The sequence below is a fragment of the Apteryx mantelli genome, chromosome 1, assembly GCF_036417845.1.
Source record: "Apteryx mantelli isolate bAptMan1 chromosome 1, bAptMan1.hap1, whole genome shotgun sequence".
In the NCBI taxonomy this organism is placed as follows: domain Eukaryota; kingdom Metazoa; phylum Chordata; class Aves; order Apterygiformes; family Apterygidae; genus Apteryx; species Apteryx mantelli.
The window spans coordinates 221,918,713-221,976,384 of record NC_089978.1 but is presented as its reverse complement, the minus strand read 5'-3'; the positions used below and the strand labels follow the sequence as shown (position 1 = coordinate 221,976,384).

Sequence of the window (57,672 nt, the reverse complement as noted above, 5' to 3'; positions counted from 1 at the left end):
TCTTGAGAGCTCTGATGCAAAAGATAATTATAGATGAAAGTGTAGCAACCACTGTGGTTAAGGTTGCGAAATGTTCTATTTACTCAGGTTGCTTAGGAGCCATGCAAAAACTACATGCTGGCCCTGTGCAGTACAACATCTCCAGCAAAGCCAGAGCTTTGGAGAGGATCAGATCTGCAGTGTTCTCAAGTTCTGCAGAACCTTTGTTGCCCAAATATGGTCCAGGAGCATATGGGCACTTACAAGGCTAGAAACTGTGGACCTGTGATTAGTTGTTTGGTAGAAACTGAAAGCTCAGAAGGCCCAGCCCTCTAAGGCTGAACAGTTTAAAATTTTTTCTTGGAGAAAAACACCGCTTTGCAGCTTTCTCTGTAGAATTTCTGAGGATCACGGGACCTACACACCCCCCTCCCTTGCAAGAGGGCTATAGAGCCAGATACCTATCAGTGTTTAAAATCTTCAGGTTGTTTCTGTTTCAAGACAAGCTGAGGAAATTAATTGTAAAAGCTCTATGTTTAGACAACACTAAACTGAAAATACTCTGGGGCATGTCCTCAGCTTGTGTAAATTGTTGAGAGATTGAAAGTACAGATCAAATGCCAGGCCTTGCCTCAGATATCCTGTGTGTTATGACACAGCAGTTACACATGTGGTTGTAAATTGTTTTCCAAACAGTAACATAATGCAATAGAGTAATACCATGGTCCCGTAGTCTTTTTTTTTTCTTTTTTCTGCACTTTATCTTGATGTGACATTTCTTTATGCTTAAGCTGTATAATCTCCTTGTCTGTTTTGTATTGCACCTTGCTAAATGTGGCTGTGGGCCATTATTAGGGTGCACAGGTGCTACAAAGAATGAATTTTAATGTTAAATGTTGAGTCATATTGATTATTATTTATTATAGGTTCTCAACATACTATATCTAAAGAATTTGTGTTATGATATGCTATATTACTTGTTTGGTATTAATGTTATGTCCAGTCATGTAGCTGTCACAATTCATATACATACGGAGAACAAGCTCTTTAGTCTTCATATTGTTGAAGACTTTCTTGTTCAGCTGATTTCATTACCACAATCTTATGAAAAGATGGAGAGGTCAATCTCTACAGAAGTCCAGCATATGATCTACATCTACTTACGTCCTACCTAAAATCTCAGAAAATCCTAATACATTGTTCTTCCTTGCTAAACATGTAGGCTAAGCTATCAAAGAAAATGAGTGAAAAAGTCAAGCTTATGTCATTGTGCACTTCTGTTTCTTGACAGAAAAGGGACATGATGAAAATAAATAAAAAAATAACCTGAATAAAAAATACCAGACATTTTTGGCCTGATATCCTTTGTCTCATAATAAAAATCACCTTTAATCTTATTACCAAGGGGATTCATAGAGCTGATTTCATTGCAGCAACACATACATTATTATTCGCTTGCTAGGCAGCAAACATTTTTCCATGAATAAAAAGGGTAATAAAAATAAAGGTAACATCTGAGAAATATAAAAACAATTGCTGAAAGACTTAAATTAATATTAAAAGACACACCTTTAATTCAAATAGGAATCTATAATAGGCACAAGGCCAGCACAGATCCAAGATTTCTAGTTCTCTTTTCCTAGAGGCAATTTCCAAGAGTCGTATTACAGAACAGGCAAGTGTTGGAGTCTAAAGCCAGAAGGCATTAGGATATTGGACGCAGCCTCTCAACAATATAGAGGAACGTGTGTCCTTTCCTCTGGTACTCTCTGTATCAAATAGCTCTAGTCAATAGGTCAGATTCTCCTCTGAAATCATGTAAATTGGAAATAATTCTATTGGTTTTGACAGAATTACTCCAAATTTACACCTTTGGGCTATCACGCAGTTTAACAGGGAAGCGGAAAGAAACGCGCAGATATGTTTTTCCACAAAACTAAGCAACACAAATTCATGTTTTAGTCCAACAGGGAGGCTTTAGTGCCAAGCTCACAGGGATGACGTTAGGCCCGAGCTTCCCGCTGGAGCGGGTAGGGAGGGCGGCAGCATCCCCAGGAGGCCGGGGCGGCGGGCGGGGTGCTCAGAGGGGTCCCCGGCAGGGTGGCCCACGTCGGTCAGCACCGCCGCTGATCCCGTCTCCTCCTTTCGGCTTCCCTCAGAGCGGGCACTTACCCGAGCCGGCCTGGGAGCGCTCGGACAGCTAAACCAGAACATCCACCTAGCCAAAAAAAAATAAAAATAAATAAATAAAAGCAAACGTTTTCAGCGGGCCCCTCAGGAATGTGCCACGGAAGCGCTATGTATCACCGCCACGCGAGCAGGCCCCAGGCGCCACGGGCCTCCCGCGCGCACACACACACACACACACACACACACGCGAACGCACGGCAGCGCCAGCGGCACCTGGGCGGCTCACGCTGAGCCCGTTTTAAGGCCCTCGCGCGCGCTTTGCCGTTTGCTCCCAGCCCTGCGGGTGAGGCCCCGGCCCCGCGTGACGGGACCCCGCTCCCAGTCACCGCGGGCCCGGCCTCCCGCCCGTCTCCATGGCTACGGCCCGCCATGACACCGCCTCCCTCCGCGGGGGCGGAGCGCGGCCGCTCTGCGCGGCCGGAGCCGTTCTCGGTGGCGAGGGCGGCGGGCGCGGGTCCTCCGGGCCGCCGGGGGGCGCTGCGCGGCGCGGCGGCGGGGCGGTGGGGCCGGGGCGGCGCGGGCGGAGCGGGCGCTGCCATGGACGCGCTGTGCCGGGCCGAGCCCCGGCCCCGCCGGCCCGCCGCCGCCTCGCCGCTGCCCTGGGCCCGCTTCTCCGCCTGGCTCGACTGTGTCTGCGTGGTCACCTTCGACCTGGAGCTGGGCCAGGCCATGGAGGTGCGGGGGGGGCGACGGGGGGGAAGGGGCTTGGGGGGCCTGGGCAGTCCGGGAAGGGGGGGGAGATGGGGCAGGCACGGACGGGGTTGGGGGGAGCAGGCAGGGCCGGGGGGGTGTGTGGGGAGTGGGGGGGAGCAGGAGGCGCTGGGGGAGAGGGGCAGCGTGTGGGGAGGGCGAACAGGCGGGAGGGCAGGCAAGGGGGGTGGTCGGGGGGGGCGGGCAGGGCCGGGGGGTGTGTGTGGGAAGATGGGGGGGCAGGCAGAGCTGGGGGTGCTGGTGAGTAATGGGAACAGGCAGCGATGGGGTTGAGGGGGCAAGGTGTAGGTCAGGGGCAGTGGGGAGGGCTGGGGGTGTGGGGGGGAAGATGGGGGGCAGGCCGTGGTGGGAGGGGCAGGCAGAGCCGGGGGTGTTGGGGGGCAATGGGAGCAGGCAGCAATGGGGATGAGGGGCAGGGTGTAGGTCGGGGTGGCAGGCAGGGCCGGGGAGGCCTGGGGGGGGGTGGGAAGATGGGGGGCAGGCCATGGTGGGGGGGGCAGGCAGAGCTGGGTGTGTTGGGGGGCAACGGGAGCAGGCAGCAATGGGGATGAGGGGGCAGGGTGTAGGGGAGTGATCAGGGGTGACAGGAAGGGCTGGGAAGGGTTGAGGGGTGTGGGGGGGAAGATGGGGGGCAGGCCAGGGTGGGGGGGGCAAGCAGAGCTGAGGGTGTTGGGGGGCAATGGGAGCAGGCAGCGATGGGGATGAGGGGACAATGTGTAGGTCAGGGGCAGTGGGGAGGGCTGGGGGGGTGGGGGGGGAAGATGGGGGGCAGGCCGTGGTGAGGGGAGGCAGGCAGAGCTGGGGGTGTTGGGGAGCAATGGGAGCAGGCAGCAATGGGGATGAGGGAGTAGGGTGTAGGTCGGGGGGGCAGGCAGGGCCGGGCAGGGCTGGGGGGTGTGGGATGGAAGATGGGGGGGCAGGCTGTGGTGAGGGGGGCAGGCAGATTTGGGGGTGTTGGGGGGCAATGGGAGCAGGCAGCGATGGGGATGAGGGGTCAGGGTATAGGTCAGGGGCAGTGGGGAGGGCTGGGGGTGTGGGGGGGGGAAGATGGGGGGCAGGCCGTGGTGGGAGGGGCAGGCAGATCTGGGGGTGTTGGGGGGCAATGGGAGCAGGCAGCAGTAGGGATGAGGGGGCAGGGTGTAGGTCGGGGTGGCAGGCAGGGCTGGGGAGGGCTGGGGGATGTGGGGTGGAAGATGGGGGGGCAGGCTGTGGTGAGGGGGGCAGACAGAGCTGGGGGTGTTGGGGGGCAATGGGAGCAGGCAGCAATGGGGATGAGGTGGCAGGGTGTAGGTCAGGGTGGCAGGCAGGGCCGGGCAGGGCTGGGGGGTGTGGGTTGGAAGATGGGGGGCAGGCCGTGGTGGGAGGGGCAGGCAGATTTGGGGGTGTTGGGGGGCAATGGGAGCAGGCAGCAGTAGGGATGAGGGAGCAGGGTGTAGGTCGGGGTGGCAGGCAGGGCTGGGGAGGGCTGGGGGATGTGGGGTGGAAGATGGGGGGGCAGGCCGTGGTGAGGGGGGCAGGCAGATTTGGGGGTGTTGGGGGGCAATGGGAGCAGGCAGCAATGGGGATGAGGGATCAGGGTGTAGGTCAGGGGCAGTGGGGAGGGCTGTGGGCTGTGGGGTGGAAGATGGGAGGAGGCCATGGTGAGGGGGGGCAGGCAGATCTGGGGGTGTTGGGGGGCAATGGGAGCAGGCAGCGATGGGGATGAGGGGGCAATGTGTAGGTCAGGGGCAGTGGGGAGGGCTGGGGGGGTGGGGGGGGAAGATGGGGGGCAGGCCGTGGTGTGGGGGGGGATCAGGTCTGCGGGTGTGGGAAGAGGGCAGAGCAGAGGTGAGGGAGGCAGGCTGGGGGGGAGCCTGGGGGCAGCTGGGGTGCTGCGTGGGTAGGGCCGCGTGTGCGGTGGGAGGGCTGGGGTATGCGGGAAGTGGGGCAGGGACTACGGATGCAGGGGGCGCAGGGGGGACTGAGCGGGACAGGGCGTGGGTGTGCACGGCCCGGAGGACCTAGGGGCTCGGGTGTGTGTGTCCTGGGGCCTGGGCGTGAGGGGGGAGGTTGGGGAAAGGGGGTGACGGAGTGGGGCGGGCAGAGGAGTGGGAGCAGCTGTGGAGGAAGGCAGTGCGGAAGGGTGACGGCAAACGGTCCGTGGAGGCAGGGAGGCCCCGGTTAGGGACTGGGGGGGTGAATGTAGCACGGCAACACTAGATCTGAGGTGGGGGGTCAGCGGGCACTAAGGGGGCTGAGGCGGGTGTCTCAGTGCAGCGATGGGGAAGGAGGCAGGGTTTGGAGTGGCAAGGGAAGCGGGAACAGCTGTGGGCTGAGGGGGAGAGCGACGGAGAGAGAAAGGGGGATGTGTTGGGGTCCGATGGGGGGCTGAGGTGGCTGCGGCAGCCTGAGGACCCACAGTCTAGGAGGCATCCAAGAAGGTCTGATGTGCCTGTGGGTGTCCCTGGGGCTCAGCCAGGGCAGGGGAGGAGATTGCATGAGAGAGAGAATTGCCTTGAAGGGCTGGAGAGGATGAACTGGGAGCAAAAGGGCTGGAACAGTTCTTCCCTTTCCCTGGAAGAATGTGGAGTTCATGTTTCTGAAGGAGGATTTGAATGGAGTTAGATATCTAAGGCCTGTGATGTGACTGAAGGCAAGAGCTGTTTGGTGCTCTCCTAAGAAAACAGAGCATAAGGTGACCAGATATTTGACGTGATTATGCTGAGCCCTAGACCTTATCTCCAATTCCCTGATATTTGTTGTGTAATTGTGGGAATTACTCCTCCTTTTGCCTTTGCATAAGGAGGTTGACGCTGTTTTCCAGAGGGTTGAGAGTTTCTATATTTATAAATCATGCTGAAGCTTCTATAAAGAAGGGAAAGTATTAGAGATCAAGTTACCCTGTTGCTGCTTTGTCTTTTTTAAAATATTTGAATTTGTTTCTTTCCATGAAGCCTGAAAATAAAAATTTTACTGTTGACTTTAGTTTCATGTGCTCTCCACTCTTTCCTGCAAAGCCAGGCCTAATATACTCTGGAAAGGATATGAATATTGGGATAGTAATTAGCATTTAGAATTTAATGACTCATAGATGTTTTTTAATACCTAGCCACAAAGATGTTCTCTCACCCACTTTATTACCTGTCTATCATTATCAGGAGGGGACTTTATGATTGGCGTATGCAGCAATATGGTTTGTTAATCCTTGGAAGTGTATTTTTCTTCTTTTCTTCTTTTTCTCCTTTTTCCTTTGCCTACGTAAGTATTGATAGGAAAATGTTTCTCTGGTGGCATAAATGACCAAGAAGAGTGGGAACATCTCAGCATCTGGGCCGAGTGATGATTTCGGTCACCTTTTTCATTGAGTAGGTCCCGTTTCTGAGCTGAGGGTTTGGCCAAGGAATGGGTCTACGTTGGGTAAGATCCCCAGAAAGGAAGTCATGCTGAGTAAGAAGAGCTGTGTGATAAAGATCCCATGTTCGATTCTTGATGGAGTTAGGAGAATACAGAAGCTCAGGCTGTCATTATCTTACAGGGAAATTTAAAGTAAAATTATTTCAAAATTTTGAAAAAGTGTAAATGTCATTACTGTCAGTAGTCACATGGTGTCATTAATCTTTCTACTTATTTCCCATTTCCATCTGTTGTCTCAGTTGTTTTCAGCTGGGTCCAGATCCCGTGGCTTGTCTCCGAGCAGGCTGACTTCTGCAGCTGCAGAGATGCAGTTTTATGATTACAGCTCTTGACTGCAAGTTTCTGGGTTAAAAAATGTTTCTCTGGCCCCCAGCACTGTGGGACTTCGGTCCCGACTGAGTTTGCATGGGAAGTTTGCTATAGATATTACCAGATCACAGTGCAGCTGACCGAGACTGGGCCTGGACAGAGCGCTCTGTTTGGTGGATGTATGTATGTACGTCCTTCTAAAGAGATGCTTATACGCAGAGGCTGTTCCTGCATCCAGGCACTATATGAAGTGACAGGCTACAAATACTTGGAGTAACTTGCAGTTACTTGTGTGCTCACTGCAAAGTGAGTCAGAAGGAAAGAAAACCTTCCTTTCTGGAAGTTGCACCATACTTTTGCATTATCTCTGTAAATCTGTGTGAAGATGCTGTCGTTCCAAGTGAGGCCTGTTGTCCAAACTTAGGATGTCCCCTACATTTCTGCGTTAGGAATAGGCCTATCTCCATCAGGATTTCTGTGCTGTGTCCTGTAGTTTCTATGAGCTGCACCTGTGTATTGACCAGAACTAAAAAGTGCTTCCTTCTGTGGCACTGAGGAAGGTGATGGTGACTGTTTCCTGCCAAATATTGCTAATTAGACAAGCTGGAGACTTTTTAATGCATGCCTTTGCTTTTCCTCTCCTTGATCTGTCAGAACCTAAATTGGCACGGATCTTGTTCCCGTCCCTAAAATTTTCAGTGTTTCTCACCCCTGCATAAAGTATGAGGGTTATTCTTTTCAGTACTCTGTGGGCACACTGCTACCCTGGATATGTTGAATCTTACATATTGTGTTGAGATTTATTAACTGTGTTTATTGAAGTGTAATCATATTTAATTATTCTGCAAAAAAAGCCTTTGGAAATTCATAAAATGAATTTGCTGGAAACCTAACTGGAAGAACCCAAAGCCAGACTGAAGCAAACTGTATTTTGTCATCTTTTTCTGAAGATTACTTTTCCCTGAGTATAGGATTCTTTCCGGATAAAATATCTCTTTCCTTCCCTTGCTGCCCAAATCTAAGTGGAAACCACTTTGTTGGAGCCTGCTTAGTGTGTGTTGTCTACACTTCAACAACACTGATTAGAAAGCCAAAACTGTGCATCCCTGGAATTGGGGTAGCTCTATGGATATATACCTTTGCAGCCAAGAGCTTAGTTTAGGATTTGCTCAGTTTTGCTAATATTGCCTGGCTTGTTCTGCACAGCGATCTCTCAGTGTAGATATACGATCAGCCTGAAATTTGGAGAGTTCTTTGGCACATTGGCCAACTATTTAGAAATACAGTAGAAAAGGTGTTACAAATGAAAACATAAATTAATGCAGAAATTGGGTGCAGTTGCTGTTTCTGACTCATTGACCAACTTACATTTCTTCAAATAGTAAATTATAGACAACAAAAATAGGGAGAAGAAATATTTTTGAGACAGTTCTCTCAAGGTAGCTGTGTGCATCCCGAGGAGCAGCCTTCCCAGCAGCCGTTTGCCATTTGGCTCTCCGAGGGTTCGGAGTGCTCCGGCGCTGCTGCCATAGAAACGGGCTGTGTCATGCTCAAAATTGGGCCCGGCAGTTCGAAAATACCCCGTTTCACAAAGCGCTGACTCCTCCCTCCCGAAGCCTCTCCACACACAGGCACTTTGTGAAGCTGGGGTTACTTTCGAGTGACCAGATGTCGTTTTCTGGGATATACTCTTTGTTGCCATGACAGCAGCAGAGCGCTTGGCACCCTTGCGGATATCAACAGCAAAGCTTTGGTGGAAGGGCCTGTTCTCAGCAGCACGTGCCATCTCCACGCTTGTCTGTTCAGTATGGATGGGAGAGCTACGTCACAAAGAACATGATGGAATTTAAGCCCGTTTGGGCTACTTCTGAGATTTCTGGGGTCCATCAGTGGTTCATTGCTCAGATTGAAGCATTTGGGCCTGACTTTTTTTTTTTCTCCATAATGCTGAGCATATAGCTCCAAATGAAATATATGCATAGCCCATCTTGAATTTGGGCCCATAATATTTTAATAAAGCAGTCAAGAGCCATCAGTATCCCCTTCTGAAGATTTTGATCTGATTTACTTGCAGAAAGAGCTACAGAAAAGACAGTATCAGACTTAAAGGTCTGTCTTGACTCTCGAGCTTGAGTTTAAATCATAAACAAGCATTGCAGAAAGCATGACACTAAGATTCCTGGACTTCTTGATGAATCAGTATCAGATGTGCAGGTCTCAGTTCCTGGTGTATACGTTATTATACGGGAATTAACAAAATAGATGTTTGTATGATCATTAAATTAGTCATAACCACAAGAATATATTCAGTTGACCAATGCAAAGATACAGCAAGCAGAGAAGTATATCTTCTCCTGTGGTGAAGTTATAACGCATCCCTTCGTGCTTCAGTGTCTAAAAAACACTCATTCTCTAGTCTTTCCTTAAATGTGCTGCCTCATTGCCGTAGCTTGTCTGGGATAATTTTGCTCCTGTGTTTTTGTAGCTTTCCTCTTTCAGTGAAGCTTTATCTGAAGGCTAATCAACATAATTTCTAATCGTTAATTTGACTCGCTCTCTGAAGCTGATTAGATGACCTTGCCAGAGACTCAGTGGGGAATTGCTAGAGCTAGGCAAGCTTGCGCTGTGAACTTTCAGCGCTCTGGCACAGTACCCACAGCTGCTATTTATAGACTCCTAAGAAGAATCAGGAATTGGAGAGAGCGTCTGATTTGAGTACCAGGTGGATCTTGCACTGACCTGAAGCAGGGTTACTGCCTGGAGGCTGCAGAAGTCTGATTAGCAGATCTCCATTTTTCCAGTCATTCAGTTCCGGTTTCTTTCTCATCTGCTTATTTAAAGCCACCTGCAATTTCAGATTGGTTTGGTATTCGGCATCTCCCAATCAGTAAGTGCTATAAAGGCTGTGTAGTTTATTCTAGAGATTTGTAAACTTTAGTTTCCATCCTCTGCCAAGTGACATGTGCGGCTCAGTATTGCTGTTGCTGTGTCATTTCTCGCTTCTCTTACTGGTGGGTGCGATTATTCTGGAGTGGATCTTGCTGATGGATGTCAATTGCTTGCAATCTCTGCACTCGACCCTGACCTGAGAAATCTTGAGTTAAGTTCTCTTTTACTGGGTTATAGTAAATGCAGAAACAGTGTTATCAGTATTGACATAGTTCAGCTACAAAGCTAGAATTTTGACTAGATACTTTAAAATTGTTGAAGATATCTTCTTTCATTTGAAATGCTAGATGATAAATTGGGTGTAACACCATTCATCTCTCACTGGTATGCTGACAAAGCATGAATCCTCCACTGTGTGCCAGGTGTACCTCTCGCTGTACAAAATAAAGCCTTGGGTTGGCTTTCTAACAACAGGTCTCAAATCACTGAGGCTAAAACAGAGCCCTGAATCCCCTCAAACTTGCCCTGCTGCCTCATTTTCTTTTTTTCTGGTCTCTGTAAACAGCATCTGTGGCCAACCAGTCACTCAGGTCTGTAACGTAAGCGTTCTCACCCTGGAGGGCAGGACATATATCCAAGTGTATGTCTAATACCAGACTTAGTGTTTGTTTAACATATGTAAGATATGCTTTTTCTAATTTCTTCACACAGCTAAAACCTTTGTCTAGACTGTCATTATCTCACTCTTGAGTATTGCTGCATCCTTCCCTCGGCCCTTGAGGGGAGCAATCTTGCCCTGCCTGTAGCCTTGCAGAAGCCGCCGCAGAGGGTGTTTCCCCAGCCACTGCTGTTAACGCTCTCTGTGCCGTCCTCCACTGATGCCTCTGTCTGCATTTCATCACATATATGCACATCTTGATTTTTAAAGCCATTCTCAGTCTGTCCCTACTGTCTGTCTTCTCATTTCATTATTGTGAAATCTGTTTTTACCTCGCTTTCATTCTCTCCCACACTGCCTCTCAGTCGTGGAAGGAACTCTGTAAGGATGCATGTGATTTCTCAAATCCTTCCGTGAAACAACTTTTTGCTACAATAGCTACCAAAATTTGTTGGTAGATTGTTGACGTGCTGAGACTACTGCTTAACTTGATCTTTGTATCTGTTTTCTTACGCTCTTTTGCCTACTTGAATTTTTTTTATTGTTGGAATTGCATTTATATATAAGCTTTTAGGGGAAGAGGCCTTTTTCCTGTGTTTGTATAGCATATTGCATAATGAAGTCTTGATTGATGACTGAGGTTCTTATGTGCTCGGGTAATACTGATTCCCATTGAATGTACATCACAGTTCTGCAGGTGTTCAGCATAAAGTCGAATTTACGACCTTTCCTTTTCTGTTGTGATCATGGGATTTGCTATCCTTTGTGAAGCCTTCAGAATATTTTGCATTTCTAATGAGTTGTAAGTGACTTTTTAGCAAGGTTCAAAAAATCAAAGCAAAAAATGATCCTCCCCCAAACAACAGTCAGAAATGCACAAAGCACAAAGCTTTCTGCGTAGAACATTATTTTGGGCAATTTGTGAACTTGCGTTTAGGTGCAAAACTGAGCATGAATACATTTCAGGCTTGGGGCTTGAAGAGGAAATAAATACACTTTAACATAATCTCAAGCAGCAGTGGAATAGTCCTGTCCTGCCTGCTTTAGAGAACACAGGTGTTTGCACATCAGTAATCTGTGCAGTGAAGTTACCAAATAGGTGGTGGGGTTTTTTTGTTCACTGACCTGTCAACTCCCAAGTTAAAACATAAGCTATTCTGTCTGTCTGCCTGCAAGTCTGCTATAATAAATACAACTTTTGTGTTTGGCTCAGTGCAGTGGGCTATAAACAGTCAGATTTTAAACTGTTAGGTGTACTTGCTCATAGGATGTGCTGTTTCGGGAAGAATAAGGCACTTATCGTATGGAAGCAATTTTTGTAGACCTGTGTAGAAGTGTTGGGGAAACAGCGTGATTGAAGTCTACAGCTTGTTGTCTCTTCTCTCTTTTGCAGTTGGTGTATCCTTATGACTTCAGATTAACAGAAAAAGAGGTAACATCTATTGTTTTTTTCATTTCTGTTTTTAAAGATACTGGACAATGGTGATGGAGAACTTTTTTACCATGTGTTTTTGTTTGTTGCAGAAAACTAGTATCTGCTACTTGTCCTTTCCAGACTCCTACTCAGGTAGGTAGCATCTATTGGTCTTGCCTGCTGTTTGCGGGATGGTTCTTTGCCATTATGAAAGAAATGGGTTCATGATGGAAAGAGTGAGTCATCGTCTCTAATGCAGCAGAGAGTGATGGGCTGTATCTTCTAGAATCATGACATCAAGAAACACCCAGCCCTTAGGTCTGAACAAAGAGGCTTCCTGTCGTTCTGATTGCTCTCTGGATACAGAATCTGTGATCTAGTGGGTGATGGGGTAATTTCTCAGTAGGCTTGCGTGCTCATGCCTCACCCGTGCCAATAAAATACCAGAAGTAGTCACGAAGGCTAAGTTTCCTGAGATTTGCAGCTGTCAACTCTGTCAGTATTTCTGTTCATGTGAGTGAAGAGCTTAGTAAAGAGAAATGGATGGGAGGAGGATGCTTTCACAACAGAACTATTTCCAGAGTTTGTATTTATAAATCGGAAAGGTGGCAATAAGAAGTAACATGTTAATTTATAACCAATACCTGTTTCTTAAAGACTGGATCCTGACTGTTAGTTTTCTACAGCTTTGTCCAGTTTAATTTTAAATGTTTTAAGGATGGTACTTTTGCTAGTTTCTCTGAGCTTGGTGCACATTCAGGCTAATTGTTCCCCTTTATAAAGTCAATTATTTACTATTAGTAATATTTTCATAACACACCCAACAATCTCTTCCCTTCCTTGGGGCATAGCATCTGCAGACAGTGGGAAGGGAGTACATCCGCTTACCCCTTTGTAGCACCTAAATCTGTTTAGCCCTGGTTATTGTTCAGTGAGTTGAGTGAGGTCTTTCCTCCTAACTGACTTCCTGCGTAAGTACTCAGCCCTGGTCTCTCTGTCCGTCCCATCCATTTGATGAAATCTCTTGAGGGTGCCATGCTTTTTTTCTGCTGCGCAAAGTATTCTTGGTGTGGGGGGTGAGCAACGTAATACAACCTGGGAGCTTCCCAGCTGTGGTGCTCAGCTAGGTCATTTGCTAGAACTGTTGTGCAGGGATCTGTTGTCCAGATCAGCATTTTTGTGGTCTTGGATTAAGGCTGTATGTAGGTTTTTCAATATGGTGGATAAGTGGTGGTGTCTGCAGCTACTCAGCATAGGTGATACTGGCTGATGTCTCTAAGTTTTCTAGCAATGACCTGACAAGATAAGACTCAGTGATAACAATTCTTGTGTTCAGCTATGAGTCCTTCCTGTCTTGCGCTGGGTTTTTGGGGTTCCTTTATGCTGTTACTCTCCACTTTATGTGGCATTTTTGAATTTCTTGTAAATCAGTGTCTCTGTTTTTGTCAGTGTTTCTGATTTAAACAGTTCCCAGCCTTCTCCTTACTGAAACTTCTTCCTGAGCATTTGTGATCTTCTCTGTCTCAGGTGGCCTGGGAGATACTCAGTTTAGCTTCCGCCTCCGTCAGTCTGGGGGACAGAGGACCACTCATTATGAGGATGATGGCGAGTACAATAGAGAAGCACCCCTAACCCTACAGGTCAGTAGCACTTCAGTGCACTACTCATACGTACAAAGTAAACAGTAGGGTTACTGGGTTTAAAATCCAAGTACGCTTTTGGATTTGTGCCTTTTATGCATAGATACACTAATTTTCTCTGGATCTTTTCCCAGGTTATGGGAATAGTCAAAAAAGGGGAAATGTTTCAGCACAGGGACTTATCTCCACATTAATACACATAGCAGGCTGTGTTGTTGATAATCCCAGCTACTCTGAGAGATGAAACTGGGTCAGGAGGAGACCAGATTAGAGCGATGGTCATGTCTAGTTATGGGAAAGGATAAATGTTAGAAACCTGAGGACCTGCAACAAAGTGCACGGCTATCCAGGCAAATTACCACGAGGCAAGGAAAGGTGTGAATATCCTTGTCTGTGGTAAATAAGAGATGTTTAACTTTTTCGTTAAGGTATGACAGTTCTTTTTGCTTATTGCAGGATGTATGTATGTAAAAACAGCCAGAGTACTTAGTATGCTACAAATCCATGCTTGGCTTGCTGCACACTGACTGGTTTAACCGTACCTGAACACTAATATCAGGAGTGTCCATTTGTTTCCATCAGTGAACTGTCTGTCCACTTCATGCAGAGGAGGGGTGTACTGAGCGCAGTCGCCTCTTAATAGAGCAGGTGGCCATCAGATCAACTTGTCCTCTTCCTTCTCCTTTCTGTCAGATGAGATAACGCTTCCTGTGCCTTTTAACACTTCTGAAATCCCTTTGTGATACGCTTTAAGAAATGGATTGCTGGTCTGGGGTGGGGGGGGTGGGGGGAGAGGATTTCTTTTCCTAAATACTGGTATGGAGATTTTTCAGTCTGCGTGCATCTTTGTTGCTTTGTAGCAGTCAGTAAAAGGAGGCTGCGTCGTAGATTACCTGATCTTAAAAAAGTAACACAAGCAAAACTGTCAAACTACTGGATTCTGCTGTGGGGAAAATAATGTTTGAAAAGGGAAAGGTGCCTTAATCTGTGGGTCCTGTGGTGCCTCAAGAAACGAAATTAAGGATGGTTTTGGTGTTAGGAACTGAAATCTATCCCTCCTCTTGATGTCTGTGGGAATTTGGAGGGCACAGAGTGTTTGAAATGATCATTGGGGATTTGTATTAAAATCTTTTAGTTTTCGTTAACGCTCTGAAGATCATCATTCAGCTTTGTGCTGTAGCCTTCATCCTGAGTGAAGTTTGACTGATATTGCCTTAAATGCCTGACTAAAGAGGAGTGCGATTCGTACAGCACAGGACATCTCCTCCTCTCGGAAGATGATGTATTGCTTCCTCAACAATACATTATCCTCTGTCTGGGGAAAGAAGCTGACTGTCAGACCAGATCCGTATGTGGTAGCATGGAGTGCCAGGATTAGCCCACTGGTTTGCCTCAGTTGCTTGTGTTAGTAGAAACCTCAATTAACCCTTTAGATGACTGCCTTGAAGGAGCTGCAGAAAGGGGCTAGTGAAAGATGCTACCTTGAGGCTGTCATTTTTTTGTGAATTTAGTTGGTTGTATCTCCTCTCTATCTTCCCATTTGGTAAACTCTCCCAGGTAGGTGCACGTGGATAATTTTGAAAAAGGAGGTAGTGCCGCAATCGTATCATAGCGAGGGTGAGGTATATTGTTTGGTCAGTGACTGGAGGGAGTTTGGCAACAGCAGTAATAAGTTTCTCGATAACAGTATTGTTGGCCTCTCTTGCAGCGGGAGTCAGCTCATTACTTTGGTTATGTATACTTCAGGCAAGTCAAGGACAGCTCAATGAAGAGAGGTTATTTTCAGAAGGTGAGTACTGAAACCAGATAGCTTGTTGCTCTCAACTGGTATGTAGCTGTAAAAAGGCACCTATCCATAGCCGTAAAATAGCACCACTTCCTACGTGACAACTGCAGTGTTTCTTCAGGAAACAGCAAGGGTCACGGAGAACAGGAATACGTGGAAAATAAAGTTCCAAACAACCCTGGATGTGGTTGCCATGGTGTGTTAATCACATGAGCAGTGACCTGCAGTGTCTGAGTCATGGGACCCTCAAGTACTTAAGCACTTCCTTCAGTATGTACTCTAGTGTCACAGATACCGAGATAATATACTTAACTAGCAGAAACTGCAATGATAATAACTTAACTCTACCCTTATTATTGTGTTAATCTTTCCTCTTCCTAGTAGCCATCTGGGGATAGATTTCCTGCTGGGCTGATTGCTTTTAACTAGTGGCAGCGACACTGCTGTTGCCTCACCAACCTTGTCTTTTGTTATAAATTGCTTTGATACAGACATTGGCAAAATTAATATAAACTTCATGTTTATTTCAGTATAAAAATGCAATGTGCTTAGTGTTACTTAGACAGATAGATATAATCACTGCCTGAATGAGAGTAGACTTTCAGCCTTTCTAGAGAAGGAAAACGTTTTGCTTTGATCCCAAGATCCATTTTTCTCCATGGATCCGTAGAATTATGCTTTCAGTAGTGATATTTCACATCAAAAATTAAAATGCCATCCTACCAAACAAAAGAACTTTGAATACCTGCTGTTCAAAGAACGATGCTTTATAGTAGGTCAGTCTGGTAACTTGTTGGAAAATGGGGAGGCTCTTCTGTTCCAGCAGTTAGTGGCCTGCTGTGCTTTCTCTCTTTCATCTCTAGGCAGTGACATGGAGTTTCTTTCAAAGAGACATGCTAATAAGAAATTGGTTTCATCATCTCTGGTAAAGCAGTGGACTGATCACTCAAAGTTAGAGGATAATGGGAAAACTGGACAACATGGGGACTTGATGCACAGATATTTATATCAGACTGATGTGCTTGCTCTTTGACAGATTTAAAGTAGTGGGCGCATTAAATTCTTTAATACAGTGTGCTTGGATGTTCTTTTATTTCAGATGTCAAAGTTTTGGATTGGAAAGGTGGTGTTTAGTTGAGTATTGCAAAATTATTCACTGGATCCTAATTAACATATTCATTAATGATTAGAGAAGGAGAATAATCAGCATAGTAATGAAATCTTCAATGGGACTGAATCGGAAAAGTTATAAAAACTAGTAACATATTCCATAAAGAAACATTAGGAAGAAGCCCCCCAAAAATGTATCACTGGAAACAAATTAACGTTATTTCAAGTTATTTTGTTTGTGTTTTTCTCCCCAGTATTCCTTTATTTTGTTTATCTTCCTAATCTCTGATTTAATAGTCTGATCCTTTTGCACTTTTCTGTCTGTTAGTGTTGTTTTGGCAGCTTTGAACCTATCAGCAATTTATTTTTCTTTTTCCTTTAGTTGATCTTTTGCTACGTCGCAGACTCACCCCTCCTAGTTGCAGTGGCTCCCTTGCGGAAACTGCCAGCTGTACTTATTTATTAGTCAAAAAACTCTTTGTGGATATCCAGGGTCTTCCTAAGCCTGAAGACTCAACTACTAGATAACTAGCAAGAATTCCACCAGTAAAGGCCGTGCTGCTTTTGAGCTCCTGAATGTTGTTGATGTTGGTTGTTTAAGTGTAGCCCTCTAGTAAGCAATGTAGTTGTATGCAGTGCTAGAAATGATCACGACAGGGCAGCTCTGACTCCTAAATGTATGTTTTTCAGTCTTTGGTGCTGGTGTCACGCCTTCCATACGTGAACTTGTTCCAGTCATTGCTGCAACTGATTGCTCCGGAATACTTTGATAAGCTGGAGCCGTGCTTGGAGGCAGGTGAGCAGTCAGACCCTGAGAGGACGGTGTGCATATTGAAATGTTTCAGCAGTTTTTATGAGGAGATTCCTGAAAGCTGAAATGTTCCAAATTAGTTCATTCTGAAACAATTTCCGACAGAGAAGAACTATCATCCAAACGGTTAGCTTGTCAAAATTATAAACAGCTGTAAAGGATGCTTTAATGGGAAATGTCTGACAATCTTAATAGATGATTCTGTCAGTTTTGCATACAGTGTATTCCCAAAGAGGAAAAAATTGCTAATGCTGCATCTCTTTCTAGGTCTTTATTGCACTATTCAGCTTAATCATGATTTGTCAACAGTGTAGTGCTGCTGATCTGCACTGGAAGTGGTAGTGCAGATGTAAGTCTGATGCCTGACCTAATTGTGCAGTTATTTGATGTATTGTTTTTTGAAAATAGCCAGGAGACATGTGAGCAGGGAGTGGATGACAAGTAAATGGGCAGAATTCATAGGACCAGCTGGATTATCTTTGGATTAAGTTTTTTTTTTGTTTTTGTTTGTTTGTTTGTTTTTTAACTTGTATCCCTGCAGTGTGCAATGAGATTGATCAGTGGCTTCCTCCTGTGCCAGGGCAGACTTTGAACCTTCCAGTGATGGGAGTTGTAATTCAGGTACGTACTGGTGGTGATCTATACTCAAGCAGCAGAATGAGACAAACTGGAAAGTGGCGCATTTATTCTGTTCTCTTCTGGATGTTAGAACTGCTGTTGACTCTAGATGCTTCCCCTTTGCTCCTAAGGTCTGCACGATTAGAACTGATAATCTGAGGAAAAACTTCTTTACTGTGAGGGTGACAGAGCACTGGCACAGGTTACCCAGAGAGGTTGTGGAGTCTCCTTCTCTGGAGATATTCAGAACCCGCCTGGACGTGATCCTGTATAATGTGCTCTAGGTGACCCTGCTTGAGCAGGGAGGTTGGACAATCTGCAGAGGTCCCTTCCAACCTCAGCCATTCTGTGATTCTGTGATTGAGGAAGTTTTCTTAAGCAGGAGGTTGTTAGGGAAAGCAAAGTGTGTATGTATGTTAGCTGAATCCGTCTCCCTGGATAACCTGTCTGTTCTTATTTGTAATCTAGGTGAGAATCCCATCCAGGGTGGATAAGCCAGGATCAAGCCCGGTGAAACAATTTAATCAAGAGGTGAGATAAAGTGTGGGATGAAACAAGCCAGTGATGGGCAGAATCTAGATTACTAAGTAAGGAGGATATAGAAGAAATGACACTCTTTAGACCTTGTCCCATTTGGAACCACGCTGGTCTGGGATTGATGTAGTTTTAAGCTACCCTTCTAGTTCAAACTGCGGCACTCTCATGCCTATGTCTTTCAAAATAGGAACCTCTGCACAGAATTTAGGCGTGCTTTAAGTTATATATGTATGTTGTTTTCACAGTTTCAGTTTATTTACCTTGCCTTTCCCAGGAATCCATGTGTAGGTAGACCTCCAAGGGATCCTACCTTAGTCTCCTATGTGACTTTGCAGCTTTTGCCATCTAAACATCTTTCTAGCTTTGACTATCTTGATTCCTGTTCATTTCATCTTTTCCTTTTTCCCCTCCCTTTAAATAATGTTGTCACCTTTCACACATTTCTGAACTTTTGGCACCCACAATACCAAGCCCTTACTATCTTTATCTGTATCTTGAGCTCTGCCTTTAGACAGAGGAAACGCTAGAAAATAAAGGAACAGACATGGGAAGTCTTTCACATCTTGAAGAAGGGATTCTTGGCTATCTTCTGAGAAAGGAGATTCACTTGGACCTTGAATGTGCCGTCCAGATCTGTTTCTGGCTCGTATTTCCAAGTGTTAACCTTTTTCTCTTCTTTTTATTTTTAGGCTTACTGTGGAGGGAACTACATTGTGATTGATGTGGGCAGTTGATGGCATTTCAGTCAGATTGCTTCCATTTATTAACTTTTTTTTTTTCCTTCATCATTTAGAATCTGTTACCAGCCCCACTGGTTCTCCCCAGTGTTCATGAACTGGATCTCTTCAGGTAAGAGCTAATATCCTTGCAACATTCTTCTCGCCATCTGCTTTCCCTCCACCCCATTCAGAGTATCCTCTAGATCATTGGGACAGTGAAGACATCAAAAGAGGGTTCAAAAATTTTTGCTTTTCAGAGTTATTTGGAATACTTGGTTTGTGGGGCCTGTGCAGTGTTTAAATCTGTGTGCACTGGCCTTAACAAATCTGCCTGGATCCTGATTAGAGGAGGGGTTTTTGTTTGTTTTTCTTGACCTCAGCTGGTGATCAGCTTAAGTCCTGAAGCATACACATTGTGCTTCTGAATCAAACTTTTCAGCACTGTAGATGCTATTCTGATAAACATATATCTGTTCTAATCCTCATGTGCTTTATTTTGCTCAGATGAAAAAAGATTACTGAGAGAAACATGATCCACAGATTGCTTTACGTTGCTTAGAGCATTTCCTTTAACATGTATGAAAATGGTTGAGTGGCAGCATGCATAAAGACACATGGTATTCTGTTTGCAGGATACTAAAACTCCATCCTAAATATCAAAGATCCAGATAGAGGCGAATCTGGACATGCTTATATGCATTACTAGAGTCTGGTCTGTTCTGAACTGCACTTCTAACCTCAACTTGTCATTCCTCCTTTCACTAACAGATGTTTCCAGCCAGTGTTAATTCATATCCAGATGTTATGGGAGCTGATGTTACTAGGAGAGCCAATTGTTGTAATGGCACCATCCCCGACAGTGTCTTCAGAAATGGTTCTGGCACTTACCAGGTAATGCCTTTGAATTCTGAGATACAGATAACTATACTACATTCTGGCAGTATAATACATATAATACAGTTCTCTTTCGTATTCACTCTTCTGCCAAATCAGTTGTGTTAGATTTAGTTTGCCCATGAAAGTATGCAAGGGGGGGTATAGCTCAGTGGGAGAGCGTTTGACTGCAGATTAGGAGGTCTACAGTTCAAATTCAGGTGCCCCCTTTTGGGACCAGATACACCCTCAGCAAGTTTGCAGATGATACAAAACTGGGAGGAGTGGCTGATACACCAGAGGGTTGTGCTGCCATTCAGAGGGACTTTGACAGGCTGGAGAAATGGGCAGAGAGGAACCTTGTGAAATTCAACAAAGGAATGCGCAAAGTCCTGCCCCTGGGGAGGGATAACCCCATGTACCAGGACAGGCTGGGGACCAACCGGCTGGAGAGCAGCTTTGTAGAGAAGGACCTGGCAGTCCTGTCCTGGTGGACACCAAGCTGAAAATGGGCCAGCAATGCACCATCATGCTAAAGACCAGCGGCATCCTGGGCTGCGTTAGGCAGAGCATTGCCAGCAGGTTGAGAGGAGTGATCCCTCCCCTCTACTTGTTACTGGTGAAGCCACACTGGGAGTGCTGGATCCAGGTCTGGGCTCCCAGGACAAGAGAGACATGGACCTGCTGGAGCAAGTCCAGTGAAGGGCCACAAAGATGAAGAAGGGACTGGAGCATCTCTCATACGAGGAGAGGCTGGGAGAGCTGGGACTGTTCAGCCTGGAGAAGAGAAGGCTCAAGAGGATCTCATCAATGTTTATAAATATCCGATGGGAGGGTATAAAGAGGATGGGGCCAGACTCTTTTCAGTGGTGCCCAGTGACAGGACAAGAGGCAATGGGCCCAAACTGGAACACATTAAATTCCAGCTGAACACAAGAAAACACTTCTTCACTGTGAGGGTGACTGAGCACTGGAACAGGTTGCTCAGAGAGGTAGTAAAGTCTCCATCCTTGGAGATATTCAAAACCCAACTGGACACAGTCCTGGGCACCATGCTCTAGCTGACCCTGCTGGAGCAAGGGCTTGGACCGGATGATCTCCAGAGGTGCCTTCTAACCCCAACTATTCTGTGAATCCCTGAAGAAACAGCATAGCAAGAAAGTCTTGCTCATATTCCATCAACAGTAGGATGAGAAGAGTAAAAGTGAGTCTCCCTTGTTGGGGTCCTGATATTTCATAGACCAAATAAAATTTTTCATCCCTTCAACCTGAGGATCCTCATCTCCCCAGCTTTGAGCTCTGCTTTAGGAACAATCCCAGCCTGGAACTTCTCCATATCGTTACCTCTGGCAGGACAAAACACTGTTCTAGGTCATTAACCTGATGCAAAATCACATCCTCCTCTATGAAGTGTATAAGGCAACTATTCTCTACATCTATTCTTACAGTTGTCTTGCTCCGCTGAAGTACTGTTGTGACTACCGTCCCTATTTCACTATCCATGACAGTGAATTTAAAGAGTACACCACCAGGACACAAGCTCCGTAAGTAGCCAATAGAGCCTTGCTACCCACTTGCCACCATCTGTGTGAAGGAAACTGTGAAGTGGGAATTGTCCAGATTTCTGCTTTTTTCTCTTTCTAGGCCAAACATCGTTGTGGGAGTCACAAACCCTTTCTTCATCAAAACGCTCCAGCACTGGCCACACATTCTTCGGGTTGGGGAGCTCAGAATGTCAGGTAAGGGTGGAACCAAAGTCCTGTTGTGCTGCTGGACCTTGTCACAGATTAACAGTGAACTGACAGTTGCAGTGCTGGCAGTCATTTTAAATGTCTTCATTCCTGTGAGAACTGAGAAACCAAAGAGAAGGTTAGACTGACTCAGTTGATGTGCAAGCTCAGTATCAACAATGGTGAAGGCAAATTGTTGAGAAGATAACTTGCTGTGATTCTTCTGAAGCACTAAGAAAATGAAAATCCTTTCTGGTCAGGAAAGAGAAAATTGCATAGACAAGAGCTTGAGAGAGAGATTCCAATTATTATCTATGAAGCCAAGAAAACTGCCTCACTTTGGGGTAAACAGTGTTTTTTTGCAGTGACTCCCTAACACTTCCCTGGTTCAAAATATTAGAGGAGAGTTGGCAGATGACAAGACTCATGTGAGGATGTGGTAAAGGCAGGATATGATTTAAGATGTACAAGTGTAGCAGTGGATGTTCTTGGTCACGAAGTCTCTCGTGTATGCTGTAGCTATGAGGATAGATTCAGAGTCTGAACTATTTGATTTGGGGTCTTTCCACAGGAGACCTGCCCAAGCAAGTTAAGGTGAAGAAGCTAAACAAACTAAAAACTCTAGACACAAAACCAGGTAATTCCTTTTGTCAGACATAGTTTAATTTTGTTTACTCTTTCCCCTGGGGGATTTTGGATGCCTTGCAGGCATGTGAACATTGCATACATTATTCTTTATATCTAAACAAATGGACATTTTGGTGTTGTTACCTTCTTGCACTTGATCGGCTACACAGTCCTTTGTAATGGCATCCACCACCTGATACAGAAAAGCTGTGCATCTCTTTGTTCTGAGATTGAAAAGCCTGTATAAATTAGTTGAGCAAATTATTTTAGTGTTGGGAAAGAGGAATTTTAATTTTCTTTTTTTGCTTTATATATCTATTTTTATATGCGATGGGAGTCAAAGGAACTTGCTAACCTAGATACAGCCATCTGTCACTAAACTAACTGCTCCGCTCAGACCTAGCCATAAGCTGACTCCAGTAGTTATCTCGCCATAAGCATAGGATAGGAAGGTCCCAAGCTAGTTCAGAGTCCTTTAATTCTGCTGTGAGTACTGGCTGCATTAGCAAATTTATGATCTTGGGAGGCCTTAGTAATTAACCCCCTACACACACGTGGCATTTCTGTTACACACAATTTCAATTCTGTTATCCCTGGACTATGTAATGGTGCCCCCTCTAGATATATGGGCAAAGATTTGTGTCTAAGTTTTGGGATTTTTTTGGTTTTGTATTTTTTTTTTCAATCTAGGAATCTACACCTCTTATAAAACATTTCTTCACAAAGACAAAACCCTGATAAAAAGATTATTAAAGGTAAGCATTTCTAACTCTGTCCCACATCCTGTATGTCATTATGGGAAAATTGTGCGAACAGCTTGGTTTGAACAGCCAAAATGGTCCAAAAGGAGCAGACTTTTCTTTGATGTGATATCTTTCATTTCAGTTTGATCTTAGTGTGTAATTTGATTTTAGTGTGTAATGGTTTGGTCCAGTATACTCGAACATATTTGTCATACTAGTTTTAAAACTTTTCCCTTGATATCCTGGGTTAAACCCTGGAACTATGGTAACCTAAGTGAGAGCAATCATTGTCAAGAAAGAAAAAAAAAGAATTTTTTTCTGAAAAATCAGGTTCTAGTAGTGAAATGTGAGTGACATCTTTAATCAGAGAGCAGAGTGTGTATTTTGAGCAGTACAGTCTCCCAAACTGCTATGGACTGATTGCTTATAGCTGCAGGGTTTGCAAGTTCTGCATCCACCTCTGTGAACGCCCTGCTTGTGTTTGCAGGGGATTCAGCGGAAACGCCCGTCTGAAGTCCAAAGTGCCCTTTTGAGGCGTCACCTCCTGGAGCTCACCCAAAGTTTCATTATTCCGCTGGTAAGTTCAGCAGAGACTTGTCAGTGTGGTGTAAGGGTGAGGGGAGGTGAACAGGAGATGCTTGAGTCACAAGTTTGCACTCGCCCTCTTTTATTCACCCGTAACTGAGCATCTGTAATAGATTCAGGATGTGGCACTCTAGAGATGTTTTACTCCTTGGAAAAGAATGAATGTGTCTCTTGATTGCAAATTTCAATAATTAGCATAAAAGTCTGCAGGTTGGTTATTCAGCGCTTCATGTATAAAGATAGAACACTGTTTGTTTGTTTCCTGCAACGCAGGAATAGTTTTCCCCTGTGATTTGATTCTAAGGCTAGTTCTTTGACTCTAATGGCTAATTCTTGCCACAGGGTAGTCAAAGCAGATGTATAGGGAAGGAACAGGAGCCCAGGACATTCCTCTTCCTGCTGGAATGCTGGAGTCGAACCCTCTGCCAGCGTGAACCCTCTCTTCTGGTTCTGAAAAGCTCTGCTGTAGAGCTTAAGAGGCCTGTCCATGGAGTGATAGCCATCCTAAGGCAGATTTTAAAAAATGCTTTCTTTCAAGGCCTTCCCTGTCTCATCCCACTAGAAAGCTGCCGGTATCTTCTGATGACTGTCCAGTTGGACACGTTAGGCTCCTCCACTTTCTTTTCTATATCACCTTATGAGGAAGTAAATGGGAGGACAGAGCATCTTCTGAGATTCTAGTCCCTCCTGCCAACTTCTTCCCACCTGAACTTTTCTTACATGGCCTGCTTAGAATTCTTGCAGCATGTAGTCTCCTGACCTAACTCCTGGTGGGAAAAGAGCAAGCTGGAAAACTTTGGCTCGTGTAAATGGTACACAGCTATAAAGGAAAAGTGAGGGAGACTAGGAGGCTGTGCCTATGATACATTGAAGAAGAGCATAACACTCGGTGACCATGCAAGAGGCTTCCTAGTTGTTCTAACATCTCTTTGTTGGTGTTTCTTCTTAGGAGCATTATATTGCAAGTCTGATGCCCCTGCAGAGGGCCATTACTCCATGGAAGGTATGTTCAGTTTTCCAGGCTCTTGTGCTTCCTTTTGACTGCAGGGATTGGGAATAGTTATGTCGTATGCTGATCAAGTACTCTGACACACTGTGCAAGCTTCCCTCATTGAAGGAAGAGGGCTATTAAAAAAAAAAAAAAAAAAAAGTAAGTTGAAACAAACATTGGGACAGATGCTTCCTGTTTTGCAGTAGTTTTAGCTCAACTCAGCTACTGTGAGTCTGTAATTTGAATTTTACTAGCATGGCAGGTTAAGATTTCATGCATTTTTAATTCTCATAGTTATTGAATCTGTCTTGAGCAGCCTCTTCCCTTGTAAATATAAACCTCATTTTCCTCCGGTTTCTTTTGGGTGCTGTGTAATACGCTCTTTGTGTTGTGCAGAATCCCCCACAAATTCGTCCATTCCGACAGGAAGATTTCATGAAGACCCTTGAGCATGCTGGTCCCCAACTTACCTGTGTACTTAAAGGTGACTGGTTAGGCCTCTACAGGTAAGAGTATGGCAATTACTTGTTTTATTCCCTTAACAGCAGCTCCAGGTTATAATGAACATCATATCCTGAATTACAGTCAGCAGTGAAAAGGGAATTTCAGGACAGAGATTGATCACCTGAAAAAACCCATGCCTATGAAGAATTAATTCAGTAATAATAGCCAGAAAGAGTAAATAAAGGGTAGAATCAATCCTGTGTTTTATGTAGTCTCTTAAATGAGTAGCTACAGTCAGGTTTAGAAGTTGTAAACTCTCCTGCTTCAAGAATATCAACTAACCCTTCATTGAGGGAGGTGACACTTCGGTGAAGATCGGGACTTATCTCTGACACCAGCTGTCATTTATTGTCTTCCAGGGGATCTTTCTGTTTCAGTTTTCTGGCCCTTATCAGATGGGGTAAAAGGATGTGTAGGTCTTCATCCGGTAATGATCCTATATGTTTGTACGGCATTCGGTACAATGGCCATCTCATTCTGACTGCAAACAGGCAGTACTATTGGAACATAAAAAGATGCAGTTTCTTCAGGGTGGAATTTAAGAGAGCATATAGAAGAGTTTGCCTATAGTTCTCCTAAAGGATAATTGGGTACAAAAAGATTAGTGCAGACACTCCTTATAGTATGAGTGGGAAAAATCTAGAAAGCAGATATCCACCTGGAAGGAAGAAAGGAGATGCACTGATACAGTAAGGGAAGAAATTCAGAAAGTGAGCAGAGACAATAATCATGGATCAGTACATTGTGTAGCTGTGATAACATTTGTACCATTTTGTGCTTTAATGTACTCAGCAGAAAACAAACAGTTCCACTTTTTATGGCATGGGTGTGGCAGAGATTTAATTTTGGAAATCTAATATTTTGAAAAACAGTAACAGACAACAAGATTTTCAATAAATTGATTGAGATTTGCAGGGAACGGATGTACATGAAGGGTCTTATGTATTCCAGGGTTCTTAACTGTGTGAAATTGTGTACATTATACTATTTGTTGTTCTATTTCTAAGTCAAACCCTTAATTAAAAAAAAGTCTGTTTGTATCACAGCAGCATTTTGAGATCTTGACTGAGATTGGGACTCCATTGTGCTGGGGAGAGAGAGCAAGCAAAAGAGTCCTCCTAGTTGCAAAAAGAAACTTTACGAACGTCAACAAAGTTCTGCTGATAAAGTGTTCTCCCCAGATAGCCTGAGGAAGAGAGATACTAGGTGGTCCAGCCTTAATAGCAGAAAATGCTGGAATACAGCATCTGAGATATCCCAATGCTAATGAAAGACTTTGCAAAGAATGTCCTGTTACAGTGCCTATTCCCTAGCTCTGTATGGCATCTTAAACCATCTCATCTTTTTCTTTATCTGCTGCCACAACCCTTATCTTTCAGTTAACAACTTTTCAATCCCATTTTGAATTTGGTCTAAGATTCTATAACACTGAAATAAAAACAAGTATTGTGCTGTCCACTGTTCACTTTCACACTTGGATCAGTAAAAATAGAGTTTATTACTGTGTACTGCACTGGAGAGGTGTAAATTACACGTCCTTTGACATAGCCTACCTGATACCTTGTTTATGTAGGAGAAATGTAAATCACCAATTATATGCAGCTTAGATCAATGGCAGCAAGTGGTTGAAGGGTGTAAATATCAAGAAAAGAGAGGAATTGAGCAGGATACGGCAGAGGAATGTTGAATTTATTTCCATGGTTCAACTATCCTAGGTGTTATAACTCCAAAGAAAAACTATGCCTCTAAATAAGGCTGCAGAGGAGCAAAGAGCACCACTTTCAGTTGGCTTGGGCTTGAGCTGGTGCAAAGGAGGGTGTGAGACGGGCAGGATTGCTCGCCATCAGCAACAGGCTGTTAAAGCCGCTCTGCTGTATCATGTTAGTGCTTGACGCAACAGAAGCGTCTGGAGTGGACAAGATACAAAAAGAGCTTATTAGCTCATTGTCAGTCCACATCCCTAACGACACTGTGAATCAGATTGTCTTTTCCTCTCGCGTTTATGTCTGCTGTAGTAGGAAGGGAAATCGGTGTGCAATGGAGCCACCACACTTCTCTGGATCCTTCTCTGTCCCCTTCTCAACGTCACCTCGCTTCCTGCAGGCGTTTCTTCAGGTCTCCCAACTTTGATGGCTGGTACCGTCAGAGGCACAAGGAAATGACCCAGAAGCTGGAAGCCCTTCACTTGGAAGCAATCTGTGAAGCGGTATGTTCCAGCTGCAGGTATCCTAACCAATGCCAAACTTCTCAGGCCGGAAGCCTGGGAGATGAGGGCACTGCCACTTTGGATGCTTCTTGGCGCATCTTCATTCTGCCCTCATGGAGGGGGTGCTTTGTGCCCGTAGGAAATACAGTTCTGCCTCATGGCTATCAGTGCACAGGAATAACAGCACATGTTGGGGTGAAGGATATGAACAGTCCCTCTCCCCCGCTTTGCTGGCCAATGCAAAAACTGCTTCGGCTGCTTTTGGCAACTATTTTTTTTCATTCATCAGGCCCTTCCCAAGCCAACCAAGTCCCGGATTGGAAGCATTCTCTGTTGTTGGCTTCCTTAATGCCTAATGAAAATAGGTAGGAATTTTAGCAGTGACTGCGGTACAATTTCTTAAATTGAGCGGCTGCTGGGATACTCCCAGGAGCTCTGGCATCCTGCCCAGTTGCATTTTCAACTGCAGTGCTTGCTCCACTGTTCAGCAGTGCCAGTCCTCAAGCATAGTGCAGGAATGCCAAAGCTGTCTCCTTTTTTAACAGGCCTGACTCTGGCCCTGGCAGATAGATGTAAATTCTGAGCACAGCATAAGATTCGTGGTGCTGACTGGAGGAGGGGGACCCTGCACCGTCTGCGTATTGCTGCATCTTTCCTTGATTCTTCTCTTGCAGGCAAGAGCATGATGCTGTCATGGGCAGAAAACTGGGGAGAGTGCTCTGTCTTGCTCATTTAGGCTTAAGTGCTGCAGGCAGAGTTGTGAAAGAGTTTTTGTTTTCAGGCTTTGCTTAGGTGTATCTCTTTGAGAAAAGCTCTGTAAAGAAGGAAAGTTCCTGAAGAAAACTGTTCTTCTCTTTCTTTAGAATATTGTGGCCTGGATGAAGGACAAGTCTGAGGTGGAGATTGTAGACCTGGTGCTAAAACTTCGTGAGAAGCTGGTGAGTTTTCCTTCTTTCTTCCTGCACTCATTCCTTTCTGTCCGTATCTCTGTGGCATGGAGTGATTAGGGATGTAAATCACACTTGGTGCTTAGAAAACTTTGTTCCTGCTCCCTGTTTGGGAGAACTGGCAAATGGGACAGTCATGAAATTTTAGTGTTTGCATAAAAGAAGATTCAAAGTTCTGTCTTTTCTCATTTCATTAAGGCTCAGGTAACAATTTCCTGTCTGTTGTCTCTTACCCTGAGTAAAGAGCCAGCAGGAGGTTTGCTCAGCCGGTGGCAAAGCCGAAAGAGGTGTTTGAGGCTGTTTTGAAATTCCTCCCTTTCTCTCCTCTTTCCCCCTGTAGGTAAGAGCCAGGTGCCAGCACCTCCCTGTGAAGGAGGAAACTCTTCAGAGGGTGGGCCTTTATATTGAGACCATCATCGACTCATTGCCAGAGGATCTCCAGACAGTGCTGCATCACCACTGAGCACGATGAGGGGACTCTGCAGGAGAAGGAGGGGCCCTCCCACCTTGCTCCAGGCTGTGGACAGCCGCAGTTGCGTTTGGAAAGGAGACTTCTTTCCCTGACATCCAGCCAACATCACCTGATCTGAATTTTGCTCGCATACGTGTATGACTTTGAACACATGAGCGCGTGGATCAGAGCTGTAGCAGAAATGGGGAACTGTGTGCACTTTTTTTCTGCCCAGTCCTGCTTTGAGGAACTGGATTAGGGGTCTGTAAAGGAAAAACTGTTCCCTATGTAGCCACACAGGGAGTAGTAGGTCATAAAGTGGCAGACAGACTTTCAGTGATAGGCTGTGCAAAATGTTTGTTGCCCATATATACACATCAATCTTTGTCTAGTGCTTGGGCTCTCAAAATTTCAATACCTTCATCCTGCCTGCAAGAGGCAGGACCAGCCCTGCATTGGGAGGGTTGGTTTCAGGGCAGCTCTTGCTGCTAATGAGAGAGATGCTAGTCCCCAACATATAAAAGTTGTGAAAAAATTGTCCTTGGCTGTTCAGCAGCCTGACTCATGCCAGGAGAGCTCCAGCTGTATTGAGAGTGGGAGACTGAATTGCTAGATCTGGAACGCTCTTGTTTTTCTCCAAGGCAGAGATGGAGAGGAAGAAGGAGCAGGTGTACCTGCTGGGAAGAGGGCTCTCCAGAGATCGCATGTATGTACTGTGTGAATGGCAATAGCTACTGAAGCTCCACAGAGGGGAACTGGTCTCCAAACGCACTTTATTCTGCCTGGAAAACTCTGTGTGTTCTGGTAATGTACAAGAGAGCTGGAGCTCTCCCCTGGACAGTGAGATATCTAACGCAGTCAGCCCACGTGCCAATGCAGCACGGTGGAGGAGCTGTTCTTTACAGTCCGTGTCACCCTTGCCAAGTGGAAGTCCACGCAGTGGCCCATGTGTGGGTGTGCAGGTTCTGCTGCGAGAGGTGCATGCTCACCCTGCTGAGGTCAGGGAGGAGCAGCCTGACGGATGGTTTCAGGCTGTGTCTCTCTGCTTACCACTGCCTGGCTTCCAGGTCTGTCATGCTGCTCCCTTTCACCTCTTGGGAAAGGGATGACTGTGTGCTTCTGGGCTGAATGTATGAGACTTGAGGCTCCACTGCCAGTTTTGGGTGCAGTTGCCCTCTGCCCAAAAGAGCAGCGTTTCTGCCAGCTGCCCTGGAAATGGATTTACCACATCCCCAGGGCAGACTCATAACTGCTACTACTGTAATTGTATTTCACCATCTGCCATTTTGGCCAAGGCCTGAACGTTTGCCTAAAGAAGAATGGCTTTTAGGATGGGTCTGGCAGCCGGTGCCTGTCTGCTGCACTCTTCTGTAAAAAGCCCTAGAATGTACCTTTCCACTTAGCAGGAGTGCTCAGCATTTCAGCCGAGACCTGCACAAAGCTGTCTCGGGACCTCTGCAGGCAGTGCCAAGTATTTATGGAGAGGAAGCCGTGCTCTTATGTTTCACTAGTAATCTCTGCCCATTGCTGCACTGCCTCTTAATTTATTGGTGGGGTGGGGGGAAGGGGTATATCAGAAAGTCACAAGTGTGACTGATGCCTTCCTACATTTTCCCGCTAAAGAGCAAGACGCAGACAGTGCTGGAACAGTGGGAGGTTACTCTATTTCCCACTGTTTCCAGCCAGGAAGCAACTAAACGGGAACACATGGCCATATCTCCCAATAGTAACGAATTCTGTACAATACTCCTTAGTGGCAGCCCTGCCTGTACAGTGTATATTCTGTATATAGAGTTTGTGTGTGCGTCTGTGCAATAGCTCTGCAGTGACTGTGATGGACTGAAGCACTAATGTATAGTAGAAAATATTAGTTAAAAAAAAAAAAATTAAACCAGGCTGTCTCCTGTTTTGGCGTCTCAGTAGGTAATGAGGAGCTTTATCTGTTCAGGAATCGGGTTTCTCTGTGGAGATGCTATTGAGCATGCTTGTTCATGGACGTCAACACAGTGCTTTCTCAGTCTCGGTTAGCAGTCTCTGCTCGCCCCTTCTCTACGGTACTTCTGTGAGACGGCTCAAAGGACGTAGGTGTTCAGTGAAGTAAGCGAAGCTTTCACCCATCCCTGATGTCACCACGCTTCTCTGCATGTGTGCTTTGATCTGTTAAAACCCCACCACATTTTCTAACTTCTGCTGAGGGCAAGCGGTAGTAGTACTAACTCAGACCTACCAGTAGTCCTCTCTGCTACTTTTTTCTTTCTATGTAAAAGTTCCTTTTTCCGCATATGCCTGCACTGCTACAGGGCGGCCTCCCGTGCATAGCCTGCCTCAGGTTTTTCTTGGATCCCCAGTGCCCATCAGCAGGGCTCTCGCCCATCACCGATGCTCTCATCCCCTTTGGGAAACTTCTCCCTAGGGGTCCTTTAAGCCCAGCCCTGTAAAGGGCAACTCAGACCCGCCTGCGGCTGGGCATCCCTCTGCCCTATGCACAGCACATTAGAAGCTCTTGCAAAGCAAACATTTCATGAGGGTGGAGTGTCCTGCAGTCAGAAACACCAGGAATAGCCGCCCATTCCAGCAGCTGCTCCCACTGGATTTTGGTCTCAGCCTTGTGCAAGGTCTCAGGCTTTCCGGTTCATCCGTTCTCACTCACTTTGCCTCTGTTAACCACTTCTTTCTATACTTTACCTTCTTGAATGATGTTGTTCTGACTCATTCCCAAACAATTATCTCCTAGTGCTGTAGAGTTTTCAGTCCTTTGAGGGACAGCTATCGTGTTCTTTGCAAATTGGAGAGCTGGAAGGACTGCTGCTCCATCTGCATGCGGGTTGGGAGCACCTGCCTGTTCCTAGAGCCCTGTCTCCAGCTCTGCTTCCCCCGGATGGGATTGCTGCTCCTTGTCCCTGAAGCAGATGAGAGCACGTTGTCCCTGCTCCGAGGGACGCTTTCATCCTGTTTCTTCTGTTTCCAGCACGCTTGTTCAACCTGTAGGAACTGCTTGTGTCACTGAAACAGATCCCCTTACTGCTTGATCTTACTTCAGACTGCCATCCTTTTGCTCCTGTTTGTGCCCAGCTGAACCCTTTTGCTTCTTGTGTTGTGGTTGCCGTGGCTGTATTTCTTATTTTCTGTCTCTCCTCAGTTATGTTGCTGCTCCTTAGAGGCTCAGTTTCTCTTTGGCAGTTTTTGGTACTCCAGAGACCCCAGCACTCCTGGATGCAGCTGTTCACCTGTTTCTACCTGTTAAGCGATTTGGGCTTTTTTCACCTTGGCCAGCTGTTGTTTACTTTTAGCACCCTGTGTGCACACTATTTTATCTCCTTCCATTTCACTTGGAGTTGTCGCAGCCCTACCAACACATGGCCCCGATTGCGCCTGAATTACCGTGTTGGCAGGGGGTCCGCCCCAGTATTGTCCAACAGTGTTTTTCACAGAAATGGGGCACTACTGAAGGGTCACCCCTGTGTTCGGAGTCATGCGACTTGCTTGACTTCTACTCTCGCGGTCTCTGTACTCTTTTCCAGCTCTTCCTTTCCTCTGGGAGATCTGATGGAGTGGGATTCAAGGTCAACCCAACCTCTGCTTTGTCCCCCCCCTCATTGTACACCTCTGCCTTTATGTTCCCTCCATCTGTTTGCTCTCATTTCTGCTTGCATAGCGTTTGCATCCTCTGGAGTCCTAGCAGTGGGTTTGTTCTTACTTCTCCCAGCAAACCTTGGCCTAGTTATTTTCTCTCCCAGACAACTATTGGGGTGAAGGCCTTACAATAAATGCTTCTGGCACGCACCTGGTATCCACAGGAGGCAGAGTCTGGGTGGTCCTCCCCTCACTCCGTCACAGCCTTATGACTTTTATTATGCCTAAGCAAACACCTGGTTGCACCTTCTGACAGTGACTCATCCTTTACATCCTAAGTGTGTGCACTTCCCAGTCCTGCCCTGACACCAAACAAGTCAATTGCCCTCCTTACCATGTCTCGATCTGTATGAACACCCTCTTTTGCATGGCCCCGCAGGCCGGAGGGCACGCCAGGAGCTGAGCTGGTGCGTGCATCCGCGCCCTTACGTTGTGCAGCGTTCAGCAGCTACCGGCTCTTCCAGTCGTCTTGTAGCTGCTCCTCGACATCCTGAACATCCTCCTTCAGGTTCACGATTATTCCTCTCGACTCCAGGGCTGTCTCCCAGTGCCCTCACCGCTTCCCAGCGCGCTCTCTCCGACTACTGCTAGCTACGGCCGTTCTTGGCACCTTCCCTCCTCCTCCTCTATGGCTTCGCCTGTTCTGACTCTTGCCGAGGGTACGGTACAGGGGTGGAGGATGCCATCAGTGGAACGTTTCCCAGTAAAGCAGTTGTGGCACTATGTGCTTTGCTTTTTTTTTTTTTTTTCCCCCCTCTCTCTCTTTTTCTCTCATCTCTTAGAACTATATATTTTTAGCTTTATGTTCCTCCCACAGCAATCATATCACATCTCCTGCATCAACCACCCATTATTATCTTTTTCACGTCCTTACCTAGGCTTTTATGTTCCATCCGTTTTTCTCTCAAGCCTCATCATCTTCTACCAGGCTTTTCTTCTCAACCCTGTTGATAAGTACTGGTTCACATGCTTGTATTAAGAGTCTGGCATCTTGGCTCTGTCCTACCCCAGCAATGTCTGGATTGATCCTGCTATCAATTTTTAAATGACCTGAAATCCTAGCTTCCTCCTTGCTTCCATTGGTGGTGGTGCAGGAGTCCCGGCAGTCACCGAACAACACGCTGCTGGGTGGCGGATGGGATGCTTTCACAGATGCACTGATGGGTGATCAGCAGCCCAGGAGCAACTGCAGCATCAGCACCCCGGAGGTCTGTTCCCCACCGCTCCTTCGTAGTAGCTTCCCCACTGTACCCCGTAACCACATCTTAGCCCCGTGCGTGTCTCGTGGGCTGTTGCACCCTTCTGCCTGTTACTCAGGCTGATTTTTAATTTGAGTACAGAGCTGAGAGAGAACCTTGGGCTTGGGCATGGCAGAAGACTGTGGTTTGGGAGCCGAATCACCCCCGAGAGGTTCATTCATCCCTTTTGATCTGGTCTTGGCCAAGAACCTTTCCCCTGGGAGGAAGGAGGCATGAGCTGCCTGGCTCACTGCCTCTTGTTGTTGCTTGTCTAACAGCAGCAAAGCCCAGGAGCACTTGAACCACAGGATGTTTATTTATGAGCATCTTCCCTTGAGCCCTGCTGAGAAGTTTGCATTGCTCTCTGGCATTAAAAAGTAACACTCTAAAACAAGATCACAAAATGCGTAGAAAGTGGTAAACAGGGAGCCCGCTGAGGGAGAAGATTGTTTTGTCAAGTAGGCAGAAGCAGCTTTTGAGGACCAAGAAAGAGCCACCACCTTCCTTGGGTGAGTCACAGTTGATGTTCAATTGCTGGAAAGCCTAGGGATTTCCACGCTGTCCGTGTGCCACCAGCCTCTTCCCATCATCTGGGTGCACGCGAGCTTGAAGGGGGCTGCTGCAGCTCCAGGCAGGCTGCTTGCAGGCGGCTGGGGTCGTTCCTGGTGGAGCGGAGGAGAGTCCTTGTTCCAGAGGGACTCTGCATTAGAGCACGGGGCTGCGCAGTGGCGACAGGCTCTTGGTGCTCTTCCCTTCGCGCAGCGGTTTGCTTCGACTCTGTGCTGGGCGTTTGAGAGCAATGCGAGCTGCTCGCAGAGAAGCGGGAGAAGGGGGAAGAGAGCAGCGCCTGCAGGAGGAAATGGCTGTGGAGCCCTGGCCCCTGCAGAAGCACCCCCGTTGGGGATTTTTCTCTGCAGCGAACAGGAAACCACTGTCGATCTCTCGTGCGGCGACTGCTGGTGGTTTTACCGTCTGCGTTCAGCAGCCCCCGTGGGTAAGTTGGGCTTCAGCCGGGAGCAGCTGTGTGCAAACGTCCCATGATGGCAGAGTCGTTGCAGCCCTTGCCACCGCTGCCCCTTTCCATCGGAAAACGGCACGGTGGGGTCAGCCCGGAGCTGGCTGCTCCTTGCTCGACCATCGCTGGGGGTGAGGGGCCAAGGCCAGAGAGATCCTGCCCCCGTGGGGAACTGCCAGACGTGGAAACCCTGGGGCAGCCCAAAGCGACCAGGAGCTGGGGGAGCCTAAGGCATTGCCCCCAGGGAGTCGTCGTAGAAGGGCTGGAGACCTCCCTGGTGCTGCAGGGAGGTTCTCTTGCCCGCTGCCTCCCGACGGAAGTTTTGTCTCAGCCAACCGTAGACCAGGCTGTGCAGAAACCCCTGGAGGGACGTGGTCAGGGCCTGCAAGAGAGAGGGTGGGTGAGAGCAGTGCTCGTACCTGCACCTGGACGGCCTCGCGCTAGAAGAGCACCGCAAACCTGGATGCCCCTCTCCGCGTTGGAGAGGAGCCGCATTGGACCAGCCCCTGTGAGTGCAAAGGCAAGGTGACGAGGGGGAAGAAGGTGCCTTTCCTCTTCTTTTCGTCAACTAAAGCAAGACTAGTGCAGTTGTACCTCGGAAGAGCTGGGGACCACAACCAAACGGGGAGGAAGAGCTCCGGCGGAGACGAGAGGCAGCCACGGGGCTGGGGATGTGACCTTACATCAGGACAGGGGGGTGAAGCACAGCCGGGACCAGGGCTCTCGCCGGCAAGCCGCAGCCTTTGCCCTGCGCCTGTCCCGGTGGCAGATGTCCTGGGTGTGATGATGTGCTCCTGCTTCCCTCTCCTGGCTCGGACAGAGGAGCCTCTGCAGACGCCGGCGGCAGCGGGCAGCATCCCTGCTCTGCGTCCCCGCCGTGCCCCTGCCCACCTTCCTCCACTTACGCCTTTTGCGTGTCTCATAGTCCAAGTCAGGACAAATGTCCTGGCTGAGGAGCCCAGGAATCCGGGTTTTACTTACTGTAGCAACATAGAGGGCAAAGACCGAGGCGGGTTGGATGCTGGTGAAGGAGAGGAGGGTGAGGAGGAAGGCTGCAGACAGAGGACAAAAGGGATGTCGGTTGGTCTCGCGCTCCGACCGTGTTTCGTTAGGTGTTTTTCCCTCTCCAAGGGGCCAGGGCCGCTTCTCACAGCTGCAGCCCCAGCCTCGCTGCGAGCGTGGTTTCACGCCTAGGACCTCCCCGCCCTGGAGACCAGCGGGGACGGGGTCCTCACGCTTCGCTGGCCGCGGCGGGCATCATCACACGTGCTGCCGCTTGCGGGTGGGTGGCAGCCGCTGCCTCCCCGGTCCCAGAGCCCCAGAGGGCCGAGGCGAGGAGGAGAAGGGGCTCGTCCCACCCGCGGGAACCGGGCTCTGCTCCCGGCACTGCTCCCGGGCTGGCTCGTGAAGCACGGAGAAAGGGACCAGGGAGCGACTGCTCCCGCGTCTCGTGGCACAGAGGAGGACGGGGACGTAGGTGCAAAACGAGGGGTTTTCCCACACGCTGCCTAAGTAACGCGGGAAACTCGTGGCCACACGTTTCTGTAGGGCTGAACGTACAAATGGGCCAAAAAAAGGGATGAGCCGGTTACGAAGAGCAGGTGCCTCGAGGGCTGTCAGGCGTCATCCAGCCTCCACCGAGGGAATGCCGGCCGAAACCCCAGCTGTTGGGAGAGCGGGGCGAAGCCGGCCTCCGGGCTCACTCGGAGCGGTGGGTATTCGGCCTCGCTCTGGCTGCGTGCGGCCACAGACACAGGTCCTCCGGGCACCCCGAGCCTCTGCCGTCATCCCTAAGCCTCTTCCATGGGCCGGGTGCCTTTCGCTGCCCGGGAATAACGGGGCTGATGCTGCGGTGGCTCTCGCGCGCGGGGAGAAGGGGCTGCGCGACCCGCTGGCCATCCCATCCCATCCCATCCCATCCTGTCCCATCCCTGCTTGCCTGGCATCCAGCAAACCAGGAAAACCAGCTGGAAGTAGTGGGAGACCCTGCCGACGCCGCGGATGCTCCTGCCCGCAAAGCCATCCTTCTCCAGGGCCAGCAAGGGCGCCGCGTCGCTCCTCCGGCCCCGGCGCATCACCCCGCGGTACAGCACCTGGGAGGGGGGAATGCGGCATGGATCGGGATGTGCCGGCGCTGCATGTCCACGCGTGTCCCGGTGAGCAGGGCTGCGGTCGACTTACCGTGCAGCAGCTGAGCACCAGCAGCAGGTACAGGAGGAAGACGACTTTCTCCTCCAGGACCGCGTCCTTCCTTCCTACGTACTGGGAGGCAGCGGGAAACGGGTGGGAAGGCTGCTTTCCCGCTGGTGCCTCTCCCGCGGGCTGGTCTGCAGCGCCCGGCGCTGCAGCTCCTGCCTTCCCCAACGGCCCCATACAGCCCCCCCCCCCCCCCCCCCCCCGTCCTGCCACAGCACAAAGAGGGATGGGGAAAGGGGGGAGGCTTCCCGAAACCGGAGACACCGGGAGCAGCCGTGGTGGGAGGGAAGGGACCCACGCCAGCCCTGGCTGTGCTCACCTCGTAGCACATGTCCTGGGCACGGTGGATCAGGAGCAGGCAGCTGAAACGGAGACGTGTGACTGTTCCCACCGCAGCATCGTCCCCATGGCAAGGGGTGTCCTTGTCCCCCCCCCCCCCCCCCCCCGAAAGCTTTCGCTGCCCCAGGTTTCCCGCGCCCGCTGCGCAGGGACACGGAGCCGAGTACCTGGAGCAGTAGAGGCCGTACGACTCGCGGGAGCCGTTGCCCTTCCAGGGCCAGGCGGGCTCCTCCGGCCGCGGTGCCACGTCGGTCAGGGAGACGCCGCGGGAAATGAGCTGCCCCAGGAGCGTCAGGGCCGGCACCAGCCTTCCCGGAGAGGCGGAGGTGAGCGGGGCCGGAGCGGCCGTGGGGCAGAGCCGGGCGGGAGGCGCTCGGCTGCAGCCCTTGCACCCTGCGCTGTCCCCAGCGGTGGCACCTACCAGGCCAGGACGTAGGGCAGCCCCTGCCACGCGCTCGCCGGGCACCGGCCGCTGCCCTGCAAGGACACGGCATGGCCCCGGCTCCTCCGGGATGGGGCAGCCCCCGCGGCTGCAGCAGGAGCCGCTGCAATCCCTGGGGATGCGCCAGCCCGGGCTGCTGCGGGGCCAGTGCTGTGGGCACGGGGCGGCAGAGCCCCGGCTGTGTCCTTCCCGCTCGCCCTGCACTGGATCGGCAGGTAACGGAGCCGGCAGGGCACCGACCTGCGCCGTGGGCCGCGCTCGCCAGCCGTGCATGGCGCGGTAGGCTTCGTAGGCGTAGACGATGACCATGAGGAAGGAGACCGTGTAGAAGGTCTGCGAGAGGAAGGGGAGACCCGGCTCTGGCTGCATCCAGCACCCGGGACCAGCACCCGCTCCGGCACCTCGGCCCCGTCCCTCCGTGCACTTTGCACCGCAGCATCCTGCTCCCGGCCCCGGCAGGGCCATGCACGGGCCAGCTCGCACCAAGGACCAGCGGCGCCGGTGACAGTGACACCCTCCCCACCGGCATGTGCTGGGCTTAAATAGGGCTCAGCCCCCCCCAGGTCCTGCCAGCAGGCCTGGCACCACGGTGAGGGTCGCTTTGCGCAGCCAGGGCACGGGGCAGGATGGCGCTGGCTCGTGTTGAGGCACACGCTGGGGACGGCACAGCCAGCTGGAGCCGCCCAGCCGGCCCCGGGGAAGGGCCCTGACGTGCCGGGGCCACGTTTGCACCAGGAGGAGCTGGACCCCGCTGCGCTCCGGTGCACGTGGCAGGGGGTTTGCCGGGGCGCAGATGGACGAGCGGACACGGCGTGGGGGGCAGACGCGGCTGCGACAGGGAACGTGGCGCTGGGGAGAAGGGAGCAGCTTGGTGCGCAGGACCGCGGCAAAGGGGAACAGGGGTGGTTTCTCAGCAGGACAAATATTTCCCTACGCCGGGACTTCCCCAGGGGCAGCCCAGCCCTGCGAGGGGCTGTTCCCGGTGGATGGGGGTGTCCAGAGGGGGTTGCATCACTCGTAGTGTCACCTGGGCACGCTGCAGCCCCAGGACACGGCTGCAGCCGGGCAGCGGCACCGCGGGGCCGCGTTGGCCCTTACCGTGGCCAGTGCGCGTCCGTAGGGGCAGAAGGCGTAGGCAGGGATGAAGAGCGGGGCTGGCAGGAGCTGGATGGCAGCCGTGCAGAGCAGCGCTGCCGCAGCCAGGGAATCGGCCAGGGCCAGGAGGAAAAGGGGCCGGAGCTGGGGGGGTGGAAGACGGCGCTCGTTGACTCCAGGCAGCTGCATCCCTGGCTGCGCAGGTCCCCTCGGCCCCCGCTCTGGACACGCACCTGGCTGCGGCAGCACCGCCTGCCCCGGGTGGTCGCCACCAGGACCGATCCGCTGCCCGCGAGGCTGGAAGAGACGTGGCTGGGGGGTGACGTCTGGCTGCACCCCGGGAGCGTCGCTTACCCCCGGCGGCAGCTCGGGGACGTCTCCGCTTTGCTGCCGGCTGCAAGGCCCAAGCGTGAGGCGCTCGGGGGCCCCCAGTTCCCGGAGGAATTTCGTGCCGGGAGTGCACGGGCTCCGCAGAGCTATTGCACACTGACATCCCCCGAACCCCCAAACCGTGCTGCCGGGATTCGCAGCGCCCGGCCGGGTCGGGACCCACCTCAGCAGCGAGGCCGGCAGGTAGGTGCACGTCAGCACGAAGATCTGCAAGGGGAGAGGCGAGCGCTGGGTCCGGTTTTGCCGCAGTGAAAGCCTTGTCCCACCTCCAGGTCCGGAGGACGCGGTGCTCCGAGCGCATCCGGAGTCGCTCCCCTCGGGTGTTCCAGCGTCCCCAGCTGGGATCCCAGTGCCAGGAGCCGAGCAGCCCTGCGGGCCACGGGCCGATTTCCCTTGCCCGGAGCAGGGCAGCGCCCAGAAGCAGCGTCCGGCCCCGGGCACGCGGCTGCGAGCGGCTCCCAGACAGGGCGGCGCGGGGCTGCCCGCGGGGCAGGGAGGCACCCGAGGGACCGCCGGAGCCGGAGCCGGAGCCGCACGGGACGGTGAGTCACGGCGACGCTGGCGAGCCAAGCAGAAGCTGCCGCCTGCGGGAAACGCCGCCGGGCGCTGGAGACCCCCGGCTCCTCGCCCGCGCAGGCCGGGACCTGCTCGCTGGCGGATGCTCCCGTCCCCGCCGCCTCTTGCAGCCTCCGCACATCTCCGGGGCGAGGGGGGCCCCGCGGCCAGCGCAGGCGCGCGAGGCCCGGACAGGGTCTCCGCGGAGGGCTGCCCGTGCATGCATGGCTTTACCTGCCTGTCCGAGAGCGCGGACGGATGCTCCTCTCCAATCGCCATGGCCGGGCAGCTGGGACTGAGCGTCCCCGTTGCCTCCCAGGTGCAGCCGGGGCTCCGGTGCCGGGGCCGAGCAGCTCTGGCAGCCGCTGCGCACCGGCTCGCTGGGCGCCCCGATGGGAGGGGACCCAGCAGCAGCACGGCCCGTGGAGCAGCACAGCCAGAGGAACCAGCCCGGCTGGGCGGTTAGGGATGAGCCCTGGGAGCGGGGAGGGATGAGCCCTGGGAGTCCAGAGCAGCGCACGGCCGCTGCCCTTGCACCTCCCCTCCGCAGCGCCCGGGAGCGGGATGGGAGCGCAGCCACGAACACGGCTGTGCCAGGCCCCACGGTGCAGATGTGCCGCACTTCTCCGTCCCCAGCACTTCCCAGCGGCCTCGCCGTCCTGCAAGCTGGGGAGCTGCAGGTCTGGGCAGACTTCTCCTCGCTGCACGGGGAAACTGAGGCACGGGAAAAGGGTCGGGGCAGGGGAAGCCCGCGCAGGGCGAGCCCAGGGCAGCAGCCGGTGCCCGCACGCCACGTGCCGACCAGGGCAGCCACCCCGCAAGCTGCCATCGCCTCGGGCAAGGTAACCGCGGCCATTTCCCCGGACGGACGCCACCAGGACACTCAGACATGGGTGCAAAGGGAGGGGCGGCAGCTTTATTGCGAGGCCTGCGTGCCGCAGGAGTCGGCGCAGCAGCGCGCAGACACGCGCAAAACACTGGTAAAAACACACCCGCTGCGGGGAAAGGTGCTCGCGCTCGCCGGCCCAAGCATCATCGCCTGCACCGCCGTGTCCCTCCACCCCGGGCAGGTCGTTGAACTTCTCAGAGCTCCTCGGGAGGACGCGGGAACAGCATTTCCCACGCGCCGGCGGCGAATACGACGAGGCTCCGGTGTTGTCCCGGTGCAGGGCAGGCAGCCCCATCCGGCAGGCAGCGCCAAGCCCACCCGCACCGAGCGCTGGTGGTGTCCCCGGGCCCGGCCACGGGTCCTCAGCGCCAAAGCCCTCCTCGGCCTTCGCTCCCCGCCCCGGCACCGGGATGGAGCAGGTGGATTCCTGCCCCTACAAGGACCGTATGAAATCAAGGGCAGGGACTTCCCGGCAAGCGGGCGAGCCTTCTCCCCGAGCCGAGCGGTGCCCAGGACTTTTCGGGCCCTGCTGAGACGCCACCGGGTCTTAGCAATAAATACCATGCCTTAAAGTTTCTTACGCTCAAGCGTGCAGGCGAGGATCACCGAACCACAGAAAACCCAACCTTATCGCTGCTCCCTCTGGCTTGTGCTCGAACGCAGAGCCCGTGCGCATCACAGGACGTCACCTCGTATCGTCCCTAACACCAAGTGGAGCGGGTCACGCGCTCGTCTCCAGAGACGCTCTTGTTTGCTGAAAGATCTAAAAGAACGGTCAAATTCACAAGGCGAAACATTTAGTTTTGCATCTGTTCAAACAGCGCTTGCAACACCGGAGAGCAGGCAAACACCGGCTGAGCTGTACCTGCCCCCGGCCCGGTCTATCGGCTCCGATGGATGCTGGCACCTCGGCCGAGGGGCCCCCGGCAGCAGTGCTGGCTGGAGGGCACGCGCGGCTGGCCGAGGCTGCCCCGGTGCTCGGCGCCGCATAAACACGCGCCGGCAGCCAGCCCGCACGCCGAGAAACCGCCGGTCACTCGGAGCGAGCAAAGCCACGCTGCAAATACTCTGGGTTCATTTCGGAGGGTTTTGGCTAAGTGATGAGAGGACGGAGGGAGGGAGGAATGCAGGGGAAGGTCTGAGGGTCTGACGGGGTGTAAAGACGGGGGTTATGGGGAGCAGGGAACTGCGCTAGGAGAACGCTCGCATTCGATCGCCACGGGATGGGATTTTGCACGGTCCCTGCGGTTTCAGAGGCGCCACCTGACGCAAGCTTGCCAAAGGGGGACCAGAGAACCGGCTTTTCTCAGTAGATCTCCCGGCAGAGCCAACAGCCACGATGGGATGCTGACAGCTGCTTCAAGGCTGAGAAGCCCCAGACCAAACGCTCCCTGGAACAAACACTCCAGTTTCTATCCGGTTGCGGCATGTGGCTCCCGTGTGCTGATGTCCCTGCTGCCAGCGCTCTCAGCGTCCGCGTGGAGACAACTTCCAACGCCAGCCTTCCAGCACAAGGAATTGCTCACCGCTTTTTGTCCCTTTCCAAGACCTCTGGCAGGCACCGATTCTGCCTGGGGCATTTTTCCCTGAGCGTTTTTTGAGGCGAAAGCGGCAGCAGGGGTTGCAGGAGCAGCCGGTGCGTCTGCAACGCAACAGAAGGGGATCCGGCTCCTTGGGAGGCGGCGTGCTGCCCTCTGGCTTTAGCAAGGCAAGATTTACGGAGCAAACTCCAGGGAACTCTGGCCACCGACAGGACAAGGGCTGCCAGCGCGGCATTAAAAGGGGGAAAACCGTCCTGTTTAGCCGCTGAAGCTCCCTGCAAGTCCCAGGCACTTGAACCGCGCAGGCGCTCGCAGCTGCGAGATGCTGCGAGCGGGGGAAAGCCGATCGACCTGTGCGAGGCGGCATCAGCCTGCGAAGGCTGCGGCACTGCCCAGACACGCAGCAGCTCGCTCCTCAAAACCGGTCCGGGCTGCCAGGCCTCTCCCAGAGCAGCGCAGCGTCGCTGGCTCTTCCGCCCGACCGGAGAGCTGAGGAATTAATGCATTTGTTAACTCCGTTCCAGGACTCACAGGACGACTGGGGATTGTTAAAACAGGGCTTAATGCCAGTGTTTACAAACACTTTCCCTGTAGTCAGGGACTGGGAGGTTGTGCTTTGGAATCTAAGCTTTAATTAAAAACAAAGCAAGTGCATAAAAACAAAACTCAAGTGCGATTTTTGCCTACATAGATGAGAAAACTCTAGAAGCTTCAAAAAAAAAAAAAGCACAGCCAAGAGTACTCAGTTCCCAGGGCTGCAGGCAACCACCCAACATCTCCAAAAGCGAAATGTCCCTCTCCGGTTTCAAAAGAGCAGTGACCATTTGAACATCGGCACAAACACTTCCTAGCGGGCATTTTTCCAGCATGGCTCTTCCGGCCTTGCAGGGATGCTCCTTCCCATTTCTGCTAACTTAATGTCAGCAGGCTACGCCGGAAGCACAGCACCAAGCACGCTCCTGTTTTTGCGTTGGCCTTGCGAAGCCCTTCCTTACGCAAGGTAAAACTGCTCTGCAAGCGCCGAAAAGCACAGGCACCCTGCCCCGGCTCTCAGCACTAGTTAACTGCAGCACGCAGCGGCTTGCGCAGAGAAAGCTCCCACCTCCGGAGCCCGACGCTCACCGCGCGAGCGGCAGCGCTGCCCTCGGGCCACGAGTGCAGCCCGGGAACAGACTCCAGCTCGCAGCACCGAGCCCGCTGGTTTCACAGCTACTTTCGTTTCAAGTCTCGGTGTTTCAGAAACCACGTCGCGCCCCAGGGCAGCAGGTCGAGGCCGCCGCCAAGCCCAGGGCTCACGGCAGCGGGAGGGATGCTGCATCCCAGGGTTCCCGTCCCGGGAACTGGGCAACCGGTGGGTGCCCTCTAGCGGCCCCGCATCCCGGCACCCACGGGCTCAACCAGCCTTCTCCGATGACGTCTCCGGGGAACCGGGTCTGCCCCTCGATAACGGTGGCTGCTCCCCCTTGGCTCAGCCGTCACCCCAGGCGAGGGGGGAAGGAAGGCGAAGGGACGCCAGCAGAGCTAATCCAATCCACTGGCCCTCAGCATGCGAAAACACAGGCTTTGCACCACGAAACATCCATCCCCAACGCGTTCTTCTCCAGCCGGACGGCCACGGGGCAGCGCTTCTCCCTCCAAGGGAAGGGACGACCTTGGCCCTCGAGCCGCCTGAGCACGGAGCTCAAACACCAGAAGGAAAGGCACGTTCCTACCGCAGCGGGCGGAGGGAAGAGGAGTTTGCACCTGCACGATGGTCCCTCGCAGAGCCAGGTAGCCACCTTCCCCGGAGCGGGGCAGGAGGAGCCAGCTCCCCTCGCACACGCTCACAGCCGCACGGTGCAGGTCCCCGAGGAGAATCTCACTCACTGACCTTTCTCACGCAGCACTGATATCCAAAACGCATGCTCTGGTTTTCTATCCGGTCTTGCGACATTCATAAAGTGCACGGTACAACCCTTTTTTCTTTGAGTCAGGGTATCCAACTCAATCGTTCTTGGGTCTAAGCAGCCAGGACCTGGTAGCTCCTGAGCACAGCTGCCAAGAGGAGGAATGCCGCTTCTTCCTAATGGTGGGCTTACAGCGGTCCACCAAAACCAGAGGTGTTCCAAGATGTTCTGGCTTCCTTCCTGCCAAGCTCAGTAATTCCCAAGAGAATCATTCAAGAATCTCAGGGTTTATGCAGCAGCAGGGCCACACCTTCACCCATGCACAAGTGCTTACCACAAACCGCACTTCACTGGTAAGTCCAGGACACACATGCTCCCGGAGCTGTTATCTTCCGCCCCTTACAACTGCTTTCTTCTTTCGATCTCAGCATGAACGATGCCTCGCTCTCCCCAAAACTACATTGAAGAGCATCCGAAACATCACTGAAACTCCCAAATGCTCAGAAAATGACTGTCAAAGGATCAATTCGACTATTTCAGCCTTTCCTCAGCTTGCTTTCTGTAATATCCCAGTTCTCACCTCAAAAAGGGTTAGAAAGCTTAGACATCTAATCTAATACAATGGGTATATAGGACCTTTTGGGTTGAAAAAGGTGGGGAAGCACTGCTTGCTCCTTTACAGTTACAAAGGTTTGAAATGTTAAATACTTAGAATATCCTCCTTCCTTCCTGGGAAACACATGCAACTGCTCAGAGAGCATTCTTCACCAGCAGTGAGAGCAGACCTTAACACCATGTGTCACAGGATGATCCCCAGTGCCATGAGGAACTGCTGTACGCACTCATACAAATTTAATTCTAGGCAATAAAGCCTCTTTTGAAATTGCTCAAGATTTTCTGCATTTGGATGATGCTGGTAGTTAAGATTCATCCTTCTTGCAGGTTTTCAGTTCTGTGTGTTATATAATTTTAACACTGTGTCAAGTGCTTTTTTTAATATATTTTGAATCACAAGCTCGTCTGGAGTTTCAAGATACAAGCAAGTTTCACCCTAATACGGTTCCCCATCCTATGCCTGACAGGCAGAGATTTTTTTTTAAAGTTGATTTAAAAAAGCATCAGTATCTTCAAAAAAATTTTTTTTAAATCAAGTTCCTACTCAGAGCAAAACCTCACACCCGAGAGCACCGTGATCCTATTGGAATAGTTGGAACAATTCTACTTTAGATTAGTGCTAATAGCACTAGTTTGAGCCCAATTCTTTTCTGAAAGCTCTCTGCTTCATCACACGTGATTGGAAAGAGCTTACCCCACAAATGATTTGGTCTTAGATAACAATCAGAAATGTGTTATTATAGAAAAGCAGTTATGAGTAAAAACTACCACCTCATCTCTTCCCAGAAAGCCACCAGCTACTGTAAGCTGACTGCTTTGTAATAGTTTGCTTTTCTTCTGGGCTGAAATGCAGAATAGTCAATATGGCAGTTAGAGTCTGTTGGCGACCAAGGGAATCTGGCAGTGTCAAAAATCTATAGACAATGTTTTTGAGGTATTCCAGGTTGGCTCCCTCTCTGCTCTTATCTCTGAAATTCTTCTGGATTTCGTTTTGAAGCATGGACACCTCTTCCCGGTGCTTCTCCTCCTCAACCAGGATCTTCTCCCGGAGCTGGTGAACTTCCATTTCCAGCTTGTGCTTCTGCTTCCTCAGTGCTACAATTTCCACCTCTTTGCGAGCCAGCTGCTCTGCATACAAGAAGAAGGTGGGCTCATTGGTGGCAGCGAGATGAAGAGCCTGGGGGAGATTCTCTGAAAAATCGTTACCTGGCGAGTCATTGCTGGTAACATCAGTCCCTGATGCTAGATAGTTTTTGGATCCTTGAAGCCCATAGGGCAACGTGACAGATCTCAGCTGCTCCAGTTCTTGGTCCTTTTCTGCCAGCACAGCCAGCGCTCGGTCCCGCTGTTTGTGCATTTCTTCTTCCAGTTTCATTGTCCGTTCCCTGTAGTCCATCTGGCATCGCTCTAATTCCTGCCTGTGAATTTGCTGCAGCTGGGACAACTCTTGCTTCTTGGCTTCCATATCTTGCTGGTGCTGCTTCTCCATTTCCTCAGAGGACAGCCGAAGTACAACGTATTTCTCTTTCAGATCAGCCAGCTGCTCTTGAGCTTCCTCCAGTTCTTTGGCCAGATTGCCATCTCTGGCTGCCTTGTTCTTGAGAACCACTTGTGCCCTCATCTTGTACCTTTCGAATTCTTCCTTCAGCTGCTTTAGCTCCTGCTGATAGTACAAAGCAGTGGCCTTCTCACCATCCCCAGTTTCAGTGCCCTTCGGCAGCTCCAGCTCACACAGCTTCTCAATGTCCAGCGCAGGCTGACTCTTGTTAGCCGCTGCCTGCAATAGCTTCTTCAGCTTCTCCATTTTATCCTTTAGCACATTAACATCAAGGTTGGCTTCTTCTACGTGAGCATCAGCAGGAGATCGGCTGGACGCAGCAATGGCCAGGGTTTTGTTCTCCAGGTCTAACTGCACGATGCGGTCCTTCAGCTTCTGAATGACCATTTGGTCTTTCTGCTTGGCTTTTTCGTAGGTGCCAAGTAGTTCTGACACTTCGGAGACCTGGCCCTCCAAACTGGCCACTCGCCGCTCCTCCATCTGGGCCTGCTGGCGGAGCTGCTCCTCTGCCTGCGCAGTCTGAGAGCAAAGAGACACGGGAGGGTTAGATTATCTCAACACTCTGTGCAGGGGGTCTGCAGTTTACCCAGAGGCTTAATTCTGCTCTGATGAGTTCCAAGCAAGGGCTGAGCCATCCTTTCCCCTAAAATCCTGTACAAGCCACCACACTGACTTGCCCGTCTTTAAAAAGGAGATTCAAGGATAAAAGAAGCCAAAGGCGTTTTTGTTTTTATTCCCTGTTCTCCAGCAGAATTCCTGTTAGCAGTGTTATCTGTATTGCTACAGGTCGGGGGCAGGGGGAGGGGAAAACACACATTCATGTCACAGTCTGATATGGGATTTTTAAAAACGTGCATGTGCTTTAAAACTCTCATAGATCTAAATGCAATTTATGTAAATGCTACGCTTTGTTGCACTGATATCAACATAATTCAGTGGTTCCTGAGTAACTACAGCAAACACCTAGCGCCCACAGCTTTTATGGCTATCAAGATCCAACCGTCTAACAGAAAATTTGAATGGCAGCATTTGACAATCACCATCACGAATTAAAGCATAACTGGAGTCAGATCATCGTCACCTCTGTCAGAGAGAGTCTGTCAGAGATAACGTCCAAAAAGAGGCAAATTATGTGAAATCAGCCTAGTCACTAACTAGACACTTCAGATTAGAAAGGAGAAAACTTGTTCCAGACTGAGCGACGATGAGGATGTCATTCTGGAGTGCTTCCAGGTGCAAATTCAGTTACTGGTGCCAGACTCCTGAGTGCATTGCCCCACAACCCACAGAGTTACACAAGTTCCTCTTCTACCTCACATGCCTTGTTCTAGCTCTTCTCTCTCCCCACATGCACACAGGCAAGAGCCTTTTTCTCATATTTACCTTTCTTCTTTCCCCAGAGCTCTTCAAGCTTCACTGAAAAGTAACCCCAGGGCCTTCAATAGCACAGGCCACACCGCTCCCTGGGCTTACACTAGCCAAATCAGTTTACGTGGCGCCCATCAGCACGGATGGGCTGTCACCTTTAGCTGCACAGCATCTTTCACAGTGGATCAGACAAGAACCTCTGCAGTTTGAGAGCTTTTGTCACAGAAGCTGTGTAATTCACAGAAATCTCTCATCAGCCATGCTGCAGAACAGGAAAGGGGAAAGACGGTTTTATGACTTCAACAAGCAAGTAGTGCAGGCCCTAAAGATGAAAGGCCTTATTTCATATTTATCCCAACATGCACCTGCAGAAAGTTCTATCGATTTACAGAACATTGTATTAGAAGTTATTTCCTATTACGAGCTACAGTAATTGTACCTTGCGTGGCCCTTAAATACTTTACAAGACCACATTCACTGCCATAGTGGGTTAGAGCGAAGGTCTCTCCTCCCAGTCCCAGCTGTTGTCACACCAGTGACAACGTGTTCAGAACCAAATGACACTCTAGAGGACAGAGTCACAGTGTAATCACCTCATAAAGGGTGTCCCCTGCTTAGGAGGACTTAAACACTGAATCACAAACAGCCTTTATTTTCCTCAGGGAAAACTGTCTCATCAAATAAAGCCATGAGGTTCTTATTTATTTCAAACCTCTTGCAAGGTTCGGGGCAGGGAAGGAGAATTTGTGCTATTCCAGCCTAATTACAAACCCTGCCCCGACTGCTGCCAATACGTCCCGCAGAGTAAGCTGCTCTAGCGCACAGCCAGCGAATTACCTTTCTCATCTCTTGCAGCAGCTGCACTTGGAAGTGGTTCTTGAGGCTGGCCATCTCCTCCTGCAGATCCTGTATCCGTGGGTCTGGTTTGTTGCTCTCTTCCTGCACAGCTTGCAGCTCTCTCCTCAGGTCTTCCACCTCCTGGCTCAGCTGCTTGATCTGCAGTTCATACCCCTCTGCACGGTCAGCCATGCATACCCTCCCAGCCAACAGCTCCCTGGTCTCCTCCAGCTTTAGCTCTACATCCTGGCGTGAAGTCCTCTCACTCTGGAGCAGCTTCTGCAGCTCTCGCAGCATAACAGCATGGTCACTCTGTTCTTGGGCTCGGTCATGCTGCTGCGTGATCAGACGGGCTTTGGTCTCCGCTAACTGTTCCTGGACAGACTTCAGCTCTGTCTCCAACTTGTCCCTCTCATCCTCTGCTTTCTTAAAGGCATCATCCAGGTCCTGCTTCATCTTCTTCTTGTCTGCTTGGTACGAAGCTTCCATGCGGGATTTCTCCTGTGTGACTGTGGACAGAGCACTGGTCAAGGTGGCCAGCTGAGTCTTCAGCTGGAGCACTCTTTTATCAGTCTCTCCAGCGGATGATGGCACATCCCCACTGCTTGTGCTGACACCGCTCTCCGAACCACTTGTCTCCTCTGATTTAAGAGAGGAGGCAGCGGCTGCAGCCTTATCATCCTCAGTTCCTGGTTCACCTTTGGCACTGGCCAAACTGGCAGCTGTGTCTGCACTGGTAGCTGTTCCCCCGCTATCCTCACTGTGAACAGAACTCCTGTCATCAGCAGAATCGGCAAAGGAAGAGCTGGAGCTAGCCACAGACGCAGGGTGAGCCCCACTCAAGCCAACGTCTGCCTCATGAGACACAGACAATACTTTCAAGCTAGCTTCCAACGCTTCCTTTTCTTTGAGCAAGCTCTTGTAGGCTCTGACCACATCCTTCAGCCGAGCCTGGTACTGAAGAAGCTGCTTTTTCTGCGATTCAATAGTCTCTAGAAGATCTTTTTTACTTGGGCCACCTCCAAAGTTCATGCCAAACTTCTCCATGATGCCTTGTGCAATGTGAAATGAAAGAGAAAAAAAAAAACAGTGCAACGGCTAAACAAACAGCAAAAACACATTTACGATTAACAGGAGCAGGTTGCTCGCCAGGATCATCATGCTGAGCTCCCCCTAGGACACCATACAGTTAACGGATCTGTAACAGAACAGCCTAAGAAATATACTGGGCTGCTCTTAAGACACGGAATGGCCGAGGTTGGAAGGGACCTCTGGAGATCAACTAGTCCAACCCCCTGCTCGAGCAGGGTCACCTAGAGCAGGCTGCTCAGGTCTGCGTCCAGTTGGGTTTTGAACATCTCCAAGGATGGAGACTCCACAGCCTCTCTGGGAAACCTGCTCCAGGGCTCTGTCACCCTCACAGTGAAGAAGCTTTTCCCTATGTTCAGAGGGAAATTCCCGTGTTTCCGTCTGCCGTCTCGTCCCATCCCTGGGAGCCACTGGGAAGACACGTCAGAAGGGCAGATTGCACGGAACCGACGCGCCCGCGCCCGGGAAAGGTGCCGGCTAAGAGACACCGCTCACCGCGCTGCCGCCGGATCGAGGCGCGCCGGCCTCCCCGCCCCCCAGGCCTCCAGCGCGGGGGCCCCGCGGTCACGGCGGGGCGCACGGACAGACCCCCCCCCCCACACTCGCTCCCTCCCGCCGCCGCCCGGGCCTCACCTCCAGGCCGGCTGGCCGCAGCCGCCGCTGCGCACGCGCGGGAGCCCCGCGCGCCACTTCCGCCCACCCCGCCGCCCGCGAGCGCTCAGTGCGCACGCGCGCCGCCAGACCACTTCCTGCCCCCTCCTCCTCCCCGCCCGCGGGAAGTGCGATGGCGCAGGCGCGAACCGCACTGAGGGGGGGGGGGAGCGGGGGCGTGGCCTGGCGGGGCGTCCGTCACAATTCGACCGGGGTGAGAGGTCCCACCGGGCATGCGCACATGGGACAGCACGTCACGGTCGCGCAGCAGGCGCCACCCGCGAAGCGGATGGGCTCAATGCGCAGGCGCGGGCCCGCCCCCGTGTCCCAGTAAACGCTAGGCAACGGGAACGGGGGCGGAAGTGGGCGGAGCTTTCGGGGCGGGCCGTGGGGCTGCCGTGCCGGGTGTGTGCCCCCCCTCGTGAGGGGGGGGGTGGACCGGGCCGTGGGGCAGCGGTGCCGGGGATTGCCGTGGTGGCCTGGGTCAGCCCATGCCAGAGGGAAGGGGAAGGGCCAAAGGGAGGAGTGTCACGGCTAGGGGCGGGGCTAAATGCCCCGGAGGCGGGGTAAGGCAGGGATAGCCCGCGAGGGGCAAGGCCTCGGGGGCGGGGCTTATCCGTAGGGGGCGCGGCCTCGCGGCACGGGGGGGGCGGGCCCGAGCCATGCCTTGACAGGGCAGGAGGCGGGGCCTGGCGGCGCGGGGGCGGAGAGTGGGCGTGGCCGGGCTGAGAGGAGTCGGGGATGGGCCGTGCGGGGGCGGGGCCTGTGGGCGGGGGCGGGGCCGGCGGCGCGGCGGAGCAGCGAGGCAGCGGGGCTGGCAGCGCGGCCGTCCCGTCCCGTCCCGTCCCTCCCGCCGCCGCCGCCGCCGCCGCCATGGGCCTCACGGTCTCCGCCATCTTCTCCCGCATCTTCGGCAAGAAGCAGATGCGGATCCTCATGGGTGAGCGGCGGAGGGGGGCCGGGGCCGGGGCCGGGGCTGGGGCTGGGCCGGGGCTGGGCCGGGGCCGGGCCGGGGCCGGGCCGGTGACCGCGGCCTCTCTGTTGCAGTGGGTCTGGACGCCGCCGGCAAGACCACGATCCTCTACAAGCTGAAGCTGGGCGAGATCGTCACCACCATCCCCACCATCGGTGAGTGAGCGCCCGGCGCCGCGACGTCGGTGGCACCAGGCCGCGTCGCCACTCTCCCGCTCCGTGCGCCGGGGCAACGCCAGGCCTCGCCGGCGGAGGAGGCCCCGTCCGGGCCGCGATCCCCCGCCCTGGGGGGCAGCGCAGCCCTTCCCAGCCCAACCGGTGAGGCCGAGGGCACGGGCAGCGCGGAGGCCGGAGCGCTGCCTGCGCTTCCCGCCTCGCTCCGCTGCGGCTTTGCGGGGCGACCTGCCCCGCTCCGCAAGTGGGGATGGCTTCCGTGTGCGCGTGCCCGTCCGCGCGGCGCGGCAGATTTTGTGGCCACCTTGTGATCACGCGGCTTGGTCTGCTGCTCCTCACCTGCCCTGCGTTGGCAAACGGTGACCTGAAGCAGTTGCGTTAGCGTGATCTTGCTGTGGGCTGGTACAAAGGCGCTTTGCTTGGTGAGGAGGCCACCACGTGCTGTTTTCAGTGTCTGCCCCGGCTCAAAAGGCAGGACAGGCTTTTGGTCCTGATAGCACGTGGGTGGAAAGCCTTTAGTGAGGCCTTCAGCGCTGTCTCCCATAGCATCCCAGACAAACTGGTCAAGTGTGGACTACACAAGTGGTCAGTGAAGTCAGCTGAAACCTGGCTGAACCGCCGGGCTCAGAGGGTTGTGATCAGCAGCACAAAGTCCAGCTGCAGGCCGGTCATGAGTGGTGTACCCCAGGGGTCGATACTGGGGCCAATTCTGTTTAACATCTTCATTAATGACCTGGGTGATGGGACCAAACACACCCTCAGCAATTTTGCAAATGGTACCAAACCGGGAGGAGTGGCTGATACACCAGGTTGTTGTGCTGCTGTTCAGAGGGACCTCGGCAGGCTGGAGAGATGGGCAGAGAGGAACCTCATGAAGTTCAACACAGGACAGTGCAGGGTCCTGCACCTAGGGAGGAATAACTCCAGGCACCAGGACAAGCTGGAGGCCGACCAGCTGGAGAGCAGAGAATGATCTAGGGGTCCTAGTGGGACAACAAGTTGAACATGGGTCAGCAATGTGCTCTTGCAGCAAAGGCAGCCAATGACCTCCTGGGCTGCAATAGGCAGAGTGTTGCCAGCGGGTTGAGGGAGGTGATCCTTCCTCTGTGCTCAGCCCTGGTGAGTGCTGGGTCCAGGTCTGGGCTCCCCAATACAAGAGAGACATGGAGCTACTGGAGCGAATCCAGCAAAGGGCCACGAAGATAGTGAAGGAACTGGAGCATCTGTCATGTGAGGAAAGGCTGAGAGAGCTGGGACTGTTGAGCCTGGAGAAGAGAAGGTTCGGGAGGGGTCTTATTCATGTGTCTAAATAGCTGAAATGAGGATGTCAAGAGGATGTGCCAGGCTCTTCTCAGTGGTGCCCAGTGACAGGACAAGAGGCAGTGGGCACGAGTTGAAACACAGGAATTTCCACTTGAACACAAGAAAGCACTTCTTCACGGTGAGGGTGGTTGAACATCAGAACAGGTTGCTCATAGAGGTAGTGGAGTCTCCATCCATGGAGATATTCAAAACCCAACTGGACACAGTCCTGAGCAGCCTGCTCTAGGTGACCCTGCTTGAGCAGCGTGTTGGACAAGATGATCTCCAGAGGTGCCTCCCAGCCCCAACTGTTCTGTGATTTTTGGTACATGAGTACCAACCGCATCCAGGTACATCGAAACTGCTGAGGTTTTCAAGGTGATGTTCCCAGGGGCTGGCTGGCAAAATCATGCATGGTCCTGAAGAGCTGGCAGGGCCTGGATAGACTTGCCGGGCAATGCTTGTGAGCGTGGGGGTGCTCAGCTTGCAGAGAGAGCAGGCTGGGGGCAAGAAGCTCTGCCGAGTGCGTTTCCTAGACCCTCTGCGCAGCTGAACTGTGTTAACGGTGCAGTGCTGGGGGTGGAGATGCTCCCTGGGGATCGGTGGCAGATGAATGCGGCGGTGCACCTTGATCTCCTTTCCTGCACTCCTGAGACACCGGTGGGTGTTGTATGACTGATGCTACCTCATCTCCCTGTGCAGTTCTCTGTCCTGCAGCTCAGAAACACGGAGCTTGTTCAGACTAGGGCTGCTGCCTCCTGTGTCTCTTGCGTGTGGTGCGAGAGCCCCGAGGCTGCCAGCGGGATTGACGGTGCGTGCGCTGTCTCTCCTTGCCCTTCCTGCCACCCCTGCAGGGTTCAACGTGGAGACGGTGGAGTACAAGAACATCTGCTTCACGGTCTGGGACGTGGGTGGCCAGGACAAAATCCGACCCCTGTGGAGGCACTACTTCCAGAACACGCAGGTAGGTGCTGCCGAGGGCCGGGGTGGACGTGGCTGTTGCATGGGGACCTGTTCAGGCCCCTGTGCTGCTGGGGGGGGATGAAGGGTCATGGGCCCCCACATCTGGAACAAACACTGTTCTGGTCAGCAGGATGAACCCACTCCCCTCTTAGCAAAGGAGGGCATTGCATGGGGAAAGGTCGAAGCTCATTGTCACCTCTGGTCCTCGAGTGCCTGGTGGCAGGCTCTCCTCCGCCTAGCGAGGAACTGAGCAGGGAGCTCGGCTGAAGTCACTCTCATTCCCTCCTGTGCCAGCGTGTGCTTTGGGATTAGATGAAATCTGGGATGGGGCTTGGCTGAACTTCATGCGTTGTAGTGAGGCTGACTGCAAGGGGCAGGGTCCCAGCAGCCCGTGGTCCCTTGAAGCTTCTGGCCTGATCCTGCCTGAACTGAGCATGTGAGTGGCTGCAGGGAATAATTCCTGGTCCCCAGGGCAGTGACCCAGATGGGACCACTGAGGACTATATCTGAGTATTTCCTTCAGCCCCCTAGTAGGAGAGGAAGTGTACGAGATAGTCCTTCAGGGGACCAGGCGTAGGGCTAATTGGGCAAGGTTAGTCACCCTTGCTGCTCTGGTTCGGCGTGGGCACGGGCTGGGGAGGGCGCTTAGTTGTTCTGTTTGTCATGGGGTGTCTGTAACCTGCCGTGACATCTGCCTCTTCACCAGGCAGGGCACAAGCTGCCTGCCCCAACCCTGACTTCTCTTACAGGGCCTCATCTTCGTTGTGGACAGCAATGACCGTGAAAGAGTGCAAGAGTCTGCGGATGAGCTGCAGAAGATGGTAAGTGCTGGGGGGAACTGCGTGTGCCCGGCTGAGAGATTTGGTCTTGCGTGGAGGCTGCCTTGCCCTGGCAGAGGTGGTTGTCGCACTGCCAGCCTGGCTCTCCTGGGGGACAGAAAGCATCTGCCCCAGTCCTGCAGAAGTGCCTGTGTGCCGGCATGAGGTGGGGACCGGAGCATTCACCAGTTTGTGTCAAATGACTCGTCTCTCCCCATGAGAAGGAGCAGCAAGCGTCTGTGTGCTGACACAGGATTGCTTCCCAGGAGACAAGGTTTAAAGGATCAGATAATAATTCTGATCTACCAGGCAGAGGCTTGAACTGCAGTGATCAGGAGCAATTGCAAGAGGGGGCAAAACAGTCAAGAAAACACAGTTCTAGGTTACGCTTAGGGCTTTGTTTAGCCGAGGCGCCGAAACGGCCGGTGCAGGAGCCTGCTGCTCTCAGGTTATTGTGTTTTGAATGTTCCCTGAGACCACGAGGAGCCCACACAAAGCGTGGCGGCGGTGGGTGTTTGGAGCAGTCTCCAAACCGCTCTCCTGTTGCCCTTGGCAGGGTTGGCAGGAAGGCTGGAGGTCTGGGTGAAGGCGAGCCACCCTCGGGCACCAGCGCGCAGCGGCCGGTCACCTTCTCAGTGGGATCTGGTTGGGGGGGGCGAGCTGGGGCTGCTCATCCCAAACTTGGGAACTCTGCTTTGGGACACAATGTCACACGTCCTGAGGGACCTCTCGCCTGTAACCACGCTGCTTTCCCTGTGCTCTGCGTGGCCGCGCTGCTAGCCTCGAGCTGCCCGCAGTGCTAACGTGCTTCGAGAGCTGAGCTCTGGGGATGCAGAGCAGCGGACTGCTCGCGGCTGCTCCGAACGTGCTTTCCCTGCCCCGCTGGAGATGCGTTTAGCCGCTGATTTGCCGAGCCTGTTAGCTGCCGCAGAGCCAGACTGCGTGGGGCATGTGTAGAAACCGTCTCTGTGTCAGCCTGGCTCCTGTTTTCACTGCCCGCAGAGACCGGGGTGAGTGAGCATGCTAAAACCTTGCGCACATGAGGAGGGGAGGCAGCTTCCAGAAATGTCATCCAGCAGCCAGTTTGCAAGGCAGGGATTGTTCACGCCTTGGCTTAACAGTCTTGGTGGGTTCAGAGCATCCTTGGGGTGGAAAGCTGCCACAGAACCGAGCGTGCACCAGCCTGTGAGCAGGGCAAAGGGATGGGATCCTTCGCACTGACCTCGTTCTCCTGTCCGAAGAGCTCCATTGTATTTCAAAGGCAGATTTTCTTCTGCATTTGTAGGGAAGAGCCTGATAACCTGGTACCTCTGATGTTAGATAACGTGTTTCTGGCAGTGATCTCAGTCCTGGAGGTGCGTTTCTTCTGTCTCCCGTACAGACACACAGAGCAGCGTCCTCCCAGTTACGGCTCCCCTGGAGCTTACCCCACGCCTGCCGCTGTGCCTCCCTTTCCCTCCCGTGGATTTGAGCGCTCCAAAGCCGAGGTCTCCTTTGTGAAGAGCACAACTGCTCCTGGTGGAAAGGCCCAGAGACGTCTGTTCCCCGGTGGCTCTGGCTCTCGTGCGGGGTTTGGAGACCCGCTGCAGAGCCGATAACTGACCTGTGCAGAAGTGTCGTTGACACGTCGCTCAGGAGCTCCAGCAACGGGGGTCTCTGCTGAGACACCGATGCATCCGAAGCTGAGCTTTCCCATGCTGTGGGGATCCCGCGGGGGGTCCCTGGGTGTCTGTCCTGTGCAGTCCCACCGTCACTGTCCCCTTCCTGGGGGTGTGCAGGCTGGAGGGCTTGAAGTCCAGAAGTAAGAGCATCCCATGTCACCGCGACCTGCAGGCAGTGAAGGGGGCGGGAGGGGGGAGCTGAGACGCTGGAAGCGAGCGGAGGAGCCGGTGTCCTCCTGGCTCCTTGGGGTCCCTCCAAAGCAGGCCCTTCGCCCTGCCGGGACCCCCACGGCAGGGTTGCCAGAGCTGCGGAGGCACGAGGGACCGGCTCCCCGAGCGCTCCCGCGGCAGCGCCCGGCTCAGCCGTCCGCACCCTCTCCCCGCAGCTGCAGGAGGACGAGCTGCGAGACGCTGTGCTGCTGGTGTTCGCCAACAAGCAGGACATGCCCAACGCCATGGCGGTGAGCGAGCTGACCGACAAGCTGGGCCTGCAGACGCTGCGCAGCAGAACTGTAAGTGTCTGGGGCGCTGGCCCCGTCCCTGCGGGAGACGCTCGGAGCGGCCTCGGGGCCGCTCCTGGGACGCGTTGGCCGTGCACGCGGGCTAGCGCGGAGCTGGCACGGAGGGGCCAGGACGCGGCCAGGCGGCGCTGGCCGTGCGGAGCTGGCTCCGTGCCGTGACCGAGAGCCGGTTGTCTCTGCGTGCGCGCAGAGCGCTCGCTTCCCGTCACCGGCCAGCGATGTGCGGAGCTGGAAACCGCAGCCTGCTTTGCTGGCTGTCGCCACTCCTTCTGCCTCTGTTTTCCAGTGGTACGTGCAGGCAACTTGCGCGACCCAGGGCACGGGCCTCTACGACGGGCTGGACTGGCTATCGCACGAGCTCTCCAAGCGCTAGACGGGGCCGGCGACGCAGGGACCGGATGAGCTGGGGACGTCTCTTCCGACTGCTGTTTTGTTTGTTTTCCTTTTTCCTTTGGGGTTTGTTTTTTTCCTTTCTCCCCAGAGTGGCCTCGTCTCCGAATGATCTGTGTGTTTATCTGGTAGGACTTGAACCTCAAGGACTCTTCAGGCAGCTCCACTTTGCGGTGTCCTGCCTTCTCTGCCCCGGCAGCGCTGCCTGCTAGCCGTCCTCCCCACTTGCATGCGTCGTCTTTTCGGAAACCGAGCGGTGCCTGTGAGAGCCTGCCCGGCGCCGGGAGGGGGCTAGTCGGGAAGGGGGCAGCGTTCGCTGCGTTCGCTGCTGCTCGGACGTGCCGGGGACGGCGTGTCCCCAGGCACTGGGGGGTGGTGGGGTCCCCGCTCCTCTCCCAGAGACAGGTGTTGGTGGCCTGAGCGGGGCCGGGAGGCAGCGGCTGTGGCCGCGATAACGCTGCAGGACAGGAAGGATTTTCCTTTTTATCCTTCGATAAACTTTATAGTTCTCTTTCTCTTGGGGAGGGGGCGTGTGGCTACGTAACGTGCTGTTGTACATTGAGTAATTAAACACCACCACTTTGTACCCTGCACCCTGCCTGTTTCTGTCTGGCTCGGGGTGCCCAGCTCTGCCACCCTGGAGCCCCCCAAAGCTCATCTTCTGTGAGGAGCCTCTTGAGGGCTCGGGGGTTTGGGCCCTGGTGAAACCTGTGTGCCGAGAGGCGGCACGGTGCTGGGCGGCGGAAGAGGAGGGCCTAGGCTCAGTGGATGCGTTTGCAAGCCGTTTCCTAGTCCCATGGGGCCAGGACAGGGCCTGACCTAAGTTATTTCGCTGCCCTGCGCAGGAGGGCGGAGGGGTTTGCTCGTGGCGAGGCTCGGTGCTGCCCCTGCGCCGTGCCGGCTGCTGGCCCTCGCGGGCTGGGGAGGTGGCGGGGAGGGACGGACGTAGCAGACACCGAGCATCCTTGGGGACCGTCCTGCCCCCGCAGCGTTGCCTGCGGGGTTGGAGCCGTGTCTGCTCCGGCTGTGAGAGCGGAGGCTGAGTGTGTGTGTGTGCATGCACATGTGTATGCATGTGTGTGTGCATGCACATATGTGCTTCGGTGCTGAGTC

At 52.1% G+C, this 57,672-nt stretch overlaps 3 protein-coding genes across 9 annotated transcripts; 2 read left to right on the top strand and 1 right to left on the bottom strand.

Annotated features, from left to right (window-relative positions):
- The first annotated feature begins 2,686 nt into the window (after window positions 1–2,686).
- DENND6B (DENN domain containing 6B) lies at window positions 2,687–28,757 on the top strand. Of its 6 annotated transcripts, none has more exons than XM_067317613.1 (20): window positions 2,687–2,844; window positions 11,523–11,561; window positions 11,654–11,696; window positions 13,071–13,183; window positions 14,892–14,972; window positions 16,770–16,875; window positions 17,432–17,511; window positions 17,977–18,039; window positions 18,839–18,894; window positions 19,533–19,655; window positions 21,086–21,181; window positions 21,282–21,376; window positions 21,939–22,004; window positions 22,685–22,749; window positions 23,225–23,314; window positions 24,272–24,325; window positions 24,710–24,819; window positions 26,921–27,023; window positions 27,887–27,961; window positions 28,311–28,757. In XM_067317613.1, the coding sequence occupies exons 1-20, from the start codon at window positions 2,707–2,709 to the stop codon at window positions 28,431–28,433; spliced, it is 1,719 nt and encodes a 572-aa protein (XP_067173714.1). In that variant the 5' UTR covers window positions 2,687–2,706; the 3' UTR covers window positions 28,434–28,757. The 6 variants fall into 6 exon arrangements, with proteins under 6 accessions (XP_067173714.1, XP_067173713.1, XP_067173715.1 ...); XM_067317612.1 differs by having other exon boundaries at window positions 21,258–21,376; XM_067317614.1 differs by lacking the exon at window positions 21,086–21,181.
- Window positions 28,758–40,375: 11,618 nt separating this feature from the next.
- On the bottom strand, window positions 40,376–49,758 carry GCC1 (GRIP and coiled-coil domain containing 1). Of its 2 annotated transcripts, XM_067317611.1 has the most exons (4): window positions 49,741–49,758; window positions 48,019–49,070; window positions 45,027–46,332; window positions 40,376–40,976 (listed from the first exon to the last, which is right to left on the bottom strand). In XM_067317611.1, exons 2-3 carry the CDS (start codon window positions 49,063–49,065, stop codon window positions 45,028–45,030), a joined length of 2,352 nt encoding a protein of 783 aa, XP_067173712.1. In that variant the 5' UTR covers window positions 49,066–49,070; window positions 49,741–49,758; the 3' UTR covers window positions 40,376–40,976; window position 45,027. The 2 variants fall into 2 exon arrangements, with proteins under 2 accessions (XP_067173712.1, XP_067173711.1); XM_067317610.1 differs by lacking the exon at window positions 40,376–40,976 and having other exon boundaries at window positions 44,621–46,332.
- Window positions 49,759–50,531: 773 nt separating this feature from the next.
- On the top strand, window positions 50,532–57,150 carry ARF5 (ADP ribosylation factor 5). Its single transcript, XM_067317609.1, has 6 exons — window positions 50,532–50,698; window positions 50,806–50,886; window positions 53,061–53,170; window positions 53,919–53,990; window positions 56,035–56,160; window positions 56,456–57,150. Exons 1-6 carry the CDS (start codon window positions 50,632–50,634, stop codon window positions 56,540–56,542), a joined length of 543 nt encoding a protein of 180 aa, XP_067173710.1. The 5' UTR covers window positions 50,532–50,631; the 3' UTR covers window positions 56,543–57,150.
- Window positions 57,151–57,672: the final 522 nt, after the last annotated feature.

Bases quoted from the DNA above. Each gene is read 5' to 3' on its own strand.
- DENND6B (XM_067317612.1), top strand. From the start codon at position 2,707: ATGGACGCGCTGTGCCGGGCCGAGCCCCGGCCCCGCCGGCCCGCCGCC. The intron at 13,184-14,891 runs GTCAGTAGCACT...CCTCTCTTGCAG, and splicing joins AAGCACCCCTAACCCTACAG to CGGGAGTCAGCTCATTACTT. The intron at 27,024-27,886 runs GTATGTTCCAGC...CTCTTTCTTTAG, and splicing joins TGGAAGCAATCTGTGAAGCG to AATATTGTGGCCTGGATGAA.
- GCC1 (XM_067317611.1), bottom strand. From the start codon at position 49,065: ATGGAGAAGTTTGGCATGAACTTTGGAGGTGGCCCAAGTAAAAAAGAT. The intron at 46,333-48,018 runs GTAATTCGCTGG...CTTTGCTCTCAG, and splicing joins TGCTGCAAGAGATGAGAAAG to ACTGCGCAGGCAGAGGAGCA.
- ARF5 (XM_067317609.1), top strand. From the start codon at position 50,632: ATGGGCCTCACGGTCTCCGCCATCTTCTCCCGCATCTTCGGCAAGAAG. The intron at 50,887-53,060 runs GTGAGTGAGCGC...CCACCCCTGCAG, and splicing joins CACCACCATCCCCACCATCG to GGTTCAACGTGGAGACGGTG. The intron at 53,991-56,034 runs GTAAGTGCTGGG...CTCTCCCCGCAG, and splicing joins CGGATGAGCTGCAGAAGATG to CTGCAGGAGGACGAGCTGCG.